At 43.7% G+C, this 72,089-nt stretch overlaps 3 protein-coding genes across 3 annotated transcripts in view; 1 reads left to right on the forward strand and 2 right to left on the reverse strand.

Annotated features, from left to right (window-relative positions):
* Positions 1–11,017, forward strand: part of LOC308293205 (solute carrier family 22 member 13) — a gene marked incomplete at both ends in the record, with an annotated part of 17,407 nt that extends 6,390 nt beyond the window's left edge. Inside the window, 7 exons of the mRNA XM_080735642.1 lie at positions 203–371; positions 3,737–3,851; positions 4,737–4,843; positions 5,618–5,829; positions 6,800–6,908; positions 7,563–7,775; positions 10,939–11,017. Coding sequence (XP_080591768.1) covers positions 203–371; positions 3,737–3,851; positions 4,737–4,843; positions 5,618–5,829; positions 6,800–6,908; positions 7,563–7,775; positions 10,939–11,017 — 1,004 coding nt within the window. The remainder of the gene's footprint in view (positions 1–202; positions 372–3,736; positions 3,852–4,736; positions 4,844–5,617; positions 5,830–6,799; positions 6,909–7,562; positions 7,776–10,938) is intronic.
* Positions 11,018–15,901: 4,884 nt separating this feature from the next.
* Positions 15,902–44,450, reverse strand: LOC308292107 (digestive cysteine proteinase 1). The gene is made up of 11 exons (XM_080734357.1): positions 44,295–44,450; positions 43,468–43,527; positions 43,282–43,374; positions 39,131–39,303; positions 38,457–38,718; positions 36,246–36,444; positions 33,463–33,656; positions 30,214–30,305; positions 21,815–21,976; positions 17,216–17,405; positions 15,902–16,281 (listed from the first exon to the last, which is right to left on the reverse strand). The coding sequence occupies exons 1-11, from the start codon at positions 44,344–44,346 to the stop codon at positions 16,094–16,096; spliced, it is 1,665 nt and encodes a 554-aa protein (XP_080590483.1). The 5' UTR covers positions 44,347–44,450; the 3' UTR covers positions 15,902–16,093.
* A 5,062-nt stretch (positions 44,451–49,512) lies between these two features.
* LOC308293206 (SH3 domain-binding protein 5-like) overlaps positions 49,513–72,089 on the reverse strand; it is a gene marked incomplete at both ends in the record, with an annotated part of 27,999 nt that continues 5,422 nt past the window's right edge. The window contains 7 exons of the mRNA XM_080735643.1: positions 49,513–49,691; positions 50,623–51,081; positions 52,721–52,940; positions 54,071–54,113; positions 55,017–55,147; positions 58,226–58,390; positions 67,308–67,436. Coding sequence (XP_080591769.1) covers positions 49,513–49,691; positions 50,623–51,081; positions 52,721–52,940; positions 54,071–54,113; positions 55,017–55,147; positions 58,226–58,390; positions 67,308–67,436 — 1,326 coding nt within the window. The remainder of the gene's footprint in view (positions 49,692–50,622; positions 51,082–52,720; positions 52,941–54,070; positions 54,114–55,016; positions 55,148–58,225; positions 58,391–67,307; positions 67,437–72,089) is intronic.

Consider the following 72,089-nt stretch of genomic DNA (forward strand, 5'->3'; position numbering starts at 1 on the left):
CTACAGATAATGCTACAGTAAATTCTCGCGGGAACTGGTGGATAGTTAAAGCATAAAATGACAGTTAAAGTATTAATGCGTAATAATGCGTTCCCTTTCATGTTCCCTCTACCCATATTTTCACACCTTCCTCTCCTCTCCCCTCCTCCCATCTCCCATCCTCTCCTCTGCACTGCCTCTCTGTCCTCCGCTCCCCCTATAGGTACTGAGTGGACGTGCACAAAGAGGCGCATGTTAGCGGGCATATTCACTGACTATGCCTTTGGACTGGGCTACATGCTGCTGGCAGGTGTAGCATACCTGATACGAGACTGGAGAATGTTACAACTGGCCATATCAGCACCAGGCTTCCTACTCATTTTTTACATATGGTGAGGACTTCAATTCAACCCTCCTCAAGCCTCTATCGTGGTCCTAGGTGAAGAGCTATCACCTCAACGCGGTGTATTTTTCTAGCTATCTCCTAGGCCAGGGGTGGGCAACTTTGATGATGGAGAGGGCCACCACATGTTCACACTCACTCCAGAGGGCCACAATGCATATACATAGCAAAAATAGCCGATCTACAAGCTCAAAACGCGTCGCAGTGCGACGCGTTTTGAGCTTGTAGATCTGCAATGTTTGGTATTTTTGAATGGGAATCCTGAAAAGTAAGCTTTTTTTCTTCTTTTTTCTAAACATTTCAAATGCATTTCTATGTTCTTATGCTAACATTATGAACTTAAATACAAATACATTGGACATTAAAAAATACAATAACATTTTAATACTAGTCATTTAGCTACGGTACCAATATAGATTGAAGTAATTAAATCTGGTAATTTTTCCATGTTTGGAATTGTAACAGCTGAAATCAATAATATATTAGTACTCCAATATCAACCTGTGGGCCGCATTAAGTGAAGGCGAGGGCCGCATGTGGCCCCCGGGCCGCCAGTTGCCCATGTATGACCTAGGCATTGTTAGACATTTTTAGGTGATAGCTAGAAAACTACACCGCAGTGAGGTGATACTGTAGCTCTTCACCTTGGACTATGATAGAGGTTTTAACAGTCGCTCAGCCAAGTCAGTCACTCATGATTTGCATCGACACTTTGCATCTTTTTCACGCCGGTGACCTAATAAGTCAACCAGTTACTCACTCACACACACACACACACACACACGCACACACCCATCTTTAGCTCAACTGCATGGTTCAGGATTTGGGTGGTTGTGCACTGCAGACACGTTTGGACATCGGTCTGTGGCCCTAAGCAAAGCCACAGACAATATAGCGACCCACACATTCCCACAACCAATGAGTAGAAGAGTTGCAACAGTTGCAGATGTATTCTATTTCTATTCTGTCTAGGAAAGAGCATGTTGACATGACAATACCTCTCCTTCCCCCTTGTCTCCCAATTCGTCACAATTATTACATAATCATCTAATCGCAATTATTTGACATAATCGCTATTTTTTTGTGATAATCGTCGTAATCGTTTACATTCTTTTTATATATGTTCAAACATTTATTGTAGATCGTCTATTTCCACTATCAACGTTCTTTTTAAAGTGTAAAGTTGTGAAATATGTCGGTCATTTCTTTGTATATATAGGTTATGTGTCATATCTGCCATGTGCAACTTCAAAGCCTACAAGCCAAACAGAAATGTAATTGTCAACGACAATCGCAATTATTTGAGAGACAATTAATCGTGTAAAATGCCATAATCATGACAGCCCCATCTCCCATCTTAGCCCATCCACTCATTTCTGACTCCCATTCTATCATCTCTCCTTCTGTCTGTCCATGATGTTAGGGTGATCATCTCTCCTTGTGTCTGTCCATGATGTTAGGGTGATCATCTCTCCTTGTGTCTGTCCATGATGTTAGGGTAATCATCTCTCCTTGTGTCTGTCCATGATGTTAGGGTAATCATCTCTCCTTGTGTCTGTCCATGATGTTAGGGTGATCATCTCTCCTTGTGTCTGTCCATGATGTTAGGGTAAACATCTCTCCTTGTGTCTGTCCATGATGTTAGGGTAATCATCTCTCCTTGTGTCTGTCCATGATGTTAGGGTAATCATCTCCCCTTGTGTCTGTCCATGATGTTAGGGTAATCATCTCCCCTTGTGTCTGTCCATGATGTTAGGGTAATCATCTCTCCTTGTGTCTGTCTGTCCATGATGTTAGGGTAAACATCTCTCCTTGTGTCTGTCCATGATGTTAGGGTAATCATCTCTCCTTGTGTCTGTCCATGATGTTAGGGTAATCATCTCTCCTTGTGTCTGTCCATGATGTTAGGGTAATCATCTCTCCTTGTGTCTGTCCATGATGTTAGGGTAATCATCTCTCCTTGTGTCTGTCCATGATGTTAGGGTAATCATCTCTCCTTGTGTCTGTCTGTCCATGATGTTAGGGTAATCATCTCTCCTTGTGTCTGTCTGTCCATGATGTTAGGGTAATCATCTCTCCTTGTGTCTGTCCATGATGTTAGGGTAATCATGTCTCCTTGTGTCTGTCCATGATGTTAGGGTGATCATCTCTCCTTGTGTCTGTCCATGATGTTAGGGTAATCATGTCTCCTTGTGTCTGTCCATGATGTTAGGGTGATCATCTCTCCTTGTGTCTGTCCATGATGTTAGGGTAATCATCTCTCCTTGTGTCTGTCTGTCCATGATGTTAGGGTAATCATCTCTCCTTGTGTCTGTCCATGATGTTAGGGTAATCATGTCTCCTTGTGTCTGTCCATGATGTTAGGGTGATCATCTCTCCTTGTGTCTGTCCATGATGTTAGGGTAATCATGTCTCCTTGTGTCTGTCCATGATGTTAGGGTAACCATCTCTCCTTGTGTCTGTCCATGATGTTAGGGTAATCATCTCTCCTTGTGTCTGTCCATGATGTTAGGGTAATCATCTCTCCTTGTGTCTGTCCATGATGTTAGGGTAATCATCTCTCCTTGTGTCTGTCCATGATGTTAGGGTAATCATCTCTCCTTGTGTCTGTCCATGATGTTAGGGTGATCATCTCTCCTTGTGTCTGTCCATGATGTTAGGGTAATCATGTCTCCTTGTGTCTGTCCATGATGTTAGGGTGATCATCTCTCCTTGTGTCTGTCCATGATGTTAGGGTAATCATCTCTCCTTGTGTCTGTCCATGATGTTAGGGTAATCATCTCTCCTTGTGTCTGTCCATGATGTTAGGGTAATCATCTCTCCTTGTGTCTGTCCATGATGTTAGGGTAATCATCTCTCCTTGTGTCTGTCCATGATGTTAGGGTAATCATCTCTCCTTGTGTCTGTCCATGATGTTAGGGTAATCATCTCTCCTTGTGTCTGTCCATGATGTTAGGGTAATCATCTCTCCTTGTGTCTGTCCATGATGTTAGGGTGATCATCTCTCCTTCTGTCTGTCTGTCCATGATGTTAGGGTAATCATCTCTCCTTCTGTCTGTCTGTCCATGATGTTAGGGTAATCATCTCTCCTTGTGTCTGTCCATGATGTTAGGGTAATCATCTCTCCTTGTGTCTGTCCATGATGTTAGGGTAATCATCTCTCCTTCTGTCTGTCTGTCCATGATGTTAGGGTAATCATCTCTCCTTGTGTCTGTCCATGATGTTAGGGTAATCATCTCTCCTTGTGTCCGTCCATGATGTTAGGGTGATCATCTCTCCTTGTGTCTGTCTGTCTGTCCATGATGTTAGGGTAATCATCTCTCCTTGTGTCTGTCTGTCTGTCCATGATGTTAGGGTGATCCCTCAGTCTGCCAGGTGGCTGCTGGCCAACGACAGGACAGAAGAAGCCATGATTCTCCTGCGCAAGGCAGCTCTAGTCAACGGCCGGGTCTTACCTCCCAGCGTACAGGTGAACCTGTTTGGTCTTACCTCCCAGCGTACAGGTGAACCTGTTTGGTCTTACCTCCCAGCATACAGGTGAACCTGTTTGGTCTTACCTCCCAGCATACAGGTGTCTGTCTGCTTATTACTAAACCTGTTTGGTCTTACCTCCCAGCATACAGGTGTCTGTCTGCTTATTACTAAACCTGTTTGGTCTTACCTCCCAGCATACAGGTGTCTGTCTGCTTATTACTAAACCTGTTTGGTCTTACCTCCCAGCATACAGGTGTCTGTCTGCTTATTACTAAACCTGTTTGCTGACTATTTATTCTAAGGCAGTGGTTCTCAACCTTTTCAGGCCGCGACCAGCAAAATAATCATATTTTAACTGGGGACCCCCGCCACGCTGACGAGCACTAAGAGTTGAGGCATTACATTTTGTACAACACGGTATTGTGAGCGAGGCGTTGTGAGCATGTAGATCTGCTATTCTCACAATTTCTGCCTCTAATATTTGACCATTTTTTGTAATTTTAGAGTTATTAAAAACTCCTTAAATTGTCACTTTAGAAAAGTGCAGATACCCTCTATACACTTCAACTTTATGTTGGTTTGCTTTACTGTTGAGAAAGAAAACAATGTTGCACATTAAGTTAATCACCAGGGGACCCCCCAACATAATTTGGGGACCCCCCTGGGGTCCCAACCCATAGGTTGAGAACCACTGTTCCAAGGGGAAAATATCAACGCAAATGTTACCAATTCTATAAGCTGTATGCGAAAAGTCCTGTTGGAAACAAATCTGAACAAAACCTCATGACATTTTCAATTTATTTTCGTGCACGTGTGTGTGTGTGTGTGTGTGTGTGTGTGTGTGTGTGTGTGTGTGTGTGCGTGCATACGTGCACATCAGGAGGAAAAGTGTGAACTGACAAGACAAGAAAAGCGGAGCCACTCTGCTGCCGATCTTGTACGAACACCTCAAATGAGGAAGAGGACTCTCATCTTGTTTTATATCTGGTAAATGTGTGTGTTCACACGTACTCACCACCTGCCAATGTGTGAACCTGTTGGTCCGGTAATTTTTAACAAGCAACAATGCGATGGATTAGAAACTTAATACTGTACATCTGTTTTGCCTTAACCTATTTAGAACGGGTACACATTATTGTGTATCATTATTTTATGCTTTAACTATTGAAAAATAGCAGATATACAAGCTCACAGCGCGGCACCGAGTGCCGCGCTGCGAGCTTGTAGATCTGCTATTTTTGAAAATTCGTGAAAATTAGAATTTTGACCCGATTCTATTAGTGTCTTTTGAATCCTTCTAAGGCTTTTGGAAAACCCCTATGTTTCTATGTCAGCAATCTGGCCAGCCATCGTCAAAGAAAAGGTACTTTTCACTCAGTTGGTCTGTTCTTGAGAGACTACTATGTCAGTGGTTCTCAAACCTTTTCATGTGAAGGACCCCCAAAATGATATGTATTTGGCCACGGACCCCCATTCAACATATCTAGTTCCAGGGACCACCCAGAAGCAAAATTTGAGTTGCAAATGTTCGCTTTAAAAATACTGTACATACAAGTCAAAGATTTGCACACATTTCCACGACTTTTTCAAAAATAGCAGATCTACAAGCTCGCAGCGCGCCGCGCTGTGAGCTTGTATATCTGCTATTTTTCAACAGTTAAAGCATAAAATAATGATACACAATAATGTGTACCCGTTCTAGATGGGTTAATCTCTCACGCACCCCTCATTAACGTTCTTTTCTCCCCCGTCTCTCACGAGGTTTGTGAACGTGCTGGTGTACTACGGCCTGTCTCTAGGAGTGTCCAGGCTGGGGACAGATCTCTACCTGACCCAGTTTGTGTTCGGCCTCATTGAGTTCCCCGCCCGTTCCCTGGTCCTGCTGGTCCTGCCGCGGAGCCGACGCTTCTCCCAGAGCGGCTTCCTGGCGGTGGGAGGCGTGGCCTGCCTGCTCATGCTCACCGTCCCTGAAGGTCAGTCTGTGGGAGGGTTTAAAACTCATCTGTCCTCCAGCTTTTTTTGTCAAGGGACGTGCTGGCCATTGGGAAAAGCGGGACGACTCCCGAAAGGCCGGTTCATTCCCGGCCGGTCCAGGCCGGCCATTAGGAAAAAAAATTAAATAAAATGTTGGCCTTTGTTCCATTTTGGGGGCTGGGCGGCCAACAAAGTAAATCGTCACTGTCGGGCAGAAACCTCGTATCTCCAAGTTTCAAATTTGTACATTTTTTTGCAAAGCAAAGCCCTGCTTCATCATACAAGGCCGTCGCACAAAAGTAGTGAAAACAGCAGATCTACAAGCACACAACGCCTCGCGGTGCGAGGCGTTGTGTGCTTGTAGATCGGCTGTTTTCACTAGTTTAAATAATTTTTAAAATGATAATTACAAAACAAACGGTTTTGGACATACAAGGTTTCCACCCGACAACGACGAAATATAACTCATGTAACTGGCTTGTCACTTGTCATGATCTGAAATGGCAAATCTTTGAGTAGCAGCAGCGCTATGGAGAGAGATCTCTCTCTATAGCCGCAATGTGGGCCTCTACAACTCTTTTTCCCGGGCTGAATCAGGGGCCCAGCACGTCCCTGGTCAAATATGTTTTATTGTTTTATTATTCAGGGAGGCCATGAAGGCCATGGCCATTGTTGCCCCACAGTTTGGCCTTGTGACCCTCCAAAAAATGGCATGCCCTGAGGCCACAGTGGCCTTAATGCCCCAGCTGACTGTACCACTCTCTCTGTCTCTTTCTTGTCATGTAGACACTAGTGTCTCTTTCTTGTCACGTAGACACTAGTGTCTCTTTCTTGTCACGTAGACACTAGTGTCTCTTTCTTGTCATGTAGACAATGTTGAGATTCTCAGCTATACTGTTATCTTCATCCATGCCTTACCCCTTATCGCTATAAACGTCTTTGCCTTTGTTTTACTATTCACCCCACTAGGTCACCCCAACGTCATGACTGGTCTTGCCATGGCAGGGAAGTTCGGTATAACGTCCTCCTTTGCTGTAATCTATGTATACACCGCAGAGATCTTTCCCACAGTGCTGCGGTAAGGCTGTGTTTTTGTTTGTGTTCTCTTCTCAAACAAGCAACGTTTTTGCCCTGCTGTATGTGGACTACCATTCTATGTGGACCTGCCAATGCTTTTCTATTATTTGTTTTTCTTTTTTTAACCTCATGTACATACCTGCTGTTTTTTATGCTATGTGTATATACAGTGGTGCGCCACATTTTGCACAGATATAGCCCAGGGCATGCTCTAATGATTTAGCTAGGACGCCCGAGTCGGCGACCTTTGGGGTCGCAACAGCTCCAGAAAACACCCACAAAACTCTGAAAAGTGATGACTCATCACTTTTCATCACAAAACCATCATTTTCTGGGGCCATTACTAGCCCAAGGAATGTTTTTTGTGCAAATGGGAGCCCAACTTGATTTGGCCGCTGTGGCGACCCCGAAGGTCGCCGACTCGGGCGCCCTAGCCAATTCATTAGAGCATGCCCTGAGCTACATCTGTGTAAAATTTGGCGCTTTTAGACTGATTAGCACGAGATTACCATTCTATCTCCCTAAGGCCTCCGACTACTCTTCTTTGCACCTGTAAAACCTGTGACGTGACAACAAAGTTGATTCTGAAAACCATTCTCGTGGTCAAGTCTCATGGAGCGTCTGCCCACATTATCTCTCCACGTGTGCTCTACAGGCAAACAGGAATAGGCGTGTGCTCCATGTTTGCCAGGACGGGGGGCATTCTGGCCCCCATGATCAACATCCTTCACGACCACAGCCCCGTCGTACCCCTGGTCATCTTCGGGACCTCCCCGCTGCTTGGCGCCGTGCTGGCCCTGGCGCTGCCCGAGACGGCTGGCAGGCCTCTTCCTGACACCGTGGAGGACGTGGAGACGTGGGACACCAGGTACCACCACGGGCCCTCTTTTTAACCACATCCACTCAGGCCTTGGTATTTTCAAGAACAGGGGTGTCACACCAAATTATGGGCCCTGGGCACAAGGATTCACTCGCATTCTGTGCTTTAGCTATTGAAAAATAGCAGATATACAAGCTCACAGCGAGTGCCGCGCTGCGAGCTTGTAGTTCTGCTATTTTTTTTTTATCGTGAACATTGTGCAAGTCTTTGAATTATTTCAAATCCTTCTAAAGTTTTTTGAAAAAGTGGTGCCTAAACCTTTTCATGTGAAGGACCCCCAAAATGACATGTATATGGCCACAGACCCCCATCTCAAAATATCTAGTTCCAGGGACCCCCCAGAAGCAAAATTTGAGTTACAAAAATGTTTGCTTAAAAAGTACATACTATATTCAAAGATTTGCACACATTTTCACGACTTAAAAGAAATAGCAGATTTACAGCTTGTATATCTGCTATTTTTCAATAGTATAAAATCATTAAGGCCCCTCCACCTTGGGCCCTAGTAACGCAGTCCCACTACCCCACCCCATTGTGACGCCCCTGTTCAAGAATAGTCACTTTTATCAAGTTGTGACAAGCTCATCACTTGTTTGATCCATGATTAGGGATGGGACGATATGAAAATTTCATATCACGATTATTGTGACCAAAGAAATCCCGATTTACGATATTATCGCAGATAATCCAAATATCCCCAACATCCATGATCCTAGGGCGGAACATTTGCCCAAAAAAATGCAGATTTACAAGCTCACAACACGTCGCAATGAGTTTTTCTTTGGCAAAGAGATTTGGTAGAGCGTGAAAAGAGACTGTATCAAGTACGTATATTATAAGTATGTTTTACCAATAGAGAGTTTAAATGGTACCGGATATGCAGCTCAGCAAATAAAAGGTGAATTGATCCCACAGTGCATGACGGAGGACAATTTCACGATAAATTAAATCTCCACAATATGATTACCGTGAGTGTTTTTTTTTTTATCACGATAAACGATAATATCGCTTTATCGTCCGATCCCTAGTCATGATGCCACATGCTGTGAACTTGTAGCGTGGCTATTTTAGCTACAGGTATGTGTAGGACTACGTTTAGATGGTTTAAGTCGTTAAATCGGGTTCTATACAAAGAAATGTACATAGAATTAGACATAATTCATTAGAGATGAAATTACTTGTAAATAAAGTGCCAAAGTAAAGTTCCAAATGAATTGAAACAGAAGCGCCTTGCTATACCCAGGTTCCTAACATCAGACGTCATCAGAGTGACTATCAAGTCTTGGTCAGTACGTAGGCTCACTAGGCTGAGATGAACTAGTGCAGTGGTTCAATTGTGCAATTATTTTGGGGGGTCCCCAGACGATTAACTTAATGTGCAACATTGTTTTCTCACTCAACAGTAAACAAACCAGCATAAAGTTTAAGTGTATAGAGGGTATCTACACATTTCTAAAGTAACAATTTAAGGACTTTTAAATACCTCTAAAATGACAAATTAAACTTTGGCCAAATTGTCAAATATTAGAGGCTGAACTTGTGAAAATAGCAAATCTACATGCTCACAAGTGAGCATGTAGATCTGCTATTTTCACAATAGAACCGAGTTATACAAAATGTAATGCCTCAACTCTTAGTGCTCGTCAGGGTGGGGGGGGGGTCCCCAGTTAAAATAATATGATTATTTTGGGGTCACGGCCTGAAAAGGTTGAGGACCACCGAACTAGTGGACCTCTGATGAGACGCTTTCCGTTTGCCAATGTGCCAGCATGACATAACCACTTAAATCTTAAAAGTTGCTGTATGTAAAATAGCAAAAAATAGCCAATCTCAACTTCGAGCTCACAACGCGCTGCAACGCCCTGTGTTGTGAGCTTGTACGATGTCTATTTTTGCCGAATGTTTGTCTATTATAAATAGGGTGCATGTGGTTAGTTAGCAATTCCATCCCTAAGCTCATGCGTCAGCTATGTGCCTTGTGACTCCATCCTGGGTCTTTTACACTGCGGTTCCAATGGAAAAGCCTCCACTAAAGCCCCTTTTCGACTGTAGCTTTAGCACCACACCACACCACACCACACCACACCACACTACACTACACTACACTACACTACACTACACTACACTACACTACACTACACCACACCACACCACACCACACCACACCACACCACCACACCACACCACACCACACTACACTACTACACCACACCACACCACACCACACCACACCACACCACACCACACCACACCACACTACTACACCACACCACACCACACCACACCACACCACACCACACCACACTACTACACCACACCACACCACACCACACCACACCATACTACACTACACTACACTACACTACACTACACCACACCACACCACACCACACCACACCACACCACACCACACCGGTAAGAAACAAATTGACCCATTTTTAACTGTGATTATGATACAATATACATTTGTATTACAACTATCCGAAATTATAATACACTATAATGGATTAGAACTGTGATTATAATACACTATAAAGTATGAATGTATTACTATGGTAATTATAATACACTATAATAGATTATAATAGTGATTATAACAGTATTACAACTATATCCTGGTGATCTAAATGAAAAGTCAGTGAGTGATCAGTCATTATTAAGTGTTTGGCCCTGTTTGGCCTAGCTCAGACCTACTCTAGATTGGATACTTTTTGAGTGGTGGTCTCACCGCCACTCCTGTAATCAGGTTTCACGATGCCGTGTCTGTGTGTATGTATGTATGTCTGTCGCCTGTCATACCTTTCCTGACCACACACGTTAAAGGAGGGGCGCTATTGAGCAGGCAGACTCAACACTCTCTCTCTCTCTCTCTCTCTCTCACACACACACACACACACACACACACACACACACACACACACACACACACACACACACACACACACTTTAGACACACACGACTATTTTTATTTGACCACCACTCAGTTCACAAGGTGTGATTTTTAGTACCACGTTTAGTTCCACTTTCACCTGTCACAAGTGGGTGGTGTGGTGTGGAGTGGTGTGGTGCTGGGCCAGTGGAAAAGGGGCTAGTATTGCTAATAAAAAACTCATGCACACACTGTAAACGTGCTTCCTTTGTCTTCCTCAGGTCAACTCCGAAGAAGGAGAGCCCAGAAAGCAGCACAGAGGAGGGGCAGGAGTTAGAATGTCTGGCGACTCAGTCCTGACCATACAGTATGCAGGGGTCTTTAACGTTTTCAGGCCGGGGACCCCCAAACTGACGGGGAGATGGAGCAGGGACCCCCTACCACCTCGTAGGGTGGGGGGGTCGGGGCTACGACATATTTGTTATTTTAAACATGTACAAGTTACAGCAAGCAGGGTGGGCCGTACCACTACCATTTCTAAACATACTACTTATTAACTGAGAACCAATGTCAATAATATCAACAATCTGTCAATTGCATAGTAATCATGTATTCAAGCTATTCAAAATGGATAGAATCATGATTTCTTTTTTTTACATAAATGTGAAAAAAAAGAAAAACATTTTTTGAAATCTTTTTTTTTTTTTAAGCAATAATTTCACGGACCCCCTGCAGTACCTCCGCGGACCCCCTAGGGGTCGCGGACCCCCTGTTGAAGACCCCTGCGAGTGTAGTGGATCACTAGCATCCTTTAAAATCGCCCTGAAAAACCACTTACAGGCAGCAGCCGTCCGCAACTGGGAATAAATACAAACCTAGCCCAGCCCAGCCCTACCCTCCCCTGCCCCTTCTTTGTGTATACTTTCTGTTTGCCTTACTGTTTCTTGTTCTCTTATATATTTTTTTCTGACTATATCTACCGCATAGTACTGTGTTCTATTCGTCTGTCTTTCAATGTTATATGAGATACTTTAATGGTTTCCTGTGGAAATAAGCTTAGTCTTTTCTAGGATCGCCTTTTAGTAGACCTTGTACCAGTGAACTGTACCGTCATGAAACTGTACCTTTTCCTATGCAAACTTCTAATAAAGTCTTCAATCAATCAATCAATCAGCACTAGGCCAGGGCATTAACGAAAAGGTCGACAAGTCGACTCAGTCGACTTCATTACACAAGTCGACTCCCACCAGAGAAAGTCGAAGTTGAAAAAAAAAAAAAAATGCTTTCTATTGTGAAAATAGAAGATCTACATGCTCACAACGCCTCACGATGCGAGGCATTGTGAGCATGTAGATCGGCTATTTTCACAATTTCTGCCTCTATACATTTGACAATTTGGCCAATGTTTAATTTGTCATTTTAGAGGTATTAAAAAGTCCTTAAATTGGCACTTTAGAAATGTGAAGATACCCTCTATAGTACACTTAAACTTTGTTGGTTTGATAACAGAAGAGTGAGAAAACAATGTTTCACATTAAGTGTCTTTGTCTCGTTTTATACAAGATTTCTTTCGAACTAAATATTTTGAGATGGGAAAAAGGTTTTCAAAAGACCAGAAGGATTTGAAATATTCAAAGACTGTGAGCTTGTATATCTGCTATTTTTTTCAATAGTTAAAGCACAACATAATGCCTTCCCAGTCTAAATGGGTTAAACCCCGTCCCACTATATGAAGAACATTCATGGGGGGCCCGCAGTGAATCCTCGTAAATTTAATTTAACAAAAACTCTTCTCCTGGCACAAATTCTTTTCAAATTGCTTAATTATGTATAATATGGGGGGGGGGGGGTCGTGTGTGATGTGATGACGTCATCAAACGATAAAGTCGACTTCAACTCAACTTTTTACTGAGTCGAGTCGACTTGCAAAAAAATCCCAAGTCGTTAATGCCCTAGTATGCATACACGCTTGACCGTTCACTCATACTCACACACTACAGTAGGCACCTCTCCCCTCATTAACACACACAGAACATTTACTATGCAATTTCAACTGACATACAAAAAAAACGTCTTACAAGCCCTACTTTATGTAAGCCTAAAGCCCAGTCCACACCAATGACTTGCGAAGCAACGAAACCACTGCAAGAGAGAACTTGTAGAGGTCTGAATTTCTCTGTTGCAGCCCGGTCAACACCATTTTAAGATTCTGTTGCAAGTTGCAATTTGTTACGTCGCGAATCATTGGTGTGGATTGAGATTGAGACGAATATCATCCTTTTGATCCAAGCCCAAATCACCCTTGCACACAAATCTACTGTAGAGGGCCAGTCAATCCAGAAGGAGGTAAACACATACTACATCAGGAATAAATAGTAATCCTTTTATACTCTTGATTACCAAAGACTCTACCTTTTTTGTTGGGGCAATTTTCAATTATATTGATTCACCCAAAGGCTGATAAATGAGTTAAGGTTTCTCAGTGTCTCAACACACCTCACATTAAAACAGGGTAAATTGTTTTTGTAAAATCATTATTTTACGATATAGTCCTGTCATGATGGACTACTACCTCAATGATGTAACCCACTGTACTATGTCATGCATCTTTGCTGTACAGTAAAATGCTTTTTCAACTTTCCCTTATTCAAGTTCGAAATAAAAGGACCAAAATGAGATTGCACTGCATGATGTACTAGGTACCGTTTTCATCATGGCTCATGTAGCCTTTCAGTAACATAGTCATTAACGTTACTGTAGTGTCCAATATGTCAATAGGATATGGCTTAAACCAGTGTTAAGATTAAGAAAATAGGAGATAGTTAAAATACTATCCCAAGCTGTACAAACTGTCCTAGCTATTATGACTTAGACTTGATTTATGAAAGGCTGCATAATATCACTTAATAATGGTCAACTGATTATGGATACATTTTAGTTACTCTTAGTCCAATTAACAGATCGCAACAATTTCTTTTTCTCCTCTGTTTTTGCATGGGTCATGTTTTGCGCTTATATTATTTCACTGTATCGCTGTATCAGTGTGCGTGTGCATGTATTGTTGTGTGTGTGTGTGTGTGTGGAAGTTCCGGCACTCTTCTGCATGCTTTAAGTTTAGGGGAACACGAACCATTGCTGCACAATGCAACGACCATTAGGGATGGGTATCGTCTGCGATACTTTTAATGGTGTCGATCGCATGACGTCGATACTATCGGGTATTGGTTCGCGTAAAAACGAACGATACCTCGTTTCGATACTCTGGAACGCACCCCTGGCCGGTCGCATCTGTAACAGTTGGGCTACTGAGAGTTTAATGACTGCTTTAGTAGACTACACTCGTTACTGTGGAAAATAGCCGACAATAGCCTATAATGTTTATTATTATGATGATTATCCAACGTCTATACTCTCCGCTCCACCACACTGTGTGATCATCATCATCATCTCTGCTCTACCGCAGCGAGTCACCACTCTTTCCGTGTTGAAGTTAAACTTAAATAAAAAGTATCGAAAATGGTATCGAAAAGGGTATCGTATCGATTCCCAGGTATCGAAAAAGGTATCGTATCGATTCAAAGGTGAACGATACCCATCCCTAATGACCATACAGTTAATCAAGCACGCAACTAGTTCAGAAACCAACCACTTCCTACAAAACAATCTACATTTTTATTGTGATGATTCCAGCTTAATGCATTGTTTTTAGTGCAACTCATGATTAAAACACAAGCACAAGGATGGGCGGATATGAGTCACAAAATGTGCGTTGTACATAGGGCTGTCACGATTATTTGTCACTCAAATAATTGCGATTAACGATTTAATTGTGTTTTTGTCGTTGACAATTACATTTCTGTTTGGCTTGTAGGCTTTGAAGTTGCACATGGTAGATATGACACATACCCTAAATATACAAAGAAATTACTGACATATTTGACAACTTTACGCTTAAAAAAGAACATTGATAAGAGGAAATAGCCAACCTGCTATTTCCACTATTTTTGACTTTAAAAAAAAATATATATGAACATTTTTCAACATGGCGTTTCCATGTCACGTCTAATCACGATTAGACGATCATGTAATAATTGTGACAGCCCTAGTTGTACAACAGGAATGAAAAGGCACTGCCCCCCAATGTGACACTACCAATAAAACATGTCCCAAACCCACGCTTGAAAATGCCTGCTTAATCCATTGCACATCATCTTCCAACTCCGTTGGACACAGTCAGGCAGCACAAATTAAAACATCTATCCATTAAAGGACAACTTTAGTTTTTTACAACAAGGGTTCATATTTTAGACTTTAATTAAAGAATATAAAAGATGAGTGTTAAAATTATTTCATTTACTTCTTTCTATTGTTTTAGAGATTCTTATTTCAGTGGTTGGGGGAATGCGTAGGCTACAAGTGGCAAGTCATTTTACACAGAATAAGCCCATTCCCGAGATACAACGCAACCTTTCATGGTCGGATTGAATTTCGGAGCACGCAAATAAAAAAATCAACCTCACGTTATGTCAATCACGTTTGCACACTGCCGCCCGTTTCGCGCACCACTCGGTCCCTTGCTCTCTCTATTTCTCTCTCCTTGCCCTGAAAAACGCATTTCGCAACGAAAAACGCAGCAGTGTGCAACCACCTTTATTGTGTCTAAAAAGACATATTCAGCCACTTGTACGCATGCCCCCATGGCATGCGTACGCATGCCCCACATTTTAGCACGGTAAACGCGATAAAACAATAGAACGAAGCCAATGAAAACATTTTAACACTCACTTTTTATTTTCTCTAATTACAATTTAAAATATGAACCCTTGTTGTAAAAAAATCAAAGTTGTCCTTTAATCCACATTTTCACCTTCAGGTACTCACGTGTACCTTTGTGGCATAGTAGAGAACATTAAAAGCACAAATAACCAGTTCTGTCTGAAGACCTGAAGAGGCACACGCGTTCCTATCTATGCCAGGGTTCCCCAAAAGGCGGCCCGCGGGCCATTTGCGGCAACAACAACATTTGCGGCAACAACACTAGTATATCGTCATTGTCGGCTGGAAATCTCCTATCTCTAAATTTGTACGTTCTTTAGCAAATCATACAAGGCCATCGCACAAAAGGAGTGAAAACAGCAGATCTACAAGCACACAACGCCGGTGCGAGGCGTTGTGTGCTTGTAGATCTGCTGTTTTCACTAGTTTAAATTATTTAAAAAATTATAAATTGAAAACGAACGGTTTTGGACATACAAGATTTTCACCCGACAACAACGATATCTGAACTGTCACTGGAGTAGCGGGAACGCCGCCGTCGCCCCCTGCAATGTTGTGGCCCTCAGCTTGGTACCCTAGACATGATTCAATGTTGTGGCCCTCAGCTTGGTACCCTAGACATAATTCGGCCCTTGGGGAAAACTAATTGGGGACCCTGATCTATGCCAACGTGACGTAGGTAGCGTCGGTGGCGACGCCACAGTTGTTGTCCTTCATGGACATGAGGATGTAGCCGTCGTTGCCCCAGTACGTGGACCAGGAGTTCTTCACCAGCCAGTAGGGCTCTCCTTTCAGGGTGCCGTACCCCACCGCCAGCACCGCGTGGTCCAAGTCATCAGCTTTGTTGCCTGCAAAACACAGAGACCATACATGTCACATCACTGAGAGCACCGGTGGGAGGTGGAGGTTTACTTTATTTTCTATATCAGGTTGTACTTCTTTTTTACCCATTCAGAACGGGTACACAGTATTGTGTATTATTATTTTATGCTTTAACTATTGAAAAATAGCAGATATACAAGCTCACAGCGCGGCACCGAGTGCCGCGTTGCGAGCTTGTAGATCTGCCTTTTGAATCCTTCTAAGATTTTTTGAACAACCCTGAAAAGGTCCTTTTCACTTAAATAGAGCCCTTTGCACACAGGTGCGTTTATCCTCACGGATAAAACGGACAATTTCATTTTTTTAAAAGAAAACAATGATTCTCTACGACCTCATGCACACTGGATCCGAATTAGCCGTCCGACGAGTGGCTGCGGCCGTGCGTTTTTTTCTCGATCGAACCCAGTTCGATTTGTGCGTCTTGTCGCATGCGGTAAAAAACTCATCACTCCTTTTATGACTCCTTTTGGGATCTGCAGCGCCGATTCCGCACAGCATTGCACACCAAATCCAATGCGTTTTATTCATGCAGCAAATGAAAAAAACGCAACTGTCCTGTGTGCAAAGGGATTTTGTCTGTTCTTGAGAGACTACTATGTCAGTGGTTCTCAAACTTTTTCATGTGAAGGACCCCCAAAATGATATGTATTTGGCCACGGACCCCCATCTCAAAATATCTAGTTCCAGGGACCACCAAGAAGCAAAATTTGAATTACAAACGTTCACTTTGAAAATACATATATTCAAAGATTTGCACACATTTTCGCGACTTTTGTCAAAAATAGCAGATCTACAAGCTCGCAGCGCGGCACTCGGTGCCGTGCTGTGAGCTTGTATATCTGATATTTTTCACTGGTTAAAGCATTCAATAATTCTAGGCCTAAATGGGTTTTAACTCACCACACGCTGGTTCATAGTAGACTCCGTTGCTGTAGAAGACAAAGGATCGATGCGAGGCATCGATGCTGACCGCCACGGGTCCATTCTTGAAGAGGGCCAACTTGAGGGCCTCCGCGTCGCCAGAGGTGACGTTGGTGTAGCTTTTGATACGGGCGGTCAGCTGAGACTCGTTCATGTGGCACAGTCCGTTCTGGGGATGGGACCATAGGAACATTTGATGGAGAGTGAAAACAGTATTAGTCAGGGGATATCTTAAAAAGTCCTGGAATAAATTCCTTACCAAAACATTTCTTCACCAATGTGTTTGTAAAGGTGTCTAGCAACACATCTCACAAAGACTGAAATTCCCGTTCCCTAGGAGAATCAGTTACAGCTGATGAAAGTTGGGGTCCCATTAAATTAACTATACAGGATAAAACACACCAAAATAAATATGCTTTAAGTAGCATGTGAGGGGTCAAACTAGGGGTTTTTCATGATTCTGAATCCATTGCAAGCATTTGTTTTGCACAAAAAACATTCCTTGGGCTAAAAACGCCCCCACAAAAATATGGTTTAGTGATGAGTCATCACTTTTAAAAGTTTTGGGGGAGCCACCTTCTCGCCCCCCTAGTGGCGAAAAAAAGAACCTCTGGGAACTCAGATTGCCTTTACCCCAACGAATGTGTTTTTGTGCAAAACAAATGGTTGCAATGGATTCAGAATCATGGAAAACCCCTAGTTTGTCCCCTTACATGCTACTTAAAGCATATTTATTTTGGTGTGTTTTATCCTGTTTAGTTAATTTAATGGGATCCCAACTTTCAGCAGCTGTCACGGATTCTCCTAGGGAAACTGAATTTCAGTCTTTGTGAGATGTGTTACTAGACACCTTTACAAACACATTGGTGAAAGATTTTTTTGGTAAGGAATTTATTCCAGGATATTACACTATTTCTGAAGATATCCCCCGACTATAATATGTATATAATAGGGCATTAACGAAAAAGTCAACAAGTCGACTGAGTCGACTTCATTACACAAGTCGACTCCCACCAGAGAAAGTCGAAGTTGAAAAAATAAAATACCTTTGTATTTTTTTCTATCATCATTTTTGCTCCATGTGTGCGTCTGAAGAACGCAATGATCAAATATTACAGTGCTACATTACATTTGGTATAACAAGGTTATATTTTCACAATTTCTGCCTCTAATATTTGACAATTTGGAGTTTTGGACAATGTTTAATTTGTCATTTTAGAGGTATTAAAAAGTCCTTAAATTGTCACTTTAGAAATGTGAAGATACCCTCTGTACACTTAAACTTTGTTGGTTTGTTTACAGTTGAGTGAGATACAATTTTGCACATTAAGTTAATCATCTGGGGACCCCCAAAATAATTGGGGGGGTCGTGTGTGATGTGATGACGTCATCAAACGATAAAGTCGACTTTCAACTCAACTTTTTACTGAGTCGAGTCGACTTGCAAAAATAACAAGTCGTTAATGCCCTAGTTAGTATATAATAAGTACCTTTTACCAATTCTAGAGGGTTTAAATGGTATCGGATATGCAGCTCGGCAAATAAATGGTGATTTTGATCCCAGTGCATGACGGAGGACAATATCACGATAAATTAAAACTCCAGAATATGATTATCGTGAGTGTCTTTTTATCACGATAACTCGAAAGTGAAACACACATTTAAAACATGTACACAGAACACATCGCTAATCCCAACAGGAAGGTACAAGCTGACATAGTTACAGTCACAGTATCACCCAAACCTAATGATACATTCTTCCTGAACATAGATTAGTAAGCAAGTGCGTACAAAACCAAAAGAATGTATTTAGGAAACACGTCTGGAGCCTTTCCTCTGACCGTGGCAGGTTTTGCTGACTGGCCTTGTTAATGGTAGGGCTGTCACAATTATTACATAATCGTCTAATCGCAAATTATTTGACATAATCGCGATTATTTTTCATAATCGTTTCCTTTTTTTTTAAGTAAAAAATAGTGGAAATAGCAGATCTACAAGCTCACAACGCTACGCGATGCGACACGTTGTGAGCTTGTAGATCGGCTATTTCCACTATCAATGTTCTTTTTTAAGTATAAAGTTGTCAAATATGTCAGTAATTGCTTTTTATATTTAGGTTATGCGTCATATCTGCCATGTGCAACTTCAAAGCCTACAAGCCAAACAAATGTAATTGTCAACGACAAAAACACAATTAAATTGTTAATCGCAATTATTTGAGTGACAATTAACTCTTATCCTGCCAGATTATTTATTTATTTATTGGGTCTGGTGCCATCAAAAAGCGGCTTACCTTTGCAATGTTATAGTAGATTGATAGACTTTTTTTTTTTTTTTTTGCCTTTCATGCCTGCCTGGTCTGCACCTTCACAGACCAGGCAGCAGAGGGCGGCGTAATGCCATTAATGTGAATTTGGCCGTTCCGTCTTGCCATAGATTGGGAACACACATTGTACACAAAGCCCCAGGGCCAGAGAAAATCAACACGGAAGAGAATTGGTGTCCGACTCTCCGTTGATGTTAACGCATAATGGATTTTTAAGACCATCACTGCTCGCCATGTGATTACAGTACACGGCGGCGCGACCCCTCATCAGCTTAAGGACATCAACAAGGTAAACGAACGAACGGCTGTATTGGCGCGCCTCACTCTCTAGAATTGGGGCGAACAGGAACGTCCAAAGCAGTATAAGAGTTAAGCGTCATGTAAAATGCCATAATCGTGACGGCCCTAATTAATGGTGTCTTTATGTTATGAGTATACAGAATACACACACTCCAAATGGTAAATGCACTACTTCACATTTACAAACACAAACACGTGAAGTGATATGATATGCGGTAGACATTCACACCCCCCTTAGTGATGGCAACCATGGAAAGCACCCAAGGGTTCAGTGTCTGGCTCAAAAACACTGCAACCTGCAGCTGGGTTTAAACCAGAACATTCCTGGTAGCAGTTTTATTCATCAGTCTAGGCCTAAATGAACAGGCTTAAACCAGAACATTCCTGGTAGCAGTTTTATTCATCAGTCTAGGCCTGAATGAACAGGCTTAAACCAGAACATTCCTGGTAGCAGTTTTATTCATCAGTCTAGGCCTGAATGAACAGGTTTAAACCAGGACATTCCTGGTAGCAGTTTTATTCATCAGTCTAGGCCTAAATGAACAGGCTTAAACCAGGACATTCCTGGTAGCAGTTTTATTCATCAATCTAGGCCTGAATGAACAGGTTTAAACCAGAACATTCCTGGTAGCAGTTTTATTCATCAAACTAGACCTGAATGAACAGGCTTAAACCAGAACATTCCTGGTAGCAGTTTTATTCATCAGTCTAGACCTGAATGAACAGGCTTAAACCAGAACATTCCTGGTAGCAGTTTTATTCATCATTCTAGACCTGAATGAACAGGCTTAAACCAGAACATTCCTGGTAGCAGTTTTATTCATCAGTCTAGGCCTGAATGAACAGGCTTATCTAGTCATTGCTGTCTCCCATTAAGATCATGTGACTGGGAGCACCGTTATGGAAATGTTCCAACCCTCAAAAGCTCAGGGGAGTACAGTAAACAAAACAATACCATTTGCACGTTTGAAAACAGTGCCTGCAGTGAAGATTTGCATTAAACCAATGGTGAAATAAAGTCTATGGACTCAGTGAAATTGTTGACTTCTGAAGGCTCATGCTGCATGAGTTGTATTGGGAGTCATTTTATGGAAATGTGTTGTTGTTTTAGATCCGTAACTTTAACCCTATTTATTAAGTGGAACGGGGCTCTATACCAAATCAGCTCTTTTTTCCCCCTCTACACCAAAACTCATAAGAAATAGCAGATCTACAAGCTCCCTACACGTCATATTGCGACAGGTTGTGAGCTTGTAGATCTGTCGTTTTTGCCCAAAAAAAACTCATGTACTAAAAGTACAGCTCACCTTTGACTCGTATTGGAGAAATAATAATAATATTAACGTTTCCACAGGCATGAGGAACTGTATGTAGATCATGCCATAAATTGTTCCCCCACTAAAATGACAATTTTATCAGGCATCTCACTAGGGCATTCACCAAATATTCGAAAATTCGAATATTCGAATATCAAAGTCACTATTCGACGTTGTTCAACGAAGTCGAATATTTGCTTATTTTAATTTTTTTATTGTTTTCTCTTTAAAAAATATATAGTTTATAAAGCTTGGCTAGATAGGAAGTCATAAGAATGAGTTGTCAATTTGTTAATGCTCTATACCAGGGGTTTTCAGACCTTTTTAGGCCGTGACCCCCAAAATAAACATATTTGAACTGGGGACCCCCACCCTGACAAGCACTTGGAATCGTAGGTATTACATGTAATGTGACTCGGTTCCGCAGATAAATATTGTGAAAATAGCAGATCTACATGCTCACAACGCCTCGCAACGCGAGGCGTTGTGAGCATGTAGTTCGGCTATTTTCACAATGTTCACCTCTTGCTTACTTAATATTTGACAGTTTGGCCAGTCCTGTCGAATATTCGAATACTTTGAGGTCGAATAATTCAAATACTAAAAATCACTATTCGTGAATGCCCTACATCTCACCATCCCCATGTAGGCTCCATAGGTTTCCATTGTTGCAATGCCTCCATGTTTCATGATCCATTCGTAGGCTCTCCACTCCTCTCCTCCGTCACATCCGTTGTTCCCAAAGCCCCAGGAACAGTCCACCAGCACCTGCTGAGACAGCACCTGGAGAACACCAGTCTGTAGGGAGGAGAACACATTAAGGAACAGTCCACCAGCACCTGCTGAGACAGCACCTGGAGAACACCAGTCTGTAGGGAGGAGAACACATTAAGGAACAGTCCACCAGAACCTGCTGAGACAGCACCTGGAGAACACCAGTCTGTAGGGGAACAGAACACATTAAGGAACAGTCCACCAGCACCTGCTGAGACAGCACCTGGAGAACACCAGTCTGTAGGGGAACAGAACACATTAAGGAACAGTCCACCAGCACCTGCTGAGACAGCACCTGGAGAACACCAGTCTGCAGGGGAACAGAACACATTAAGGAACAGTCCACCAGCACCTGCTGAGACAGCACCTGGAGAACACCAGTCTGTAGGGGAACAGAACACATTAAGGAACAGTCCACCAGCACCTGCTGAGACAGCACCTGGAGAACACCAGTCTGGAGGGGAACAGAACACATTAAGGAACAGTCCACCAGCACCTGCTGAGACAGCACCTGGAGAACACCAGTCTGCAGGGGAACAGAACACATTAAGGAACAGTCCACCAGCACCTGCTGAGACAGCACCTGGAGAACACCAGTCTGTAGGGGAACAGAACACATTAAGGAACAGTCCACCAGCACCTGCTGAGACAGCACCTGGAGAACACCAGTCTGTAGGGGAACAGAACACATTAAGGAACAGTCCACCAGCACCTGCTGAGACAGCACCTGGAGAACACCAGTCTGTAGGGGAACAGAACACATTAAGGAACAGTCCACCAGAACCTGCTGAGACAGCACCTGGAGAACACCAGTCTGTAGGGGAACAGAACACATTAAGGAACAGTCCACCAGAACCTGCTGAGACAGCACCTGGAGAACACCAGTCTGCAGGGGAACAGAACACATTAAGGAACAGTCCACCAGCACCTGCTGAGACAGCACCTGGAGAACGCCAGTCTGTAGGGGAACAGAACACATTAAGGAACAGTCCACCAGCACCTGCTGAGACAGCACCTGGAGAACGCCTGTCTGCAGGGGAAGAGAACACATTAAGGAACAGTCCACCAGCACCTGCTGAGACAGCACCTGGAGAACACCAGTCTGTAGGGGAACAGAACACATTAAGGAACAGTCCACCAGCACCTGCTGAGACAGCACCTGGAGAACACCAGTCTGTAGGGGAACAGAACACATTAAGGAACAGTCCACCAGCACCTGCTGAGACAGCACCTGGAGAACACCAGTCTGTAGGGGAACAGAACACATTAAGGAACAGTCCACCAGAACCTGCTGAGACAGCACCTGGAGAACACCAGTCTGCAGGGGAACAGAACACATTAAGGAACAGTCCACCAGCACCTGCTGAGACAGCACCTGGAGAACACCAGTCTGTAGGGGAACAGAACACATTAAGGAACAGTCCACCAGCACCTGCTGAGACAGCACCTGGAGAACACCAGTCTGCAGGGGAACAGAACACATTAAGGAACAGTCCACCAGAACCTGCTGAGACAGCACCTGGAGAACGCCTGTCTGCAGGGGAACAGAACACATTTTACCCACACATTATTCATTTGGTCATGCACGGCAAGAACTCCAGGAAGTACACTACGTTTCCTCCGTAAAAGAAACGCCCATGATTTCGGGCTAGTCCCAGTTGTCCGACGTCCCAGTTGGGCGAACAGACTGTAAAGCAAGCGATCTTCATCCCATTCATGCGTTTATCGTGCGCTCTTCGCGGGCACTCGCGCGCGAAGAGCAGGACCAAGGTCCGCTGGCCTTCGCGCCGCTTGCAATGTCGTGGACAATAATTACTGTCTGTTCGCCCAACTGGGACGTCGGACAACTGGGATTTTCCCATGATTTCACCACCCTCTCAGCATCATTGTGATACTGCATAAGGCCCAAAAGTACCAAAACAAGCATATCGAATCCAGAATTTCCTTTTAGATGACACAGCCAGAAAGGCAAGATAAAGAAAAGGGTTTAGACCAGGGGTCTTCAACGTTTTCAGGCCAAGGACCCCTTAGTTGAGAGAGAGATGAAGCAGGGACCCCCCACAACCTTTTCATAGATTTCATATTATGTCATCGTTTGACAGCACAATCACTGTCAATACTTAAAATAACGTTTATTAAGTATTGACAGTTCAAGTGGTTAAATATCTAAAACCTCTTTGCCAAAAATAGCCGATCTACAAGCTGAGCTTGTAGATCGGCTATTTTTGGCAAAAGTTCTCAGAATAAGGACACTAGGGTTCAAATGATTAATATAAAAAAGGAGAAAAAGGTTTCTAGGATTTGGAGGACCCCCGGTCTATAGTAACTCTGGGAAACCCCCTAGGGGTCCCGGACCCCCTGCTGAAGACCCCTGGTTTAGACCCTAAAATGAAGCAAAGGGTCGTACAAAAAGAAAAGGACAACCACACTGTAAAACAAACAACTAGAAAGCTCACCAGGCTCAGCATGAACCCATTGAGACAGTCTGAATGGGATCTACTTAAAGGAACATCCCCACACCAGCTGTTGTCTCCAGGTTGCTAGGATGGGATCTACTTAAAGGAACATCCCCACACCAGCTGTTGTCTCCAGGTTGCTAGGATGGGATCTACTTAAAGGAACATCCCCACACCAGCTGTTGTCTCCAGGTTGCTAGGATGGGATCTACTTAAAGGAACATCCCCACACCAGCTGTTGTCTCCAGGTTGCTAGGATGGGATCTACTTAAAGGAACATCCCCACACCAGCTGTTGTCTCCAGGTTGCTAGGATGGGATCTACTTAAAGGAACATCTCCACACCAGCTGTTGTCTCCAGGTTGCTAGGATGGGATCTACTTAAAGGAACATCCCCACACCAGCTGTTGTCTCCAGGTTGCTAGGATGGGATCTACTTAAAGGAACATCCCCACACCAGCTGTTGTCTCCAGGTTGCTAGGTGGATGCTGTGAGGATCTACTTAAAGGAACATCCCCACACCAGCTGTTGTCTCCAGGTTGCTAGGTGGACGCTGTGAGGTCGGGGGAAGGGAACGCTAGGTTCCCGAGGGGGGGGGGGGGGGGGGGGGGAGCGACTGTTTATTTGTGCCGCTGCACAGTGCACTGCACACACGCTGGCTTCCTCTGCACCGGCCAAGTTACAAACAGTGGCGTCAGTTCAGAAAAAGCTACGGTATGGCAAGTGGCAACATGACTGGTGTCTTGAACGCATGCCTTCAGGCATGATTCATTTATTTTGAGAAGTAAATCTTCTTTTTTCCCCCCCGTTTCTACGTTTTTTTTAGGCTGGATATGGCAGCCTGGAACGGTTGTTCAAGTGCAGCTAAACTTGGCATGTTAGTAAACGTGCCACAATTAACAATAATGCATTGCTCCTGTGCAGCTGACCTGCGGAACCTGGGAATATACCATTCTGTCAAGATGAATAAAAATGTGGAGAATATAATTAATTATAATACCTTGTTGAAGTGACCATTTTGTAAAGTTTTGCATTTGTAGTTATTTTACTGTAATTTAACATAATAACCAGCACAGATAGACAAAGAGACATTCATGTATTTATATTTAAAAGTAACTTTTATTTTCCCCCTGGACCCAGGGTATGGCAGCTGCATACCCCTGCCATACCCAATTGACGCCCCTGGTTACAAACACCAACCACTGTGGCTTCACGTGGAACACCTGTTCTGATCCAAGACTATACTCATTACTCAGCAACTCACTGTTAGTCAGGGAATATTAATAAAAACCTGGGAATAAATTCCTTACCAAACAATTTCTTCACCAATGTGTTCGTAAAGGTGTCTAGTAACACATCTAACAAAGATTGAAATTCAACATCCCTAGGAAAATCTTTGACAGCTAGGGTAAATTATTGGTCTCATTCACTCACTATACACTGTACTATAAGGGAAAAAATGACTCCCAAAAAATATGCTTTAAGTGGGATGTGAGGGGTCTAACTAGGTGTTTTTAATTATTCTGAATCCATTGCAAGCATTTGTTTTGCACGGAAAACATTCATTGGGCTAAAAACAATAAATAAAAATGATGGTTTAGTGATGAGTCATCACTTCTCACAGTGGCTTGCAATGGATTCAGAATAATTAAACACACCTAGTTAGACCCCTCACATTCCACTTAAAGCATATTTTTTGGGAGTAATTTTTTCCCTTATAGTACAGTGTATAGTAAGTGAATGAGACCCAGAATTACCCTAGCTGTCAAAGATTTTCCAAGGGATGTTGAATTTCAATCTTTGTTAGATATGTTACTAGACACCTTTACGAACACATTGGAGAAGAAATCGTTTGGTAAGGAATTTATTCCCAGATTTGACAGATGTTCTGCTAATATTCCCTGACTATGTCACTGATGAACTGTCTCCATCCCAGGGGCGTCAATTGGGTATGGCAGGGGTATGCAGCCGCCATACCCTGGGTCCAGGGGGGGGAAATAAAAGTTATAAATAAATATAAATCCATGAATGTCTCTTTGTCTATCTGTTCTAGTTACAAATGCTACAAACTACAAAAGCAAAACTTTACAAAATGGTCACTTTAACAAGGTATTATAGGCCTTATTCTCCCCATCTTGACAGAATGGTATATTCCCAGGTTCCGCAGGTCAGCTGCACACACAGGAGCAATGCATTATTGTTAATTGTGGCACGTTTACTAACATGACAAGTTTAGCTGCACTTGAACAACCGTTCCAGGCTACCATATCCAGCCCAAGAAACCATAGAAACCTGTGTAAAAAACGTATTATTAAAAAAAAATCCAGACATTGTGAAAATAGCCGATCTACATGCTCACAACGCCTCACACTGCGAGGCGTCGTGAGCATGTAGATCTGCTATTTTCACAATAGAACCGTGTTATACAAAACGTAATGCCTGTTTTCCATGAGGACTCCAAATCTTTGCCATACCCTAGCTTTTGCTGAACTGACGCCACTGTCTCCATCCACCACTTACTGTCATGCTGTACATCAGGGTTTCTCAAAGTGGGTGCCGTGGCACCCTAGGGTGCTCTGATGACAGTCCAGGGGTGCCCCGGAATAATCTGATAACATTTGGAATTCATCAATATCACTTCAGTAAAACAGACCCGAGTTGCACTGTCCTCCAGTTCTTTTTCCATCTACGTCCAACTAACTCTCTTCGCCAAAAATAGCAGATCTACAAGCTCACAACGCGTCACGTTGGGACACATTGTGAGCTTGTAGATCGGCGATTTTTGGTGAACCTTCCCCCAGAATATAGGATACTGGGGTTCAAGTGGTTAAACGTCAAGTATGAAAAGGTCATTTGTGTGAGTCATGACCGAAAGTATAAGGTCACGTGTGCAAGCAGCCGAAATGGGTTTCCTCAGACGGGTGGCTGGTATCTCCCTTAGAGATAGGGTGAGAAGTTCAGTCACCCGAGAGAGACTTGGAGTAGAACCGCTGCTCCTACACATCTAGTACGGATGCCCCCCGAGCGCCTTCCTAGGAAGGTCCTCGATGCACGTCCCACTGGGAGGAGACCCCGTGGCAGACCAAAGACCAGATGGAGGGATTATATCTCCAAACTGGCCTGGGAACGCCTCGGTATACTCCCTGAGGGAGTGGAGGAAGTTGCTCGGGATAAGGAAATCTGGAGGTCTCAGTTGGAACTGTTACCCCCGCGACCCGATTCCAGATATTAAGCTGTTGAAGATGGATGGATGGATGGATGGACCCTTTTAGTGACCGGTGACCACAGCATTTCCCTTAACGTTTTCCATCCCCTGCTTTACACTACACTACAGCGGGTCAATTTAACTCATTAGAGAGATCGTCCTAATCAGCCATCAAATGGGTGACTATACTGGTCCACACCGCGGGACAAAATCAGTCAAGTGAATAAGAAGGCAGGAGAAACTGGTTACTTCGCTTCACTAAACTGTATATTCAACCTGTCCAAGGTAACCAGGCAACATGGGGAATGGAATGCCATTGTGCCCAGAGGTCCATAGAATGGATTCAAGGGGAGCCATTCTCTTCCCATCACACAAACTGTCACAAGCCGCTCCTCCACTCCTCCCCTGCTTTGAAGTAAGCAGAGGGTCGCTCGGGTACAGGGGTGTCACACCAAATTCTGGGCCCTGGGTACAAGGATTCACTGCGGGCCCCCGCACAATTATTTTGTGCTTTAACTATTGAAAAATAGCAGATCTACAAGCTCACAGCGCGGCACCGAGTGCCGCGCTGCGAGCTTGTAGAGCTGCTATTTTTGAAAAATCGTGAAAATGTGTCCATTTCAATTTCAATATTTCAAATCCTTCTAAGGTTTTTTGAAAAAAAAAAACAATGTTTCTATGTCAGCGGTGCTCAAACCTTTCATGTGAAGGACCCCCAAAATGATATGTATTTGGCCACGGACCTCCATCTCAAAATGTTTAATTCCACAGACCCCCCCAGAATTAAAATTTGAGTTACAAATGTTCGCTTAAAAAATACATATACCTGTATTCAAAGATGTGAACACATTTTCACGACTTTTCAAAAATAGCAGATCTACAATCTCGCAGATTAGTATTTCTGCTATTTTTCAATAGCTAAAGTATACAATTATTAAGGCCCCTCCACCTGGGGCCCTAGTAACTCAGTCCCACTCCCCCCCCCCCCCCCCCCCCCCACCTTGTGACGCCCCTGTTTGGGTATAAACTGTAGAATGGAAAGGTAAGGGCTGCGATTTTCCTTTTGCTAACCCTGAGCCAACTGCAGATTGACAGCATAACTCCTGATCAACAGACTGAGCATAAATAATAAAGTATCCTGACATCTCCACCAGTTCAAGTAATTTAGATAATCACTCCGGTACATAGGTTATATATAAATAATAAACACATAGTAGAACTTCTCATCTTATGTTAAATGAACAATTAGTACAACATGTAGGCATTTAGCAAATCCAGAGCCATTTACAACTAGAAAGATGCAATTGGAAATTGCGGTTGCCGTGACGATATTCTGCAGCAAGTTAAAGGGATATTTCACTTTCAAAAAAACATTTTATCGTCTTTCTTTTATTAAATTTCTTCATTCAGTATTTCGATATTTGATATAAATGTTCCCCCTTCCAGGACCTTTCCAATACAAACCCATTATAACTTCAAACTCCATTTTAACCATGATAGATTTAATGAAAACAACCGTCCTTTTTCTGGCAACTCCTGACACCCTCCGAATACGTGAGCAGGCCGTGTTTTTTCGCTAACATTTTTCATTAATTTCTATTCATCTTTTGGGGAAATGAAAATTATTAAATACAATAAAATATTATTAAAAATAAATGAAAGAAGTTATCGAAAAAACACGGCCTACTGCGCACGTATTCGGAGGGCGTCAGGAGTCACCAGAAAAAAAGGACAGTTGTTTTCATTGAATCTATAATGGTTAAAATGGAGTTTGAAGTTATAATGGGTTTGTATAGGAAGGTCCTGGAAGGGGAGAAATGGGGGGAAATGAATATCAAATATCTAAATACTGAATGAAGACATTCTAAAACTTTCCTGGGCGTTCCCAAAAGCCTGATTAGACGATAAAATGACAAAAACTAAAATTGAAAGTGAAATATTCCTTTACCTGTCATGTGAAGCTCAACCAATCCTCCAGCTAACACCACTCCTCAAATGTTTTTCCTTCGATTTCCAATGTCATCTGATTCACCCAATAAATGTATGTATTGGAGAGAATAAAGTTTCCCCAGGACTAAAGTGTGTTGCCCTTTCGGGCAACCACACTAATAAGCAAGGACAACACACGGTAATACATAAACATGCATAGAAACAGTCATCTAAAAACATGGGGCTGTTAAGTCTGACATCATTTTGTAGGCAGAGGAGAACTTTTGCCCCCAAAAAAAGCAAATCTTTTTACTATTTTTACTATTTACTAATTTTTCTTCTCTTTGTTGTTGAAAGGAAAGTGGTAGAATTATACTTTAGTCGTTTTTTTTGTCTCTGATCTGTTGAAATAGCGAGGGACAAATATTGACAATAAATCTGCTTGGAGGTCTGACTACAAAATGATGTCACGGCTTAAAAGCCCCATAGGTAAACCAATAGTGACAGAAAGAGGGCAATACACAGAAAGCATTGATGTCTAACTGAGAACTCAAAAGGCAATTTAAGTGCCATTTTTGACTGATTCCATATTCAACAGGAATATGGAAGCAGTGATATCTTGTTTTAAGCCAGTGCTAAAGTGTTCTGGCAGATCTAGTCTAGTCTTTTCACCTTTAGGAAGAGAGCGCCCTCTACTGCTCCGGTCGTGGCAAAGCTCCAGCAGGACCCACAGACAGCCTGGTCCTTCACTGGGGTCACAGCACCTACAGCACCAACACATTAAAGGTATATTCAGTGATTGTATTTCATTCAAATAAAAATATAATTGGTACATTTTCCATTCATTCTCCTCACTAGAATGTGTGCTGACCATATAAGGACTTCCACCACGGCTCGTGTTACGAGCATAGCTAGATTCGGCTTTCAGAGGTGGCCAGACAGTCCTCGACCAATCAGGGTAGAGTATGGCCATAGTTACAGTATGTTATGATGGTCAAAATAAAGGTTTGAGAACCACAGTCGCTCTGAATTAAGAACGTCTGCTAAATGCCTAGATTGTAAACTACTGAACTCATAAAATGCCACAGTCTCGTAGTAAATCAGTATCATACATATCCTGAAGCTGGAGACGTAGGCCTACCGATATTCAGTGATTGGGTCTAATGATCAAAACGAGAACATTATAATGGTGTAAAAAATCTATAAAAAACGAAACATTTCCACGCTGTAAGGCCAGTAAGGGACAAGATGACCCCCGGCCACTTTCATTATCACTGAATACACCTTTAACACTTCAGATCCTCTAATTGTTATCTTTCAACAAAGAGCAGCTTTAGAGAGACTTACAGCTCATCCGCACAGCCCGCAACGCGAGCGACACGACGCCATGTCCGGCGAAATACAGTCCTCATATCGTCACTGTCGGGCAGAAACCTCGTATCTCCAAGTTTCAAATTTGTAATTTTTTCCGCAAAGCAAAGCCCTGCTTCATCATGCAAGGCCGTCGCACAAAAGTAGTGAAAACAGCAGATCTACAAGCACACAACGCCTCACGGTGCGAGGCGTTGTGTGCTTGTAGATAGGCTGTTTTCACTAGTTTAAATAATTTTTAAAATGATAAATCCAAAACAAACGGTTTTGGACACGCAAGGTTTCCACCCGACAACGACAATATGGTGCGTCAGCCATTGCGTTGCGACGTAGCTTGAACCAGTGGCAGGCAGTGCAGTGGTGGACAGTAACGGAGTAAATTTACTTGAGTACTGTATTTAAAGGGGAAGACCACCCATTTTCAATATTGAACTATGTCATTAACACATTGCCTGCCCCACGTTTTTTATTAAACTCTTCCAAAACATGTCAGGGTTTTGGAGCATTTTGACTAATTTTCAATGAATATTTAAAAAATGTGTTTCTTAGCTATGAACAGATGGAGTATACCGATGGAAAGATGAAGAAATATACTTTTACCAATAAATAAATGGGGTTTAAATGTTGTTTCCTGATTTTTCCCTGATTTTTTAAGTGACTACTGTACTGGCCCAACATGGGCTAATTTGAATAAAAAAGCCTAAAAAAAGCCTTTTTATGAAACCAGCATGAATAAGTCGCTTATTTAGTTTCAAGCCAATAGATGGCGCTGTGGTACTGTGTGCTCACTCAACACACGCACACACACTCACTCACACTCACATGCACGCGCATGTCTCAAGCAACAAGGAAGGTCACGTGATTTCTCAGATAATGAAACCATGACATTTTAGGGTAAATGAAACCAAGTGCTTACACACACACACACACGCACACGCACACACACACACACACACACACACACACACACACACACACACACACGAGCCCCCCCAGCTGATCCCTGTGTTCAGTGGCGTCAGTTCAGAACAAGCTAAGGTATGGCAACATGACTGGTGTCACCAGGCATGTTGCCATACCTTAGCAACAGGCACGATGAAAAGTACATTTTTATTATTTCCCCCTGTAGCCAAGGTATGGCATTGGCAGCTGCATACCCCTGCCATACCCAATTGACGCCCCTGCCTGTGTTATGTCACGTGATTTCTTAGCTAACGGAAACTCAGATCGATGCAGAGAAAAGTTTGCTGGACCATTGGATCATTTTCCTTACTGTTGTTTAGCCACATGGATTATAGTTTTACGAGCCAGCAGACTGTTTGTTTATCAATGGAATATCTTTACGAGCCAGGAGTGCACTGGGGGGGAGGAGGTGACAGTGTATCAGGTAGGACCCTGGTTTTTTCCGTTTTTTTCATTGTGTGTCGTGTCGTATGGATGGATGTTGTTTTGCTGCGTGTGGCCAGGGGTGTCCCACCAAAATCTGGGCCCTGGCCACAAGGATTCACTGCGGGACCCCCATGATTGTTCTTCATAGGGGGGATTTCAAAAATAGCAGATGTACAAGCTCGCAGAGTGCCGCGCTGTGAGCTTGTAGATCTGCTATTTTTCAATAGCTAAAGTATAAAATAATTATGTCCCCTCCACCTTGGGCCCTAGTAGTGTAGGGTTTCCACTCGCACTCCCCCCTTGTGACACCCCTGTGTGTGTGCGCGTCCTCCTCTCCCACTATAAATACAGAGTGCCTTCACCTAAATACACTCAAATCTAAACGAATTCTACTGTCATCTCTAGGCTATCAATCAACTATCTAAACTCTAACTCTAACTATAAATATCCTATATTCAAATCTCAACCAGCCTCCCAACCGATCTTTTTTTTTTCTTTTTTCTCCTTAGCTGGCTAGCTGGCTAGCCTGGCTTGTCGCGTCTAAAACAGCTGCAGACTTTTTCTCCCTCTCTCTCTGTTGTATTTGGATTGCCTGATAACATGTATTTCAATGCAGTTTTTTGACCTTTTTTCTTCATTCACGGGAATGACCTGGTTCCCTTTGATGTTGCCCTACTGTATTAAGTCACAGGCAGCACGAGAGCACCATCAATTGTAAAACAATGAAAAGACTATAGAACGTTTATGTACGTGTAAGGCGGTAAATAGCTGGGCAAAATAGAACGTTTATAAACGTGCTGGGCGGCAGATGAGTTAATATACCTTAGAGGAGTTGTGTGGAAATACAAAAAAAGTTCCCCCTCTTCTGTGTTGCCTAGAACTGGATGATTGATTTTGGGGTTTGTATTGTAAAGTACAACGGTGTGATGTCATCAAGTTGTAATTTGCAATACAAACCCCAAAATCAATCCTCCAGTTCTAGGCAACACAGAAGAGGGGGAACTTTTTTTGTATTTCCACACAACTCCTCTAAGGTATATTAATGACATAGTTCAATATTGAAAATGGGTGATCTTACTCTTTAAGTACAGAAATAAGTGTGATTGAACAATAATGTAACCATTGTGACAGACAGGCCTCCCTGCATCCAAACAAACGTACCATAAAGCCTCCAGTCATGGGAGTCGGGGACCACCACTCCTTCATAGCTCTTCAGGGGGAAAGGAAGTCCTCTGTTGGGGGTCTTCCCTCGTCTTCTCCCCCTCATAGCGGTCAGTTCAGACATCGTGCGGTCGGACAGCGAGTTCAGCGCCAGGGAGAAGGACAGGCCAGCTCTGTTCTTAGCGTGGACGTACCTGGACCACGGGAAATCACATAGAGAGGGCTGTCACAATTATTCAATAATCGTCTAATCGCAATTGTTTTGGCATGATCGTCATAATCGTTTACATGTAGGGAAATGTTAATATAGTTTCAAACACTTTAAAAAAGTAGTGGGAAATAGCAGATCTACAAGGTCACAACGCGTCGCGGTACGTAGAGGATTTTTTTGAGCCAACGGCGCATATCAATGTCACTGCTCAAACCACGGTGTGCAAACTCGCAGCATGAGACTCACAGAAAATGAATATGATGTAAACAGAATGTTTAAGAAGTTACCACAGGCAGTGCTGATCATCCTTTTCAGGTAGAACTTAGTTGCTAAAATGCTGCGCTATTTGAAGAGATTAACCAGCAAAATGAGGCAGAGAACAGACTGTCAATCTGGGTTACAACTAGTGGAAAATAGCCGATCTACAAGCTGTGGCTGAGAGATAAATCTTAGCATCCCCGCCCCGGCGCCCCCTGCTTCGCCACATAAAGAGTAACGTTATATGATTTGGATTGTGATTATTAATGAAAATGTAAAACGGAACGCGATGTCAACGCACCAAGCACAGACACATAGCCTACGTTTAGTGAGCAGCACGAGCAGTTGTTTGAATATAGGAGTAGGACACATTGTAAGTAAATCAACGGTTTGTTTAACTTTTGTCATCTCTATAAACCTATAGCCTATATTCCCAAATACAAGACGTTACTTATGTTCGTCTAATCAACTTCATCACAACCAGCCGTGCAACGGACCCAAAAAGCAGACTGCACGCGTCTCCACTCGATCAAGCATGGCACTGGTTATACTTCTTTCAGTACGACGGTGTTGTGCGGTGCGGTGAGCATATAGACGATCTAAAAGCCCTCAAAGCCCCGAGGATGCGTCTAGTTGTAGGCTTGTAGATTAACGCGCAACACGTTCGTACGGACAAAGTACAAACCCAGTTTTACCGTAATTCCTCCAACAGTCGTGCATGATTGGTTCTTTAGTTTACCGTATATGACAAGATTAGAGGTAAGATTTTTAGAAGCCACAAATGACAGTATAAAAATAGAAAGGATTGTCAAGCCAATTTCACCAGCAACAACAACAATATAATAACAACAATAACAATAATAATAAATATTATTATAAGGGTAATACTAATAGACCTGCAATAATTTATTATTTTATTATTATTAATTTGGGACGGATTACATTCATTTGGGGACGGTTCAATTTGTATTTTGGGACGGTCCCGGGACGTAGGTGAAAAAAGTTAGTCTGGAGCCCTGGGCCAGTGATGTATATCGGACCAGTTACCCATATATGGAGACCCCTGGTACTCATAGATATGGGCTTAGTATTGATGACATCAGGGATCTCCATATATGGGCATAAAGGGATTTGGTTCCCCTGGCATGACAGGGATCTCCATATCTCCATATATGGGTATAAAAGGGATTTGGTTCCCCTGACATCACAGTGATGTCAGAGCGTGAGAGTCAGCGTGATGTCAGAGCGGCAAACGCATAGACTGTAAAAAAGCGTACACGGACGGACGGACGGACAGACACGGACATGATGTGCCGTTTCTCATAGTAAACTGCAACCTTCGGTCAAAATTAACCATTATTTTATGTTTTAACTATAAAAAAAATAGCAGATCTACACTAGACCTGCTATTGTTGAAAAATCTAGATTTTTGGGGGCAAAGCTTTGAATATATATTTTTAAAAGCAAACTTTTGTAACTCAACTCTGCTTCTGGGGGGTCCCTGGAAAAACATACTTTGAGATGGGGGTCCGGACGTCTGCGGCCAAATACATGTAATTTTGGGGGGTCCTTGACATAAAAAAGTTTGAGCACCACTGACGCAGAAACCTTGGAAAGATTTAAAAGACATTTATAGAATCAGGTCAAAAATTTTAAATTATTCATTTTTCAAAAATAGCAGATCTACAAGCCCGCAGCACTGTATATCTGCAATTTTTTTTCCATAGCTAAAGCATAGAATAACAGCTAAAGTGGTTAGAATCTAGAGTGACACGGATTGGTTCCAAGTCACCAAGGGGCCAAACTCGTTCAGTAACGAGATAAGGCCACTAGGGGTCGCTCTGCCAAAAGGAGTTGTCTCGTTCCTCAACGAGACAACAAAGGGTTAACTGTCCAGCGTGGTGCGCGCATGTTGTGTTCCCTGTGAATGACTCTGGTCCATACGTCACACCGTGGCTCGCAGAGAGAGAAAATGGCGCGACTAGGCTGCATTGATTTCCATTCTAGGCTGAAACATAAAAAGGGCTTTATCTATGAATGAGGTGCAAAGAACGCCAGGGAAGCAGAGATCTGATTGTTTTCACGGCGACACTTTACCGCGATGGTCAGCCGCGGTTTGGATTTTAGTTTCGCGAGCGTTTGTAAACAAATGGATTTTCTTCCTCAATCGTCAGTGGACACCCACGTGCACACGCACAGAGCTTCCGAGGCTCTTCAAAATAAAGCGTGAGTGAACGGCGGCAGCAGCAACAGCTAGAAATGTTAGAAACCTTGGCTTCCCATGTGTTAAAGGTAATCTTCCATAATGTCTCACCGTAGGTTATGAATAAAAGCGTGCTCTCTCTTCTCGTGCTCCCTCTCGTCGCCGTAGCGTCGCTGGAACTTGTCCTTGAAGTGGCCGAACACGCGCTGGGCGTGGCCTCCTGGTGACGAGGTGTCGACCAGGTCTCTCATTGGATTGGCCAACAGGTGGTGTTCCACACCGGGACCTGGGAACGGCCCACAGCTCATCCCTACGGGAACAGAGAACAAATATTATTAGAAGAAGAAAAATCACACTCGTGTGAACTGAGCGGTGGACACTGGCGCCTATTCAATGGAGCCAAGGGGAGCAATGGCTCCCCTTATTTGCCAGTAGGGGGAGCCCGGCTCCCCCTCTCTCCTTTTATTTATTTACGATCATATAATCACAAAATGTGATTAAGAAGAAGAACGTCAGAAATTCGCCTTGTTTGACCCTTTGAAGCACCCATAGTATGGCTAAGATGGCTTCTAAACCAATCACAGCGAATGGGGGGCGGGAGGTATAGGTCTACTGTGTTATATGCCAAGCCTGTGCCTTTAAGGGGGCGGGCTTAGGAGCAGTACGGGATGACGTTGACGCTGTGTTTTGGGACCAGCGCGGAAGTGAATGTGCGGGTGTAATGCTGCTGGGGAGAATATAGTGAGAAGTTAAGTTAATACAAGCGGATTAATAGTGAAAACGTGACGTTTATGCTGTATGTTCCTGCCTGGCCCTGGAAGTAATAAATCATCGTTATCTACACAGAAGTAGTATGGACTATTTGAATAAGTTACCACATGACACGAGCCAAGTTATTGCTACAAACAGTGGAAAAGGTAACAACTGGTTTCTCAACCAATCACAGTGACTGTCTGAACCTCGGCTGACAGAGCGCTGCACAACAACAAACAACATGGCATGGCTTTATCTAAATAACAGAATGAAACAGTTGTTTCACAGTGGAATATGCTACCTGGGGTTAACTACAGACATCCATAGGACATGTGGATAGCTTTTACATTTACCATACGTGAACTAAACTTTTTGACGCTGTCAAAGAAGCTGGATGACATGGCACGTTGTGTTGTGTGCCTCCAAGGAACTTTCTTCTGGGCACCTCAATATAAAATTGGATATTTTCTTGTCATTTTCTCAAGGTAAGACATGGCTTTATTTAACTAACTGTTCACTGGAGTTAGCCAGCCTCTCCTCTCCTCCTCTGTGTGTGTGTGTGTGTGTGTGTGTGTGATGAGATGCTTGCTTGCTTGCTTGTAAATATTGTTAGCTGCTGTTTGCAGATCTTTGGTCATGGTTGTGGACTTGTGGTTTTGTTGTGTTGTGTTGTGTGTTGGCTTGTTGGGTGCCCCGCGGACCGCGGTGCGTGTCCGAGCAGTGCTCGACTCATTTTAGACTCATTTTAGACCCATTTAGACCCATTTTAGACCCATTTTAGACGACTTTATAACCGCAAATAACCGATTTTTCGCGGCGCCGCTTTGCGGCGCCAAAAAAAAAGAAAAAAAAAATCCTGGATTTGTGCTCCCCCTAGTGGAGACAGAGTTAGGCACCGGTGGCGGTGGAGGCTGCATGTGTGTGTGTGTGTGTGTGTGTGTGTGTGTGTGTGTGACACTCCGAGGCACCCATACATTATAATTTTCACTCCCAGCACCTTATATTTATAGCATATCGTCGTTGTCGGGTGGAAACCTTGTATGTCCAATACCGTTCGTTTTGTATTTATCATATATATTATAAAATGTACTAAACTAGTGAAAACAGCAGATCTACAAGCAGAGCTTGTAGATCGGCTGTTTTCACTAGTTTAGTGCAACAGTCTTGTATGATGAAGCAGGGCTTTGCTTTACCAAAAGACGTACACATTTGAAACTTGGAGATACGAGGTTTCTGCCCGACAGTGACGATATTTCAGTGATTATGTTGCGAGGTAAACGTTGAGATAATAGCCATTTTGGTTAGAACTGACTGAAAATAATTTTGTACTTTGTTTAAAATGATAGTAAATATTTTGTGTCCAAATAAATTCCAAATATTATCAAATTAACTCGCGGCACCCCTGGACTGCCGTCACACCCACTTTGAAAACCCCTGGACTATAGTACCCAAAATGTTCTCACACACACATAGCGAGAGTCCCTCTGCCCACCATCACTGCTCTCTCAACTCGTTGCCCTCCCAATGACCCTAAACTAAAATACCAAATTGCTTGAGCAACCAACCAACCGTCCGGCAGTGAGAAGACCTTGGGGTCCAGGTGGATGCTGAACTCCTTGTAGTCCACCAGGTACTTGTCATAGTGAGACCCCAGCAGCGTGTTGTAACCCAGCATCTCGTAATGGATGGGCGTGGCCGGCTCCTCCTTGCCGTCCGTGCCGGCCTCGGACCGGGTCACCCACAGCTTGTAGGTGTTCTTCTTGTGCCCGATGGTCGTCACGTTCTGCCAAACCTCACACAGGGAGCCTCCGTAGTACTCCATTCGTAGGAACTGGGGGGGGGGAGAGAAATGGACACTGACTAGGGGTGGGCATTATGGTGATAAATATCGTTGAGAGGATACAATGTCTCCACGATATGCCTTTTCAGAGATATCGTCTAAATCGTGATACAATGAGGGAGCCTGTTGAATTGTTAATACAGAGATTCATTATGACGATTATGCAAAATAATTGCGATTACCTCAAATAATTGCGATTAGACGATTATGTCATAATTGCGACAGCCCTACGTGCAACATGATGCGAATCCAAATATAAGCTAGAAAAATACCATGTGACGTATGTGACACACACACACACACACTCACACACACACACACACACACACACACACACACACACACACACACACACACACACACACACACACACACACACACACACACACACACACACACACACCTGGAAACCCTGGGCGTCTGGCAGTGACCCCTGAGGTTTGACTGTGTCGTTCTTGGTTCCGTTGACCTGGAAGCACTTCATCACGTTCAGCTCCTTCTCTGTGGTCTCAGGGGTGATCTTATAGGACACGCCCAACGGCTGCTCCGCCCCCAGCTGATATGTGGACACCTGACCTGTTTAGGGGCGCAAGGGTTAACCCATTTAGAACGGGTACACTGTATTGTGTATCATTATTTTGTGTTTTAACTATTGAAAAATAGCAGATCTACAAGCTCACAGCCGCGCTGCGAGCTTGTAGATCTGCTATTTTTGAAAAATCGTGAAAATTTGAATTTTGACCCGATTCTATAAGTGTCTTTTGAATCCTTCTAAGATTTTTTGAAAAAAAAAACATGTTTCTATGTCAGCAATCTGGCTTAGCCATCGTCAAAGAAAAGGTCCTTTTCACTTAACTGGAGCTCAGTTAGCCTGTTCTTGAGAGACTACTGTGTCAGTGGTTCTCAAACCTTTTCATGTGAAGGACCCCCAAAATGATATGTATTTGGCCACGGACCCCCCATCTCAAAATATTTAGTTCCAGGGACCACCCAGAAGCAAAATTTGAGTTACAAGCGTTCGCTTCGATAACCTGACCTGTTTAGGGGCGCAAGGGTTAATCATACTAATCCATTTTATTTGGCTTTCTTTTTGTTCTGAAGTTTAGAATATGGCCTTAACCCCTCCCCATACTTCGACCGAAACCGAAGATTTCGGTCAAAAGGTCCTTTTCGACTATAAAAGTATGTCCTTAGCGACTTCTGAAAAGCATTAGACTGAATGAGAGTTCGGGAAATTTGCACGTCGGAAAACACAACTCATCGAACATTTCTATAGACAGGCCTTAAAGGAGTAGTTCACCCCCAAAATGACTTTTTTTCTATTGATTAGTCACGCCATGGAGACTAGAGTTCAATAATATTTTTAGTTTGTTGTCGCATTCCTAAGACAAAAATGTGATAACAATAAATGTACCCCCATTCGTTCCGGATGGGGACCCGTTTCGAAACGGGTCCCCATCCGGAATCAATGGGGGTAAATTTACTCTAATCCAATTTTTGTCTTAGGAATGCGACAAAAAACTCTAGTCTCCATGGTGTGACTAATCAATAGAAAAAAAGTCATTTTGGGGTGAACTACTCCTTTAAGTTGTTTAAAGGACAACTTTGTTTTTTTACAAGGGTTCATATTTTAGATTGTAATTAGAAAAAAGAAAAGATGAGAGTTAAAATGTTTTCATGTACTGCTTTCTATTGTTTTAGCGATTTTAGTATCTTGTGGGGGCATGCGTACAAGTGGCTAAATATGTATTTTTAGACACAAGCAGCTATCAATTTCTATATTAGCCTACTATTTAAACCAGCCCCCATAAGTCAGATTGTGGTGCATCTTGGGAATGGGCCTACTGTGTCTCAAGAGATATTTAGCCACTTGCATGCATGCCCCCAACCTGGGGGCATGCTGAATAATCAATTCATTATTACATACTAAAGAAAAAACCTTGAACATTCCATTATGGAAAAGGTTTATCGATAGAATCACAGATGCTTGCGGCCCTCAACCTGCTTATTCTCGTGCTGAGATCAGGTCATTCAGTTCCTATAGAATTATTGAATGCTTTAACAATTGAAAAATAGCAGATCTACAAGCTCACAGCGCGGCACCAAGTGCCGCGCTGCGAGCTTGTAGATCTGCTATTTTTGAAAAAGTCGTGAAAATGTCTGCAAATCGTTGAATATATGTATTTTCAAAACGAACGTTTGTAACTCAAATTTAGCTTCTGGGGGGTCCCTGGAACTAAATATTTTGAGATGGGGGTCCCTGGCCAAATAAATATCATGTTCGGGGTCCTTCACATGAAAATGTTTGAGAACCACTGACATAGTAGTCTCTCAAGAACAGACTAACTGAGCTCCAGTTAAGTGAAAAGGACCTTTTCTTTGGCGATGGCTGGCCAGATTGCTGACATAGAAACATATAGGTTTAAAAAAAAAAAAAAAAAAAAACTTAGAAGGATTCAAAAGACACTTATAGAGAGAATCGGGTCAAAATTCTAATTTTCACGCTTTAAAAAAAATAGCAGATCTACAAGCTCGCAGCGCGGCACCAAGATACACAATAATGTGTACCCGTTGTAAATGAGTTAATCTCGTGCTGAGGTCAGGTCATTTCAGTCCCTATAATCTCCCACAAGTCTTAAGTCAACAGGGACACTTCTGACTCATGAGTTTTCTGTCAGTCACGTGGTTGACATGATGATGATGGACACATTGTGACAACGTTAGATCAGTAAACTGAGAAGGCAATACGACACCAAAAGAGGATAAGAGAGACCGCTGCTTGAAAAGCAAACCCAGGCGGAAAGTAACGATTTGCTGCGTGAGTCAGCAGAACAGGTTCCCTGTACGGTCCTTAACCACTGGGTTTCTCACACACACACACACACACACACACACACACACACACACACACACACACACACACACACACACACACACACACACACACACACACACACACACACACACACACACACACACACACACACACACACACACACACACACACACACACACACACAAGGTGCTGACTGAACTAGCGTTATGCTCTAGTCAAGCCACTTGGACCTGACACATCAGCTCTCAGTTTCAGATCAGTAATTCAAGCACGCAGAAGGCCTGAAACGCCTGACTCAGCCACAAATTGCAACACTAGATTTTTGAGCGGCGCTCCTAAGAGTGGCTGTGCGTGTGTCTGTAGCCACTTTTCCTCAGCGTTTTGCCATAGCAATGTGTTTTCCTCAGCGTTTTGCCATAGCAATATGTGTGTGTGTGTGTGTAGCCATATTACATCATATTACATCACCAATTATATGTAGCCACTATCTGTAGCCACTTTTCCTCAGCGTTTTGCCATAGCAATGTGTTTTCCTCAGCGTTTTGCCATAGCAATATGTGTGTGTGTGTGTGTGTGTGTGTGTGTGTAGCCATATTACATCACCAATTACATCCTAGACCTGTCTGTAGCCACTTTTCCTCAGCGTTTTGCCATAGCAATGTGTTTTCCTCAGCGTTTTGCCATAGCAATGTGCGTGTGTGTAGCCTGTATTACATCACCAATTACCAATTGAAGACGTTATGCAAGCACGACCACCGCTCACTTCACATTGGGTGTGATTTTCTTTTAATTATGTTGAATCTAGAGTTGCAATACTGTACCTCACATAGGCAGCCAATGCATCAAAACAGTTTTTTTTGCTATCTGATTGTATTAAACGACGCCAAACTCACCAACATTGGGGCTGTATGGAAAGCTTGGGAGTATCCTCTTTCTATCTGCAAAGTGTTTGTGTTCATAAAAACCCAGCATATACTGTACATGTTATGAGTTATATCTGTCAATAAATCAGAGCAGACATGTTTTTTTCTAAGTGTTTGAACTTTGGAAGCGATCGTCTTCCATAACGCAACGTCCCGCTGCCTCCTGCATTATGTGACATCTAGATGAGTGATTTCCCACAAGTGCTTCCAAAAAATGATCACCTGAACTGAATTTCTTGATAGAAAGAAACTCATAACATGTCTAAGGGTTTTTATGAAACAAACACTTTGCAGATAGAAAGAGGATACTTCAAGCTTTCCATACAGCCCCAATATTGGTGAGTTTGACATTGTTTAAAACCCATTTAGAACGGGTACACATCATTGTGTATCATTATTTTATGCTTTAACTATTGAAAAACAGCAGATATACAAGCTCACAGCGATGACCCGATTCTATTGTGTCTTTTGAATCCTTCTAAGATTTTTGGAAAAAACCTATGTTTCTATGGCAGCAATCTGGCCAGCCATCGTCAAAGAAAAGGTCCTTTTCACTTAACTGGAGCTCAGTTAGTCTGTTCTTGAGAGACTACCATGCCAGTGGTTCTCAAACCTTTTCATGTGAAGAACCCCCAAAATGATATTTATTTGGCCACGGACCCCCCATCTCAAAATATTTAGTTCCAGGGACCACCCAGAAGCAAATTTGAGTTACAAACGTTCGCTTTGAAAATACATATATTCAAAGATTTGCACACATTTTCACAACGGCACTCGGTGCAGCTGTGTTATTACCATGGTAGTAATCTATTCGGCTGGACTTGAGCGGTAGATCAAACCAGGCTTCAAATGGCTCCTTTATTTCAGCATAGGGCAGGTTGATCACTCCTGCAACACAGTGAAAAATGCTCTCGTAAATGTGATTATTCTATTAGAAAAACAGACGTTACCCGTCGTCACATCCTGTGGTTATACGTGTACCTTTTACATGGTAGGTATTTCCAAAATCTGGAAGAGATGGCAGAGCTTTTCCATCTGTGGCTGTAAATAGACAAAGACAAACAGAGGAAAGGGGGTAGAGTGTATAATTACATTACAAAAGTTATTTGGTACAGCATGACAGGTCTTCTCTTTTACAGCCTGTTTGCTATGAACTGTGAATTGAATGCAAACAATCAAAAATATGAAGCAAGCACTTTGTTTGCTAATATTTGACATTACAACAACATAACCTAGATATTACACAAAACCACTTCATGCTTGAAACAATGGCCTTAAAGGAGTAGTTCACCCCCAAATGAGTTTTTTTCTATTGATTACTCATGCCATGGAGAGTAGAGTTCAATAATATTTTTTGGTTTTTGTCACATTCCTAAGACAAAAATTTGATTGAGTAAATTTACCCGCATTGATTCCTGATGGGGACCCGTTTCGAAACGGGTCCCCATCCGGAATCAATGGGGGTACATTTATTGTTATCACATTTTTGTCTTAGGATTAGGAATGTGACAAAAACCTAAAAATATTATTGAACTCTAGTCTCCATGGCATGAGTAATCAATAGAAAAAAAGTCATTTGGGGGGTGAACTACTCCTTTAACTGAAAACATAGCAGTAACACATATACTGTACATTACTGGGCTATCAATGGTAAATGGTGCATTTATCAATATATGAGAAGCCAGCAATACATGCTGCTCTGTACAGAGAAAAGCACCGGCATGGATAGATAGATAGATCACATCATGTAAATGAAACAAATCGAGACACTGCAACTGTGAGAGCAAAAGGATGAGTTCTTCTCTTACCTACTGGCACTGCAATCCACAGAAACACAGCTATGATGTGCCAAGACCGCATGGTTCTCACCGTGTGAGGCTATTTACATGAAAGGCAACACATTAGTTAAGATTTAAACCCACTAGATAACGGTCTATCCCTGGACCCTGTCTGTCTCTGATGATTAAAACAACTACTGTCTGTCTGGAGTCTGTCTCCTGCTACCAGAACGGTTTGCAGTTGCACTGGGGTGTGATCGACAGCATCATTCACCCAATGGAATGGGAGACAGACAGTTTTTTATCCAATTAGATAAGAGAGGCGGGTGTATGGTGCACTCAGATCATGTGATTTGTGTCATATGATTAACCATGACTTGACTTTCCTTTTTTTGTAACGCTTGTAACCTTCATTCATTCGGGACACAAGTAGTTAAAGCTTACTGGGCAAATTGTCATACTGTACATGTGTAACGAGGAATAATATAGCTTTATTTGAGATTTACAATGAGACTAATAATTATGAAACAAAAATTATCACAATCAACAGTGAAATATGTTTGCCGTAGAAATCCACGATACACTGGATTGGGCACTAGGTGGCAGCATATGGCTTGGTATGGGCGTACAGTAGTATGGTCAGCCGTCCTTCCTTATCATAGCAGAAATATTATGAAAAATGACTGAGGCTTATCATCTTATTAAATAAAAGGCGTATTTGAGGAAAGTAAGGACTAACATGATGTATTTCAGCAGGTGTATTAATAGACCTACTGTTCCCCAAAGCCCAAACACTGGGTCGGGATTAATTTGTGGGTCGCGGACACATTTTATTGGGTCCCTTTCCTACATTTTGTTTTTAATTATTAGGCCTATTATTTCAAAACATTCTCAAAAAAATATTCGCCAAAAAGCTAAGATATTTTCATTTAAAGAAAGAAAAGGAAAAAAGAAAAAAAGATTTTTCTAAGTAATTTCATTAATAAATGTGCCTAAATGAAAAATCTAGGAAATTCCATAAATTAGAAAACACATTTTTAAGAAGCATTGAAGGTCTTGTTTGGGAACCACTGGTGTAATAAGTAATGACTTCACAATATAGTAACATTTAGTTTAGTTTTGTTTTGTTTTAGTCAGGTCACAGCCTGGTGGTAATAAGCAGGGATCAACTATAGCAGACAGGCAGGCAGTGATGTTACTAGGTTTTCAATGTAATGGGTCCCAGAAAAGTCCTTAATACAATGTTTTCGAGCGCTGTGAGCTTGTAGATTGGCTATTTTCAAAATGTTTGCCTATTTCTTATATTTATTTTACAATTTGGCTAATGTTTGAACTTAGAACTACTAAAACGTGTGCCCGTAATGAATTCGGGCGCGCAAAATGGCGTCGGACGTCAGTGGAATCAAAACATTGACGTTTCTATCGCCTGTTTAAGACTTTCTACGTGGATTTTATTTGTGTTAACGTAGGGTAAAGTAGGATGCTTTCACCCATGAACAATGGTGGTGTCTGTGGAATTTTAAAATGTTTTTATTTTACCGCAACGCGGTAAATTATTTTAACATGGACTCCAATGGAGGCGCATCCCCGGGACCCCAGGACCATGACATGAATGAGTCCCTGGGCGACTTGAATGAGTTTTTGATGCGGGATGCGCACGTAATGACATCACTGGGCAGGCAGAGTGAGACTGCCACTATGGCAGACAAGCAGGGTGACATGTTTAGACTGGCAGACACAGACAGACAGACAGACAGACAGACAGACAGAGAGAGAGAGAGTGACATGCTGTGTTGAACTCATTATGACAAGGAGGGCCCTATTAAACTCAAGTCATGAGATAACACTGCAACAGCTGAGCAGCAAGGAAAACAGTTACTCTGTCTCTCTCTCTCTCTGTGTGTGTGTGTGTGTGTGTGTGTGTGTGTGTGTGTGTGTGTGTGTGTGTGTGTGTGTGTGTGTGTGTGTGTGTGTGTGTGTGTGTGTGTTGTTGTTGTTGTTATGCAGCAACAGCTGAGAGAAAAGAGAAAGGCAGTCTAGCAGCCCCAAGGAAGGCAGAGAGGTGAAAAGGGGGACATTACTTTACAATCTCCAAGGACGATTAATCCCCAAAACACTGAAGACATCCAAATGCTTAACTTAATACTCACATCTAGAAATAATGGTTAGATGGTTGTGCTGAAAGATTAACCCATTTAGAACGGGTAGGCTACACATTATTGTGTATCATTATTTTATGCTTTAACTATTGAAAAATAGCAGATATACAAGCTCACAGCGCGGCACCGAGTGCCGCGCTGCGAGGTTGTAGATCTGCTATTTTTGAAAAATCGTGAAAATTAGAATTTTGACCTGATTCTATAAGTGTCTTTTGAAAAACCTTTGTTTATATGTCAGTAGCCTCGGAAACCCAGACTTTTATTTTGGCGATAGGAAGAAAAACAGCAATCTGGCCAGCCATCGTCAAAGAAAAGGTCCTTTTCACTTAACTGGAGCTCAGTTAGTCTGTTCTTGAGAGACTACCATGTCAGTGGTTCTCAAACCTTTTCATGTGAAGGACCCCCAAAATGATATGTATTTGGCCACGGACCCCCATCTCAAAATATTTAGTTCCAGGGACCACCCAGAAGCAAAATTAGATTTACAAACGTTCGCTTTGAAAATACATATTCAAAGATTTGCACGCATTTTCACGACTTTTTTCAAAAATAGCAGATCTACAAGCTCGCAGTGCCGCGCTGTGAGCTTGTATATCTGCTATTTTTCACTGGTTAAAGCATTCAAATAATTCTAGGCCTACAGCTGGAATCATTTTTATTCCAGCTGGCTCTTGTGATGAATATGTATAACGTCACGCCCTTCAACACATCTTTCTAGAAGTGAGCAACATTAAGCTACAGTGGTTGCAAAAGGCTAACGCCTAACTTATGCTCCGTCGTACGACGAAGCCTAAACGCTACCGCTGCATTCAGAGAGTTCTCTGCATGTATGAAATGTGAGGAAGTTGAGGAGCCCAAGTTCATGTGACCCCCCCCTCCCCCTCCCCCCATAGTGCGTCAGAGGCTCAAAGGTGGCATGCATGCACAGACCTCGACATCAGCACTGCCACATACACACATGCAGTGTGCACTCGTGCGAGCACGCTCACACACACGCACACACGCACGCACTTATTTTAAGTTAAGCCGAATCCATACATCTCCTCCAAAGGGGTTGAGTTTCTTTCTCATTACGTTCTCCCAGGGCTGCTGACTGCCAAGTAAAAAATACACGCAAGCATGCACGCACGCACACACACGCGCACAAACTGTGAAAAACATGTAGACCTAGTTTACTGTGGAACTGCTTCTTTTTCGCCTTCTAAAAAAGGTAGTATAAAAGTCATTGTACTGTACATACAGAATGAACAGACATGTTGGAAACTTGAAACCAAACGTTTTGTTTATTGCTCTCTGACCACATGGACATTTAGTTAATTGGCAATCACAACTATAAGCACAAAACAACATTCATATGAAGTATAAATATAGAATTATCTGAACTACGTGAAAGTATTGCCGTATTTCTAACAAATCTAGGACGACGGACACAAAACTAACATACATTCCAAGATACTCACATGTAACAAAAAACAAAACAAAAAAAACAATACTGTACAGAGAGACGGATTGTCGTCTGCTTGTTCACAGATTCAAAGCTACAAACTGAAATGTCTTCAAATTGAAACAATCTGATGGGCTCAGAATTCAAGTCTTCAATGCCATTATAAAGTCTCTCTTCTGCTTCGTGCAGGGTGCAGCATCCACTCCCCCGCTTTCCTTATGCACAATAATGTCAACAAAAGCTATCACACCAACACTGAGCCAATACTGTATGACAGGGTTCCACAATTAATTTTCCCCAAAGGGCGAATCATGTCTAGGGTACCAAGCCGAGGGCCACAACATTGCAGGGGGCGACGGTGGCGTTCCCGCTACTCCAGCGACAGTTCAGATATCGTCACTGTCGGGCAGAAACCTTGTATCTCCTAGTTTCAAATGTGTATGTTTTTTGGTAAAGCAAAGCCCTGCTTCATCATACAAGGCCGTCGCACAAAACTAGTGAAAACAGCCGATCTACAAGCACACAACGCCTCGCGATGCGAGGCGTTGTGTGCTTGTAGATCGGCTGTTTTCACTAGTTTAGTACATTTTTTAGATGATGAATACAAAACGAACGGTTTTGGACATACAAGGTTTCCACCCAACAATGATGATATACTAGTGTTGTTGCTGCTGTTATACTACCATTATTAATGGGGTTGGTGGGGGCCAGACTGTAGCCCCCCACGGGCCGCAAATGGCCCACGGTTCGCCTATTGGGGAACCCTGCTGTATGATAATGTAGCAGAGCAGCCCTGCCTGAGGCCACCGAAGCTTAACATCTCCCTTGGACATGGATTGGGGGATTCCCCTGGCTGAGTGGTAGATGTTTGCTTTACGTTGTGGGACACCCAGGGTTTAATCCAGGCGGTTGGATTGGGGGCTCGGTCGGGATCTTGTTTCCCAGGGGACTGTCAAAGATGGTGTATGTACTGTAACAGGGTCGTCGTCGTGTCTGAAGCCCAGGAGCCAATACTGCCCCCCTTTGCACGTGCGGCAGATGTTTGGTTTCTAATGCGGGAGGCCTGGTTTCGAATCCAGGTGGATTACACCAGTGTTTCTCAACCTTTTTTCTGCAAGGGCACACTTTTCATGTCCCAAGAATCCATGGGCACACCAACATAATACGGGGGTGTAAATATCCTCACTGTCGGGAAGAAAACCTTGTATCTCCAAGTTTCAAATGTGTACGTTAAGCCCTGCTTCATCATACAAGGCAAAAACAGCCGATCTACAAGCACACAACGCCTCGCACCGCGAGGCGTTGTGTGCTTGTAGATCGGCTGTTTTCACTAGTTTAAATCATTTTTAAAATGATAAATACAATACTGGCTTTCAAGCAATTTCAAGGGGCACACTTGACCCTTCTCAGGGGCACACCAAAGGTCCCCAGGCACAGTGGTTGAGAAACACTGGATTACACGACAAACACTCTGACACTCTTAGGATTGACCACTCAAGCGGGAATTCAGGGAAAACCGCAAAAAAGGAGACTAAAAGAAAATCCAGTCTTCTTGTCCCCAGCACAACACACAACGTGGAGAAATGGTGTCTGTAGGCACAGGGTGTCCTCCAGACGAAAAGGTGAAAGGTTAGTCCGAGGTCCATTAAACATGGTTGAGGAGGAGAATAGCGTTGGTCTGACTGGGCATGGAGAGGTCAAGGGTCACAGGGTAAGGTTCATGTTCATCTTCCTGGGAGTTGTGTTGTGTGTGCGGCGCTGCGGTCAGCGTTAGCTTGTTCAGGCCGGCTTCTAGCAGAGCCTCTGCACCTTCTGCTCGGTCTCCTGCAATGCACAAACACAAACACACAAACAAACACACGTTTAGGACATGCCAAGGTGAATAAAGCCCTTTGCACACAGGCGTGTTTAACCGCACGGATAAAACGGACAATATAATTTTTTGAAAAGAAAACAATGATTCTCTATGACCTCATGCACACCGGCTCCGAATTAGCCGTGCGACGAGTGGCTGCCGCCGAGCGTTTTTTTCTCAATCGAACCCAGTTCGATTTGTGCGTCTTGTCGCATGCGGTAAAAAACTCATCACTCCTTTTATGACTCCTTTTTGGATCCGCAGCGCCGATTCCGCACAGCCTTGCACACCAAATCCAATGCGTTTTATTCATGCCGCAAACGAAAAAAACGCAACTGTCCTGTGTGCAAAGGGCTTAACAGTCAACAGACGCGTTGGCTCTAGGACTGTCACGATTACGACATTTTACATGACGATTTTTTTTTTACTATATATTTTTGGATCTACCAGACTGTAAACCACAAACTAGTCATTTTTAATCTGTTAAATTGTTAATGCACTCCCCCCTCATTTTGTTTAATTGTCGGTTTTAATGTTATCTGCTCACTTTTGTCTGCTGAATATTTGTCTAGCCGATCTACATGCTCACAACGCCTCGCATCGCGAGGCGTTGTGAGCATGTAGATCTGCTATTTTCACAATAGAACCATGTTATACCAAATGTAATGTTGCACTGTAATATTGGATCATTCCGTCCTTGACAATAAGCAATCCTACTGTTTGAATGCTGTACAGACGCACACATGGAGCAAAAATAATGATAGAAAAAAAATACAAAGGATTTTTTTTTCCAACTTCGACTTTCTCTGGTGGGACTCGTCGACTTTTTTGTTAATGCCCTAACACACACACACACACACACACACACAGACACACGCACGAACACACGCACACACTCACCTCTCTCCTGGTCACAGTCCGGGGAGGAGGCTCCGCTGCACTGCGTGCGGGGTCCGAGGAGAGGGGACACGAGCCCTGCGCCACACACCAGCTCCGGGTCGGGGTGGTGGGGGCCGCAGGGGCCACACACCAGCTCCGGGTGGGGGTGGTGGGGGCCGCAGGGGCCACACACCAGCTCCGGGTCGGGGTGGTGGGGGCCGCAGGGGTCCGGGCAGGACGAGGACAGGACAGAGGAAGAGGGGGAGGAGGAGAGGTACGGGCAGGGGGTGCAGAGGGAGGAGGAAGGGTAAGGGAAGGCCATGTCCATGGGGGCGGCCGCGTGAGGATGGGCAGAGGAGTGGAAACGAGCGGGGGAGGAAGGGCATGGCATGTCTACGGGCGAGGAGGTGGAGTGAGCGTCAGAGTCTTCCTCGGAGCCTGTACTGTGAGCGCCCTCTTCGTCGATGGAGACAGACACCACTGAAAGACACACACGCAACGCACGCACGCACGGACACGCGATACAGACACACAGCCACAGACGCACCAACGATGAAACAAGAACAAAGGAATGAGTGATGATAGAAGGAATAATGGCCCGGATGATTATCCCATTTAGATCGGGTACGCATTATTGCATATTATTATTTTATGCTTTAACTATTAAAAAATAGCAGATCTACAAGCTTACAGCATGGCACAGCGTGGTATCAGGGACCCCCCAGAAACAAATATTTTACAAATGTTCACTTTAAAAATAAGATATTCAAAGATTTGCACAAATGTTCATGATTTTTCAAAAATAGCAGATACACAAGCTCGCAGCGTGACACTCGGTGCCACGCTGTGAGTTTGTATATCTGCTATTTTTCAATCGTTCAAGTAGGGGTGTCCAAAGTATGGCGCGGGAGCCAAATGCGGCCCGATTTCATACGGCCCGCGGCTTCATTCCTAAATTGTACTATAAATGGCCCGCCAGCACCGTCAAAAAAGATTATTTTATAGTAGGATTCCTTGTTCCCTGTTGTCTCATGCTGAAGGGGTCAAAGGCTATTTCTTGCTACATTTGATAATGTGAGTTATGTGTGTTTTGTTCAGAGCACCCACCCAAAAAAAAAAAAAAACATTGATATTAAATATTGATGATGAGAGTTAAATGAAATTGTAATTGCGATACATATGCAGTAGGAGCGAGATCATTTAGCGACCTACAACCGGGTCGCGACGTGGTCGGTAGTTTTCAGCGACCGGGTCGCTAAATCGAGCGACCGGGTCGCTAAATCGAGCGACCGGGTCGCTAAATCGACCGACCCGGTCGCTAAATCTACCGACCTGCCTGCAGTTTTAGGTCGGTAGATTTAGCGACCCGGTTGGTACATCTAGTGACCCGGTCGGAAGATTTTGCGCCCCAGTCGGTCGATTTAGCGACCCGGTCGCTCGCTTTAGCGGCGCGGTCGGTGATTTAGCGACGCGGTCGGTGATTTAGCGACCCGGTCGGGAGGTTGCGTGGCAGGTTAGCCTAACTGAGGTAAGGTTACTGAGGTTAGGTTTAGGGTTAGGGCTAGGGTTAGGGTTAGGGTTAGTAGCCCGGTGGTCGGTGGAAGCGACCACCGGTTGGTGGATTTACCTACCCAGTCGCTGGATTAGCGTCCCGGTCGCTGGATTAGCGTCCCAGTCGGTGGAATTAGCGTCCCGGTCGGTGGAATTAGCGACCCGGTCGGTGGTTTTAGCGTCCCGGTCGGTGGTTTTAGCGTCCCGGTCGGTCGATTTAGCGACCCGGTCGGTGTTTTAGCGTCCCGGTCGGTGGTTCTAGCGTCCCGGTCGGTGGTTTTAGCGTCCCGGTCGGTGGTTTTACCGTCCCAGTCGGTCGATTTAGCGACCCGGTTGTAGGTCGGTAAATGATCTCGCCCTCTCTCTGCATATGTACCGTATGTGACTTTGTTATGGTCCGAACGAAAGTACATTTAGTCAGGAGACAAAACACCCAAGGAGCCCTTGGGTGTTTTAATTTTTATTTTATTTTATGTGGCCCCTTTTGAAAAAAGTTTGGACACCCCTGAGTGAAAGCATTACATAATTCTTGGCCTAAATGGATGAATCGCTTCTGAACTTGACTCACTTGACAGTCCGTCTGACTCCATCTTGAAGTTGGCGATGTCGTCGTTGTGGCCCCCATCCCCCTCGGCCCCCACCCCCTGCTCCCTGGTTCCCATGGCGACGGAGCGCCGCTGCGCGTGGATCTCCTCCGAGATGGTCTCCAGGTTGCGCAGCGCCGTGCGATATTCCGCCTTGGCGACGGCGATTTTGGCCTGACGTTCATCCACGCGCCGCTTCAGTTGCTACGTGATCACAAATGTAGCATACTGGTTATGAACCGTATTGATTGATTGATTATTTTATTAGACAAAAATGGAGAACAGTACAAGTATAGTCAAATCAATTGAAATGTAGTACAGTACAAGTACAGTTAAACACCCTGCCTAATAGGAACATCCCAAATAAGACCTTTAGTCTTTTATACGTTGGAAGCCCTCTGCATTTAATTCATGGACATAATAAATAGCAAGCAAAGAAAACATTCAATAATATCGCAGTTATAAAAACACTATATGTACAGGATGGGGGAAACAAGGGGTGGGGCTAAGGTAAGTGGGGGGGGGGTGCTCACATCTTGCCTGTCTATGGGAGAAGTGATAACTACCTCCTTCTCTGGCCTCCTGAAAGGTGAGTTTTCAGGGCAGTTTTGAAGGATGCCAGCGAGCTACCGTACATGTTTTAAGGGAGGTAGTCAAGGAATTCCACACCTGGGTGGAAGTGTTGTAGAAGGAGAATTTACCCATATTTGTCTTATGGGTTTGTGTTATCAGATCATTGTGTGCGGCTGTGCGTTCCCTCTGGTGTTGTGGCTGTGGGTGTCTCTAACTTTTTGGAGATGTTTGGTCAGATATGCTGGTATGGAGGGCAGAGGGGATGGAGGGCAGATTTGCGTTGACTATTTTGAAAGTAAATCCCATTTTTAGTTGTTTAACCCTGTCTTCAACGCTGAGCTAACTTAGGCTAGCAAAATATGTGGGAGAAACATGGGTCATGGGCCCCAGGTGGAGAAGTAGCCTAATCAGTTTGTTTTGGGAGGTTTGGAGCTTAGTCTTTAGTGGCTTTTTGATGTTGGAGTACCAGGAGGTGCAAGTGTAGTCAAAGTGGGACTGAATGCGGGCCCCGGCAAGAGTCCTGAGGGCACTTTTGTTGACAAAAGTGTATAATTACAGTTTGTACAGCAAAAACATATTGCTATGTGTACGTTTATTTTCGTGAAAATGTAGGTTTCAAAACTATAATTCCAACAGCATATTTTGAAACGTGAGAAATGTGACATATATTTGAACCATCGAAATAAGCAGCTATGCTGACAATTAGCTATGCAAATGAGACACATCAGTTGGCTGGTTTGTTAACTTTGTGGCGTACATACCTCCAGCTGTAGATAATACTTTGCTTTCAGTTCAAAATATGGCCTGCAGGGGGAGGAGAAAATGGAAGAGAGAGAGAGAAGTGAGTTGACTGTTCATACAGGGCACCGTGCCAGCTGTCATAGCAACACTGAACCCCTGGAAAAATACCAGTCGCCCAAGAGCCGCTACATTCCTGGGCGCTGAGCGCGGGAACACACCCCAGCACACACACACACACACACAAAACATCTGGAATGTATCAAATGACGTGTAGACGTAGTCAACCTCTCTCTGTCTCTCTCTCTCTCGCGCACACACACACACACACACGCACGCACGCACACACACACACACACACACACACACACACACACACACACACACACACACACACACACACACACACACACACACACACACACACACACACACACGCACGCACACACACACACACACACACACACACACACACACACACACACACACACACACACTCACACACGGAGGCCCAAGCAGGGGAAGCCTGTGAGCAAATCTCTCTGCCTTTGTTTCCCTACTTTATACTATTCAGTGAATGTGTGCTTCCACGATTAATTGTCACTCAAATGATTGCAATTAATGATTTAATTGTGTTTTTGTCGTTGATAATTACATTCCTGTTTGGCTTTTAGGCTTTGAAGTTGCACATGGCAGATATGACACATAACCTAAATATACAAAGAAATTACTGACATATTTGACAACTTTCTACTTAAGAAATAACATTGATAGTGGAAATAGCCGATCTACAAGCCCACAAGCACGATTATGACGATTATGACAAAGTAATTGCGATTATGACGACGATTATGTAATAACTGTGACAGGCACGCACGCACGCGCGCGCGCACGCGCACACACACACACACACACACACACACACACACACACACACACACACACACACACACACACACACACACACACCTAGATTTGTTGATGGATCGTTTGAGTTTCTTCTCCAGTTGCTTCATGTGATTGATACAGGTGTTGTAATTGGCAGCCGTCTTCCTGTGGTCCGTTTCGCTGCGTGTTCTGGCCTGTTCTGCATCCATCACCTGCAACGGGCCATCAAGGAGTGGGTTCAGAATACCAACTTAAACTAATAATCTGTTCCAAACATTGCATGAAATTGACAGACCAAAAGAGGTGACTGCTGTTAGTTATCACTTACTGCTTATTCACTGTAATTAAAGTTTTCTGAGCCTTTTATTTGATACTTTTTAGCCCTTGACGCAAACAAGTGAAAACAGCAGATCTACAAGCTCACAACGCGTCGCTTTGTGTCGTGTTGTGAGCTTGCAGATCGTCTATTTTCACTACTTCTTAAAGGACAACTTTAGTTTTTTACAACAAGGGTTAATATTTTAGATTGTAATTAAAGAATATAAAAGATGAGTGTTAAATTCTTTCTATTGTTTTAGAGATTCTTATTTCAGTGGTTGGGGGCATGCGTACAAGTGGCTAAATATGTAATTTTACACAGAATAAGCCCATTCCCAAGATACAACGCAACCTTTCATGGTTGGATGTGACTTATGGAGGCTAGAAGTGTTACTGTAAATAGCAATAAAGAAACTGCTGGCTTATTGTGTCTAAAAAGACATATTTGGCCACTAGTACGCATGCCCCCATGCGTACGCATTCCCCACATTTTAGCACGGTAAACGCGATAAAACAATAGAACGAAGCAAATGAGTGACATTTTAACACTCACTTTTCTTTCCTCTAACCCATTTAGGCCTAACCTATAGTTAGGCCCAAATCAGAAATTAGCCTACAAAAACAAACATGTTGATACATACTGTACATGTACTGTAAGCCCCTCCCATACACTAAAATGTGTACCCGGCCTGAATCGGCTAATTACAATCTAAATATGAACCTTGTTGTAAAAAAAAAACAAAGTTGTGCTTTAAACATTTGTTTTTTTGATTTATGGAATTTCTTATCTTTTGCTTTTATTTACTCATGAAAAATGCTTTGGAATGTGTCTGCGACCCACAAATGGGTCCCGACCCAGTGTTTGGGAACCAGTGGTGTAGAGAGGGGAGGGGCTGGGAAGTGGGAATACAACTAGTCTTAAAGGACTTGCTGTTAAGGGTCATATATTATGCACCCTACCCTTTTGTCCATCAGGTGCCCCCTACTGTAATTAAAGCACAATCAATCACCCATCCACAATTATCCACAGACTATTGTTCGTTTTGTCAACCAGTTATCACTGTTCAGCCCCTTCCTCCATTCTTAACCACTTAGACCCTATATACTTAGTCCCCAGGGCTCTATACTGCACTAGGTCTGCTAGTATTTGCCCCTACATCAAATCTCTTTGCTTAAAGTATCCGTTATACAAACTAACAGTAGCCGCGTTTACATGGACACCTTTCTTCCAATCTGATTAAAATAAACCTGATTGAAGGTTTTGGATTAAGTGTTTACGTGTAGTGAGATCAATCTGATCTGTTTTTTGATCAGGTTGTAAAAAGGTCTAGACCACCCCTCTGCATCTGATTAGAATTTAAATCTGGTTGGTTTTGATCAGATTTATTTGGTGTATACATGGAGAATTTTAATCAGATTTATTTAAAATCTTGTTTTAACCCAATTAAAAGTGTCCATGTAAACGCAGCTAGTGTGTCGCAAGGTGGTGCGCTGCGAGCTTCCAGACATGCTATTTCTGCCGAAAGTTCGGGCTAGTCCCAGTTGTCCTACGCCCAGTTGTCCTACGCCCAGTTGTCCTACGTCCCAGTTGTCCTACTGTGTCCCAGTTGTCCTACTGTAGCCTGGCTGTATGGGCTAGTCCGCGAACAGACTGTAAAGCAAGCGATCTTCATCCCATTCATGCGTTTATCGTGCGCTTGCCCAGGCCTTACGGCCTGGGCATAAATATAACGACTGCATTCACCACGGCTTCGTAACTCGCGCGGGCACTCGCGCCTGCGGTGCTCGGGCGCGAAGAGCAGGACCAAGGTCCGCTGGCCTTTGCGCCGCTTGCAATGCCATGGACAATAATTACAGCAGTAGGACGGCGGATTTTCGGCTACTTGAGTAGCTGTACGAATGCTGAGGTGGGGGTAGGCTACATGTAGCTACAGGCTACAGTAGGAAAACTGGGACACAGTAGGACAACTGGGACGTAGGACAACTGGGATTTTCCCGAAAGTTCGCCTGAGCTCACGGCTTGTGGATCTGCTATTTTTGAAAAATCATGAACATTTGTGCAAATCAAATTTGTGCAGTGGGGTCCCTGATACATAATATTTCGAGACGAGGGTCGGCGCCTAGGGGTCCTTGACATGAAAAGGTTTAAGAGGCACTAGTCTCTAGAAGTCTACAGACTTCTGCAGTGCTGCAAAAAGTGAAAAGACGACGAATTTTTCATTGAAGATGGCTAGCCAGATTGGAGAAACACTGACGTAGAAACATGCGTTTTTATAGATGTTTTATATAGACATTTATAGAATCGGGTAGAAGACTAGCACAAATTTTCAAGATTTTTCAACAACAGCAGATGAGTGCCGCGTTGCGAGCTTGTAGATCTGCTATTATTTAATAGTTGAAAGCATAAAATAATGGTTATATCGTCGTTAACTCAGAGTGTATGTTTACGCTCTCAGAGCCAGTGGAGCCGTGCGGGCGTACGGTGCGTACACAACGTAATTTGTATAGGGTTGATGGGTTTAATAAACCCAAGGGCCCCCCTACTGGTGACAGTATTATAAATTCATAGGCTATTATATCGTCGTCGGGTGAAAACCTTGTATGTCCAAAACTGTTCGTTTTGCATTTTTTCCATTTTTTAAAAATGATTTAAACTAGTGAAAACAGCCGATCTACAAGCACACAACGCCTCGCACCGCGAGGCGTTGTGTGCTTGTAGATCTGCTGTTTTCACTACTTTTGTACGACGGCCTTGTGCGATGAAGCAGGGCTTTACTTTGCGAAAGAACATACAAATTTGAAACTTGGAGATACAAGGTTTACACCCGACAACGACGATATGTATTTTGTCATTTCCAATATATTAGGGGTCTCTAATCTCCTAATCTATGGGCCCCCCTCACAGCAGTACAGGGCCCTTTTGATCTGAAAACCCATGCAGAATAAGATCTAATGTCGCCCCTGGTGCGTACCCTCTGCGTGGCGTGGTTGAGCATCTCCTGCCAGGCGGAGTCAAACTGCCGGCTGTCCTCCTCCAGCAGCCTCTCCTCAGCCAGGGCGATGGTCTCCTTGGCCGCCCGTAGGATCTCTACGGCCCGCTGGAACTCCTGGGTGGCCCGCTGGGCTTCCACCTGGGCCTACCAGGGACACACAGAGGATGTTAGAGGGGCAGGGGCTAAAATGTCCAAAACAGGGGTCTCGCGCTGCGAGGCGTTGTGAGCGTGATACCACACTGAAATAAGCATAATCAAGTCAATACTGGAGATGTGGTGTAACGGCATGGATTTCAGGTATGCCATCGAAAAGAGGCATTTGCATTTATTTCACCATAGTAAAAACGGCATTAATGGTCTGAAGAGGGCACTTTTTACCAACGGATAAAATGTGCATCTACGGTATGTGTGCATGTGCCTGTGTGATACTACAACTACAAAATGACGTCACTCGCAACTTCTGAAAAGCATTAACCCGAATTTGAGTTCGGAAAGCTACACATGGAAAAGTTGGAACTTTACGACAAAAGGTTTGGTGGTTGGAGACAGTATGCGCAGGCCTTAATAGTGAGCAACTGCATGGCATAATTCTCACCTAAAAAGGTTATCAGAAAGTGTCAGGGGCAGCAGGGCAGTGAAACAGCCAGGACTGTGTCTACTGTATGCCTGTGCTTCAGTTGGCACGACTACAAAACCAGTTCAACATACCCCTGATATCCTTCCGTTATCTGGCCTCACTAACCCAAACAATTACAATCATGCTAAAGTGGTCACACGGTGGTTATCTCGTACGTCAACCCAGGATTTCCCAATCGTGAGCGTGTTCACAAAAAGGGGTGGTGTTTGCAGCATACATGGTAGCATGTCCAGTATATCGTCACTGTCGGGCAGAAACCTCGTATCTCCAAGTTTCAAATTTGTACATTTTTTCGCTAAGTAAAGCACTGCTTCATCACACAAGGCCGTCGCACAAAAGTAGTGATAACAGCTGATCTATAAGCACACAACGCCTCGCGGTGCGAGGCGTTGTGTGCTTGTAGATCGTCTGTTTTCACTAGTTTAAATCATTTTAAAAATGATAAATACAAAACTAACGCTTTTGGACATACAAGGTTTCCACCCGACAACGACGAAATACATAAAATCTAAACAATTGTTTTTGACAGTGTGTAAATGCTACAGGCCAGGGCTTGCAGTATATAAGCTCACACACACACACACACACACACACACAACCGTTCCTTGGTCTAACAGACAAACATAGGCTTTGTCATTGAGGCACACGGTGACACACGGTCAGGGCCTCTATTGTCGCCCACTGTGTCCACGTCACGTTCAATGGGCAGATTATTCCTCCTGTCATGCTGAGCATATTTGGACCCACCCACACTCCACCCTCACAGGCAGGATTTAAAGGCCAGTTTATTGGCCGTGTGCCCGGAGTCAGGCCGGTTCATGGACTCACAATTAGATTTCCGTGCAGAAATGAAAAAAATGAAATCTTCCAAATAGCCTACTTAAGCCATTCCAGTACAGTATTGTACACTTTGTACGGGGCACTTAAAAGACAGTTAGAAGAGCCTGCTTCATTGAAGTTAGCTAACTTGATCTTTTCTCACGGTTTCCCTGGCTCTTGTCTTTGGATAACCCCTGCCTCTTGACCCCCGGTCGGGCACCGTCAGCCATGCTGATGATAAAGACTCCATCGGTGACGTGAGCAAGTAGACCTCTTTCCCGTTTCACAACAGACACAGGGCTAGCCAAGTCTCCCAGAACATGATCTGAGTGTTGTGGATAGTGGTATCTATCTACATCTGTTCAAGTGGTGAACAGCTGGAAGGTCAGGACTGTGCAGATACAGAAAAGGGGGGAAAAAACATCTCTTTATGTCTCCCTTTCTCTCTTAAAGGGGGCCTGTCACTTTAAGAATCATCTTAAAAAACAAGTTAATATTTTCATGACGTCATTGTGGGGATGCGCAATTATAAGCCAATCAAATTAATTGTCTGTGTAGCCTGACTGCATGACTACTTACTGTACTGGTCAGCTATTGTTTGGGGGCGAGGGGCAGATTACACTGAGACATGAGCTTCAGACTGTTGTCTCATGTCACAGTGTAATCTGCCCCTCAACCCCTCTAGGTGACAGTACCCCTTTAACCACTGAAACCCTATCTATGTATTTTGTTGTATGTCAGACTGCGAAAATGGCTTGTAGAACAGCTACTGTATTTCTGTCGAATGTTTTGTCTATTTTTGCCAAATGTTGGCCTATTATGAGAAGCCCTGAATAGGGTCACAGAGTTCATGTGGTAAATTGTCTCTCTCTGCTCCCCTACAATCTGCTGGTTTGATGAAGCAACTACAGTGTATAGGCATGAAAGATGCATGGCATCCTTTCCCCTTCCCCCAACATGACCCACTTCCCAGGCTCAGAGAAGAGGGGAGAAGGATAAACAGAGGAGCCAAACGGAAGATGGATATTTAATGAGGAAAGACCCTGGATAAGAGGAGAGCCCTGACTGTACTGTACCTACAGTAGTCTGCACATTATGGCAATAATGGTATTATTGTCAAAGCTAACTATTATATTGCAGAGAGAGAGAGAGAGAGAGAGAGAGAAAGAGAGAGAGAGAGAGAGAGAGAGAGAGAGAAAGATCAACCAGTTGCTCAATGGAACTACAAGTGGAGTTAAAAATCACACCCGCTGTGAGCTTGTAGATCTGCTATTTTTGGCTAAAGTTCTCAGAATATGGACAATATAGGGTTCAATTGGTTAATATAAAAAAGGAGAAAAAAGTTTCTATCACAACTCAGTAACTCTGAGGACCCCCTAGGGGTCTCGGCCGGACCCCCTGTTGAAGACCCCTGATCTACAAAATGTTAAAAGCCACCATGTTTCGAGCAGCAACTGGTCTTCAGTCCTTTATGAGTGCTGCTCGGATCTCTCCTCTTGTTCAGACTAATGTCCTCTTGTTGGGAAACAGAGTGTCAGTGACTGTGGTGGTGAAGGTCACATGACTCCTGGTGCAGGATGGACACACGTACACATTCTGTCCTTCACACAGGACGTCCTGTGCACATTTACTGCCCACTTCCTTTCCAACCCTTTGTATCTGTGTGTGTGTGTGTGTGTGTGTGTGTGTGTGTGTGTGTGTGTGTGTGTGTGCGTGCGTGCGTGCGTGCGTGCGTGCATGCGTGCGTGCGTGCGTGCGTGCGTGCGTGCGTGCGTGCGTGCGTTAGGGCATTCACGAATAGTGATTTTTAGTATTCAAATTATTCAACCTCAAAGTATTCGAATAGTCGAATAGTCGACAGGACTGGACAAACTGTCAAATATTAAGTAAGTAAGAAGGACCTCCAAAATGATATGTATTTGGCCACGGACCCCCGTCTCCAAATATGTAGTTCCAGGGACCTCCCCAGAAGCAAAATTTGAGTCACAGACGTTCGCTTTAAAAATACATAATATTCAAAGATTTGCACACATTTTCACGACTTTTTCAAAAATAGCAGATCTACAAGCTCGCAGCGCGGCACTCGGTGCCGCGCTGTGAGCTTGTATATCTGCTATTCTTCAATAGTTAAAGCATTCAATAATGCTATACACAACTGAACAAATGAACTGAGACCAAGAAGGCATATTATGACACCCGGGCGAGTCACACACACTGAAAGCAGATCCCACAAAGCACCGCTTTCCTAATCAGAGACAGAGAGGCGTTTTGACGCGCACGGAGATAAACACGACAAGTAAGCATGCAAATGAGCGCCGGCGTCATCATTTATTTGTCATGATATCATGCGGCCCGCGGCAGAGGATAGGACACATCTAGGATAGGATAGGACACATCTGTGAGCCACACAATGACATGTCCCAACTCGCTGTCACCTCGTGATGTGCACCGTGCTCGCTCATATCTTCCCATGAAAGGCAAGTGTGTGTGTGTGTGTGTGTGTGTGTGTGTGTGTGTGTGTGTGTGTGTGTGTGTGTGTGTGTGTGTGTGTGTGTGTGTGTGTGTGTGTGTGTGTGTGTGTGTGTGTGTGTGTGTGTGTGTGGCACAAAGGCCAAATGCCAGGGCAGGAAGGGCATCAAATAAAACACGATTTTAGTCCATTGAAAGAAATTGTTGAATTTAAGGGTTAGGGATGATAACCTAATCTGCAGTGAAATAGATAAATGATGGTATTTACAATCTGATCCATGCTCAGCCCTGCACCAATCAAAGTCGCTGGATTGGTTTAAATATGGGGACTCAGGGGAGTTAAGATTTCAGAATCTCAACAAAAGACACTGGTGTCTACATGACAAGAAAGAGACACTGGTGTCTACATATTGACCAGAAAGAGACAGAGGAGAAAGTGGTACAGTCACCGGGGGCATTAAGGCCACTGTGGCCTCAGGTCATGCCATTGGTTTCAGGGTCACAAGGCCAAACTGAGGGGCAACGGCAGCCATGGCCTTCATGGCTTCCCTGAAATTCCTGCCCTGGTCTCAACGATATTTATCACCATATCACCCACCCCTACAGTACAGTAAAAGAAGCATCTGGTCAGAAGATCTTAAATGGCCTCCTAGAGGTTGAATGGCGGTACTGTGGAGGTCAGAGATAAGGGATCGCCACGGTAACGGAGAGACACAATGACAGGGTTGTGGTAGTCATAGTAACGATGTGTTTCCACTGGAATGCCAGTACATTGCTGGGTGACAAATTAAGACCAATTGCCGGCACTGTCAGGGGGGGGGGAGGGGGGGAGGCAATCCCACATTGTCCTCCTTTACGGTCATGTGACTGTTCCCACGTTATACGAACGTAGGGCTTTTCTGACCGAGTTAATTTTCAACGAGAGGCGTGCAGCTTGGCAGGCGCGTCGCGGTAACAGAGAGACACACTGAAGCCCCTATCGTAGTAGGCACCGCGGTGATAAGCTATCCACCGCGGTGTACTCTTTTTAAGTCATAAAACTACAACATTACGTCATTACTGGCGGTGAAGAGCTTTCCACCGCGAACCCCGACACATCTCTTTAGGCCCAAATCTGTAGGAGCAGTGTCCAAAAATGTGTTTTTGCAAGAATCGGCCTCATGGTGGCGCTAGAAGAGGGCCATGTGAGAAATCAGGGCTGGAGGTTGTGGGGTTTGCCAGCCAAGGAGTGTGTGTGCAAAGTTTAGCATGGATAGGGGCAACAGTGGCGGAGATATGAGTAGGGGAAAGACCCTACTCAAGACCGTTGCACAAAAGTAGAGAAAACAGCAGATCTACAAGCACACAACGCCTCGCACCGCGAGGCGTTGTGTGCTTGTAGATCGGCTGTTTTCACTAGTTTAAATCGTTTTTAAAATGATAAATACAAAACAAACGGTTTTGGACATACAAGGTATCCACCCAACAACGACGAAATATAACTCATGTAATTGGCCCACTGGCTTGTCACTTTGTCACAAATCTTGTGACAAAATCTTGTGACAAAGTAGCAGCAGCGCTATAGAGAGAGATCTCTCTCTATAGCGCGCAATGAGGGCCTCTCCAACTCTTTTTCCCGGGCTGAATCAGGGGCCCAGCACGTCCCTGCTAGCAACAGAGAGATATACTGAGAGCGCTGGGATGATTGATAAGATACAGACAACAAGAGAGACAGCTAGACAGCCTGGCAACACTGTGTGAATGTGAGTTAGAGAACAAATAGATAGGACAGTACGGGCGAGCCCCCCCACCCACCTTAGTGCATCGGAATGTCAAGTGAAAACAAGGCAACTGGGGGTTGGGGGCTTAGGGGCTGGCTTATGGGGGTGGGGTGTTGTAAACCGTGTGTGTGTGTGTGTGTGTGTGTGTGTGTGTGTGTGTGTGTGTGTGTGTGTGAGAGTGAGTGTGTGTGTGTGTGTGTGTGTGTGTGTGTGTGTGTGTGTGTGTGTGTGTGTGTGTGTGTGTGTGTGTGTGTGTGTGTGTGTGTAAGCTATATCAAAGGGGGTCATGGCTTAAATAATAAATAATGATTTATTAGTCATGACCCACCCAACAGCATGCCAGTTGAACCCCTACATGCTGGTGCCCTATTTAAAACCTGTATAAAACCTCCAAACCTGTACAGTATATAGACGCACACGCACGCACGCACGCAAGCACACACGCGCGAAGCTGGAGATAAGTGTTGATCCCTTCACGTGTCCTATCAAAATTCAAACCCCTCCCAGTAATCTCCCACAGTCACGTGCTGCCGGTGGTCACAAGCAGACGCCTCAACGCTGCGCCGTACGGGTGCATTGGTAGTTAAATTAAGACTTGGGATTGTACTATGTACTTTAGCTGTGTTGCAAGCAGTGGCGTCCGTTCAGAAAAAGCTACAGTATGGCAACATGACTGGTGTCTTGCGCGCGTGCAAGACACCAGTCATGTTGCCATCTTATTTTAAGAAGTACATTCTATTTTTTTCCCCAAACATTTCTATGGTTTCTTGGGCTGGATGTGGCAGCCTGGAACGGTTGTTCAAGTGTGGCTAAACTTGTCATGTTAGTAAACGTGCCACAATTAACATTAATGAATTGCACCTGTGCAGCTGACCTGCGGAACCTGGGAATATACTATTCTGTCAAGATGGGGAGAATAAAAGTGTGGAGAATATAATTATAATACCTTGTTAAACTTTGCATTTGTAGTTATTTTACTGTAATTTAACAACATAACCAGCACAGATAGACAAAGAGACATTCATGGATTTATATTTTAAAGTAACTTGTATTCTCCCCCCTGGACCCAGGGTATGGCAGCTGCATTCCCCTGCCATACCCAATTGACGCCCCTGGGTGCATTTGTAGTTAAATTAAGACTTGGATTGTACTATGTACTTTAGCTGTGTTGCAAGCACACTCACTCACTCACGCACGCACACAAATCCCTATTTCTGAGTGACAGCTCAGTACTGTCACAGGAACCTCACGCGCACAGATGAATGATTCAAACGCTCCTTCCTTCTCATTGGTTGAGGACGAGGGCTGCGCCACAAAGTAACCGGACTCTTAACTTCTGCCCTTTTGCCAGACAAGAGCAGGCCTGCACAAGACACTGTCAAACAATAGATTTCAAGGTATCTTTAACAGGCAAAACATTTGAACATTTTCCAAGCCTGCGTCTATTCCAAGCCAATCTGAGTTCCCAGAGGTTCTTTTTCTCGCCACTAGGGGGGCGAGAAGAACCTCTGGGCCAAAACTATGATATTCCTGGGCAGGAAGTTGTCCCAGGCTCAGAATCTGAGCTGGGACAATACAGGAAGTAGAGCCCTGTGCAAACCTTCAAAACATCCAGAACAGAAACCAACCAAAAACACTACAACAATATGCAGCCCATGTTTCAAGGTGAATCCTACCAGACTAATTCCAAGCCAACCGTATAAAAATCAACACGGCAGGCTAACAGGCTAACAGGCTTACGGCAACGAGGCATTGAGGCTCGTGATTGTCGTGAAGACAGTTGCACCGAGCAGCAGATGATGGTCTTGCTCGTCGAACACACGCACTCTCCACTGTCCGAGTTGGTGTATCACTGTGGTGTATCACCTCCCTGTCTTACATTTGTGTTAGCATTACCGTTCAATGAAACGAAAGGCTTTTGCAAACCTACAACAACAGGTGCTGTCGAGGAGAGACCAAACAATGGTCGGTGAACTGAAAAGGCAAAAACTCCACGCACAGTGTCTTCAAATGCAAAAAGGGGAATTTAATAAAGGGATTCAACGTTTCGGTATATAAAGCTTCATCAGGCAAACTCTTTGCCAGGCAAAACAGTTTGCCTGATCAAGGTTTATATACCGAAACGTTGCATCCCTTTATTAAATTCCCCTTTTTGCATTTGAAGACAGTGTGCGTGGAGTTTTTGCCTTTTCAGCATTACCGTTCAAGAAAATATATCTTAAAATGTAATTTTTGCTAAGCAGCAAGCTAAATATGCTTAGATGATTCTGATTCATATAATGATAAATGTGCTCAATGTGAGACAGAAGCGGAAGTGACGAGGAGGCTTCACTTCCGCTTTAAACGGATACTCATCGTTTTTCTAACGTTACCCCAGACTGTATGACGGGAGCATTCGCAAATCACGGAGTCAACAGACTGGCCACGCGAGACTATTGTCATCATGCTACGAGTTGTGAGACTTCATTTTATATTTGAACGGGAAAACAGTGCAGTTCCAGCCAGTTTCAGTCTGACATGCCAGGGACTTTTCAAATACCCCGCCTCTGCTGTAAGAGGTGTGTGCACGCACACAGAGACCATGTGCACACACACAGACCATGTGCGCACGCACACAGACCATGTGCGCACACCCGTGCATCCTCCACAGGTTATTATTAAGCAGTGAGTGTGACTGAGCTAAGAATAACCACAACGTGCTCCCTTTAAGCTGAGCTCTTTAAAGTCGTCATGTCAAGTCCAGCACACATAACCCCACACTGTCTGTCTGCCAGCATGGTTGGTGTGTGTGTGTGTGTGTGTGTGTGTGTGTGTGTGTGTGTGTGTGTGTGTGTGTGTGTGTGTGTGTGTGTGTGTGTGTGTGTGTGTGCAGGGGTGTCGCACCAAATTCTGGTCCCTGGGTACAAGGATTCACTGCGTGCCCCCATAAATGTTCTTCATAGGGGGAGGGAGGGGTTTAACCCATTCAGACTGGGAACGCAATTTGTGCTTTAACACTTGAAAAATGGCACAGAGTGCCGTGCTGTGAGCTTGTAGATCTTCTATTTTTGAAAAATCGTGAAATATTTGTGCAAGTCTTTGAATATTTCTAATCCTTCTAGGGTTTTTGAAAAACCTATGTTTCTGTATCAGTGGTGCTCAAACATTTTCACGTGAAGGATGCCCAAAATGATATTTATTTGGCCACGGACTCCCATCTCAAAATATTTAGTTCCAGGGACCCCCCAGAAGCAAAATTTGAGTTATAAATGTTTGCTTAAAAAATACATATATCTGGCCACTCTGCGGGCCTCCCAGTAAGGTGTGTGTGTGTGTGTGTGTGTGTGTGTGTGTGTGTGTGTGTGTGTGTGTGTTTGTGTGTGTGTGTACTGTGTACCTGTCTGGCCACTCTGCGGGCCTCCCAGTAAGGTTTGGAGTCGTCCACAGCACGTCCAATCCTCTTAACCTGCTCATCTAGCTTCATCGTGGCTTCTACCAGGACCGCACGGAACCGCTGGCGGCAGTCCTGCACACATACACAAATACATAAATACATACATACACACACACCAGTGGCGTCAGTTCAGAAAAAGCTAAGGTATGGCAACATGACTGGGGTCTTGCACGCGCGCAAAGTTTCTTGTACTGGATATGGCAGCCTGGAACGGTTGTTCAAGTGCAGCTAAACTTGGCATGTTAGTAAACGTGCCGCAATTAACAATAATGCATTGCACCTGTGCAGCTGACCTGCGGAACCTGGGAATATACGATTCTGTCAAGATGGGGAGAATACAACAACTGTGGAGAATAAAATTATAAGACCTTGTTAAATTTTGCATTTGTAGTTATTTTACTGTAATGTAATAACATAATAACCAGCACAGATAGACAAAGAGACATTCATGGATTTATATTTGAAAGTAACTTTTATTTTCCCCCCTGGACCCAGGGTATGGCAGCTGCATACCCCTGCCATACCCAATTGACACCCCTGATGCACGCACGCACACACACACACACACACACACACACACACACACACACACACACACACACACACACACACACACACACACACACACACACACACACACACACACACACACACACACACACACACACACACACACACACACACACAGGGAGTAATCAGCACAGGAAGTGTTCCACTAATCTTTAACCAACGTTATTTCATATCCTGAGCAACGATGGCAAACAAAAACATTGTCAACAAGTTTCACTTTGTACTTTCCCCCAAACCAGCTGATTAATCTAATTCAATATTCCACTAAACCTGATTTAGCCATGCACAACATATTCCTATACACGCATGCACACGCAGAAAATATACCATATCCTATTTCAGTGTCTCAATGCTTGCTATTATTCTCGTGTCACTGTTTTGCAGGGTTGAAACCAAAGACCCTGAAATGTAACGAGCAAAATAAAGTAAGCCATTGTCAGTAATGTATGACTAGGATATAACACAATTAAGGAAACACTGTTAAAATTAGGAGTATCTAAGTGTCACATGTGCTGTGTTTTGTGTGGGTGGTGTGTATGTGTGTGTGTGTGTGTTTGTACATGTGGTGTGTGTGTGTGTGTGTGTGTGTGTGTGTGTGTGTGTGTGTGTGTGTGTGTGTGTGTGTGTGTGTGTGTGTGTGTGTGCGTGCGTGCGTGAATGCGTGCGTGCGTGTGTGTGTGTTTACTGCAGTATTTGGCTCCAGTTCTGTATTTACTGTATATACAGTATGAGGGCGAGTGAAAGAGAGAGAGAGGTGATGCAAAAATAAGCTGCCTTCCTGTGATGTCATCCCACTTCCATGCCACTTCCTGTCATAGTGTAGTGGCATCATGATATGAAAGGCATTGTGGGTAGGGCTGTCACGATTATGACATTTTACATGACGATTAATTGTCTCTCAAATAATTGCGATTAGCGATTTAATTGTGTTTTAGTCGTTGACAATTACATTTCTGTTTGGCTTGTAGGCTTTGAAGTTGCACATGGTAGAAATGACACGTAACCTATACAAAGACATTACTGACATATTTGACAACTTTATACTTAAAAAAGAACATTGATAGTGGAAATAGCCGATCTACAAGCTCACAACGCGTCGCATCGCGACGCGTTGTGAGCTTGTAGATCTGCTATTTCCACTATTCTTTTTAAATGTTATAATATATGAACATTTTTCAACATGGAAACGATTATGACGATTATGCCAAAATAAATGTGATTATGTCAAATAATGGCGATTAGACGATTATGTAATAATTGTGACAGCCCTAAGTGTGGGTAGTACTATATCTCTGCTGTCGGGCCGAAACCTCTTAACTCCAAAATGTTCATTTTCGGGGAAAATGAGCTCAAGTGGAGTTAGGAGGTTTTGACCGAAGGGCTTTTTACTACTTTTCATTGGTTCAGTATTATTTGAACCAACACACAGACGTAAAGGGTGTTCAATAGCACATATTTATGAAAAAAATAAAAATAAATAGAGGGCCAATCGGGTGGAGTTAGCTGGTTTGGCAGAAAGTGTGGAGTTAGGAGGTTTTGTCCCAAGCACTTTACTACTTTCCATTGGTTCAATGTTATTTCAACCAACACTCAGATGTAAAGGGTGTTACTGTTCAATAGCCCTGATTTATGGCAAAAAATCTAAAACCTCAGAAATGGAGTGTGCATGAACACATCTTTTACTCTTGCACTCTCACTCACACACTTGCACGCACGCACGCACGCACGCACGCACGCACGCACGCACGCACGCCATTTATTTGTTTGTTCACAGAGGAAATATTTGATACAATGAACCGCATGTCGATATGATCCTCTAAACTACAGCAATCTTAACCAGCTCCAGAGTGAAACTGAAAACAGCCTACAGGACATTATTCTCTACTCTGCCTGTGGCACTTTCCATATCCATCTGTTCCCTGCACTTATTGTATCTCTCTTTCTCTAACTAACATGTTGTGTGCGTGTCTGTTAGTCCAGGCGCTTCGGGCAGTATTTTGATGGAATCGTGCACTTTATGAAAGAAGCATGAAATTTGGCACACAGTTATGCCATATGGAATTATTTTGGCTATAGGGGCATCACAGATTTGTCTTGGGAAACTTGTGGGAGCCAATTAAAGTTGGGCTCTCATAGACTTCACTATAGAGTAAAATAATAAAAAGAAAATGCTTTAAGTAGCATGTGAGGGGTCAAACTAGGTGTTTTTCGGGATCCTGAATCCAATGCAAGCATTAGTTTTGCACGAAAAACATTCCTTGGGCTAAAAACGCTCCCCATAAAACTATGCTTTAGTGATGGTTTAGTGATGAGTCATCACTTTTCACAGTTTTATCAGGGCCGTTTTTTTCAGAAAGGAATGTTTTTTGTGCAAAACAAATGCTTGCATTGGATTCAGAATCCCGAAAAAAACCTAGTTTGACCCCTCACATGCTACTTAAAGCATATTTTTTTTTATTATTATTGTACTGTATAGTAAAGTCTACGAGAGCCCAACTTTGATTGGCTCCCACAAGTTTCCCAAGACAAATCTGTGATGCCCCTATAGCCAAAAATGTTCCATATGGCATGTTCTAACTGTGTGCCAAATTTCATGCTTCTGCAAGATTTTTGCCTGAAATGCTCGGACTATGTGTGTCTTTATCTCCGTTATATGTCTCTGTCTCTCTTTTTATCTCAGCTCTAGCGTGGGAGTAGAGAGCCATCCTAATGGGGAACAGAAGAGGCCTACGTTTGAGGAAATAAGGAGGTGCCCCGCTGGAATGTTTTGGTTGTGCAGGACAGCGGCCTTCCAGCCTCCATTACAGACACCACAGAGAACTATAAAAAATAATCCCCAGTTCTCCCCGGTCCTGTGAGCTCCTTCCAGCCTCCATTACAGACACCACAGAGGTCTATAAAAATAATCCCCAGTTCTCCCCGGTCCTGTGAGCTCCTTCCAGCCTCCATTACAGACACCACAGAGAACTATAAAAAATAATCCCCAGTTCTCCCCGGTCCTGTGAGCTCCTTCCAGCCTCCATTACAGACACCACAGAGGTCTATAAAAATAATCCCCAGTTCTCCCCGGTCCTGTGAGCTCCTTCCAGCCTCCATTACAGACACCACAGAGAACTATAAAAAATAATCCCCAGTTCTCCCCGGTCCTGTGAGCTCCTTCCAGCCTCCATTACAGACACCACAGAGGTCTATAAAAATAATCCCCAGTTCTCCCCCGGTCCTGTGAGCTCCTTCCAGCCTCCATTACAGACACCACAGAGGTCTATAAAAATAATCCCCAGTTCTCCCCGGTCCTGTGAGCTCCTTCCAGCCTCCATTACAGACACCACAGAGGTCTATAAAAATAATCCCCAGTTCTACCCGGTCCTGTGAGCTCCTTCCAGCCTCCATTACAGACACCACAGAGGTCTATAAAAATAATAATCCCCAGTTCTCCCCCGGTCCTGTGAGCTCCTTCCAGCCTCCATTACAGACACCACATTACAGCCTCCATTACAGACACCACAGAGAACTATAAAAATAATCCCCAGTTCTCCCCCGGTCCTGTGAGCTCCTTCCAGCCTCCATTACAGACACCACATTACAGCCTCCATTACAGACACCACAGAGAACTATAAAAATAATCCCCAGTTCTCCCCCGGTCCTGTGAGCTCCTTCCAGCCTCCGTTACAGACACCACATTACAGCCTCCATTACAGACACCACAGAGAACTATAAAAATAATCCCCAGTTCTCCCCCGGTCCTGTGAGCTCCTTCCAGCCTCCATTACAGACACCACATTACAGCCTCCATTACAGACACCACAGAGAACTATAAAAATAATCCCCAGTTCTCCCCCGGTCCTGTGAGCTCCTTCCAGCCTCCATTACAGACACCACATTACAGCCTCCATTACAGACACCACAGAGAACTATAAAAATAATCCCCAGTTCTCCCCCGGTCCTGTGAGCTCCTTCCAGCCTCCATTACAGACACCACATTACAGCCTCCATTACAGACACCACAGAGAACTATAAAAATAATCCCCAGTTCTCCCCCGGTCCTGTGAGCTCCTTCCAGCCTCCATTACAGACACCACATTACAGCCTCCATTACAGACACCACAGAGGTCTATAAAAATAATCCCCAGTTCTCCCCGGTCCTGTGAGCTCCTG

Source organism: Nannobrachium achirus, assembly GCF_963921795.1.
Source record: "Nannobrachium achirus genome assembly, chromosome: 10".
NCBI classification, from domain to species: domain Eukaryota; kingdom Metazoa; phylum Chordata; class Actinopteri; order Myctophiformes; family Myctophidae; genus Nannobrachium; species Nannobrachium achirus.

What these genes read in the sequence shown, in the direction of transcription:
- LOC308292107 (XM_080734357.1), bottom strand. Translation starts at nt 44,346, where the DNA reads ATGCGGTCTTGGCACATCATAGCTGTGTTTCTGTGGATTGCAGTGCCA. An exon ending in AAATACCTACCATGTAAAAG is followed by an intron (nt 43,375 to 43,467) that starts GTACACGTATAA and finishes ACTGTGTTGCAG; the next exon opens with GAGTGATCAACCTGCCCTAT. An exon ending in CTACTATGAACCAGCGTGTG is followed by an intron (nt 16,282 to 17,215) that starts GTGAGTTAAAAC and finishes TGTGTTTTGCAG; the next exon opens with GCAACAAAGCTGATGACTTG.